Genomic DNA, 72,089 nt, shown 5'->3' on the forward strand with positions numbered 1-72,089 from the left:
ATGAAGATGCCGAGATGCTGCTGCGGCTGCTGATGATGCGGTGAGATGACGTGACGGCTGCTGGTGATGCCGATGGCGATGCCGACAGCGCTGATGAAAATGAGGACGTGGTGGTGATGGTGATACCGACAGGGAAGCGGGGGGTGCTACTGGAGGTGACGGTGAAGATGAGGAGCAGGAGGATCGTCTTGGTTTGCTCATTAATGCCTGAATGCTGCATTAGACTCTAAGTGTCCCAGATTGCAAGGTAACTTACCCAGTAGGAAAATTAACACACCTGGGAGATAAAACATAATTCACAGCATAGCCATAAACTGACACTCTAATTGCTCCTTTAGTGAGAGCTCCACCCTTGAAAGGGACCACACCCAGGAGAGGTTCTGCCCATATAAACAGACCCAGAGTGTCCCAGTCTCAGTGGCCCCCTTCTCATGACTGCGCTGGTCCTTTTGACAACTATTAAGAATAGACATGAATCTGTATGGTCCATCATTTCCTGGTAATCATATTCTTATTATTAAAACCAAGGCATCCCCTAAAATTTCCAGGAGACTCTATTCCATTTTTCCTCAGCACAGGTATTTAATTACACCTTTAAAGCAATTGTATGAGAAAAATATTTCTTATGAGAACTCTAATCTCTAGTCTCTAGTATCGGCTATTTCCAACCATACGTTTACCTCCGTCTCTGAGTAGTTTTCTCTTGTGCACTGTGTTCTCAGCGGCAGCAGTCCTGAGCCTCCGAAGGTCCAGTAAAGCTAGAGGTGATCGTCACAGTAACAGACATCAAATGTGTGAGTCATGTTTGCCTGTTCTATAATATTAGGTGATTATGGGAGTAAAATTAAATCATTGCTGTCTAGGATTTTTCCATCTGCTCTGCACTGAATGAATGGTGTAAAATCCACAGTACTCTGTAATTTGTTCTGGTAATTATGTTTCTGATAATATGTTCAAGAGGGATTTTCTGTTACTCATTGTTTTAAGAGGTGAAAATATTGGATGTGGGGATAATAATATGGTTTTAATCTCTATTTATCTAGAAGAAATGTTTTCTCGTTTGCAAGAAGTGGTAATAGTTTTCTAAATTAAGCTTCCTCTGATACTAGTTATTGTGAACTTAAATACCTCACCAACAATAATTTAACGTATGAAGTTTACAAGGAGCACATATTATCTTGTCTTCATACCACATCCTAAGGATCTAAAGACTCTTGACATCGGGTAAAAAAAAATGGTTAGTGCCAGAGTAATCATTATTATTATTAATTATTAGAATAAATTGAGATGTAAAGTTCTATATTAAAACAGTAAGTTATAAAATGTTTTTAAAAGATACATACATACTTATACATGCAAACACAAATATGCATACAAAATGGAGAAGTATAGTCCCTGCCAGAATCAGTCACCAAATATGAGCACAGTGGTGTTTTGATTTTGCTTATTTGTACTTTAACTTCTACAATGCATGCATATCACCTTTGTAATTTTCTAAATGCATCTGAAATTAAGTGAATCCATCCTCTCTGTCTCCAAAAATTCAATGAGTTAACTTTACTAAAAAGTAATAAAATTCTACAAGACAAGCCACAGCAAAATGATATACATTAGTAGACAGGAAGCAATGGTCAGAAGTCCTGGGTTTTAGTCCCATTTCTGCCCCTTACTAGTTCCAGGAACTAGGTAGCCTTGACAATGAAAAAAGTAATACAGCATTTGTCATTTTTCCCATGGGCTGTGCACAGAAACGCCTAAGACATCAGGTGTAAAGCACGTTCAACCACAGCATCGCCCAGAGGCGGATGTGTGCAGAGGTGTAAGGCCGCCCGTGGACTGAAGGAAGAGGCTCCTGGTCCGCCTCGGCACAGCCGGAGCCCCAGTCACCGATGGCGAGGCAGCCACGGGCAGGGCCCACAGCCTCTGCACTGCCACCTTCAGTATGAAAATAGGAATAAAAATCCAACTCTGAAAGCATTTCTCCTCATGCTGAGTATTTGAGGATGAGTTCACGAGTTTGACCTTCAAGGAGCATTATACAAAAGCTCGTAACTATAAAAGGCAGCAATAAAAACAGTAGAATTTAAGTTTTTTAATCCTAAGGTACATATCTCAAGGACAAATCTATAAAACTTTCCTATCTGAGAATATATAAATCCATGCTTCACAGGAGCATGTCTATAATTTCAGCACTTAGACAATAGCGAGATAAAGGGGTCATAGTTTAATATTATGATCTGAAAATAATAGTGAAACCAGCTATTGAGCACTTATTCTGACATATTATGTGCCCATACCCAGCCACCAATGGCACTGATATTAGTGATTTCTTCATCTTTCAGGTACAGAAACTGACATGTCAATCAATGATACAGTCGTGAGTAACACATAACATGGACACTGCATTAATCTGAGCTCAGTTTTGTAGATGCACATTCAGGGACGAATTGCATGGAACCCAGGGAAATTTCATTTCTGAGAAAATGCATCCCCCAATAAAATGTGAAATATGCTACATATTACCTATGGGGCAGAGTTCTCTAATGTTAGCATACATCAGTGTCACCTGGAGAGACAGCTAAGCCCGGACTGATGGGCCCCATCCCCAGGTTTCTGAATTGGTAGGTCCCGGGTGACGGCTGAGACTTTGCATTTCTAACGTCTCCAGGTGAAGCTCATGCTGCTGGTCCAGAGACTGCACGTTAAGAATCAGTAATCGGGTTATCTGGGAAACACAAAGGTGGCAAATGTTCCAGATTATACCTCATTAACACCATGATCCGTGAAATACCCAGGGGCTGGCCTTCCCCCCAGGACAGCAGGAAGAGGGGTAGATGCATCAGCTAGGAGCCCAGGACCACTCAGCTAGTCCCAATGGTCAGAACCAGCTTCTCCAAGGAGACCAGGAGAATTTAAGCCTTACAAGGGATCTCCTCTCTCATCCCCAGAGGGCTCTAAACCAAAGAAAGCAGATGGCTGCACAAAATCACTCGGCGGTGACAGAGTTCGTCCTGGGGGGACTAACGAGCAGACCAGAGCTCCAGCGGCCCCTCTTCCTCCTCTTCCTTGCCATCTACTCGGTCACCGTGGTCGGGAACCTGGGCATGTTCACACTGATCTGGCTGAGTGCTCAGCTGCACACCCCCATGTACTACTTCCTCAGCAACCTGTCCCTCGTGGACCTCTGCTACTCCTCTGTCATTACCCCTAAAATGCTGGCGAACTTTGTGTCAGAGAAGAACGTAATCTCCTATGTGGGGTGCATGTCACAGCTCTCCTTCTTCCTGGTGTTTGGCATTCCTGAGTGTTACATGCTGATGGTGATGGCCTATGACCACTATGTCGCCATCTGCAGACCTTTGCTTTACAATGTCATCATGTCTCATCAAGTCTGCTCCCTGTTGGTGGCTGTGATCTATGCCATAGGGCTCATTGACTCAACAATAGGGACTGTCCTCATGTTGAAACTGTCCTATTGTGAGCTCCTCCTCAGTCACTACTGCTGTGACATCATCCCCCTCATGAAGCTCTCCTGCTCTAGCACCTATGATGTTGAGATGACAGTTTTCTGTTTGGCTGGATACAACATCGTAGTCACCAGCTTAACAGTCCTGGTTTCCTACGCCTACATTCTCTCCAGCATCCTCCGCATCAGCACCACAGAGGGCAGGTCCAAAGCCTTCAGCACCTGCAGCTCCCACCTGGCAGCGGTGGGCTTGCCCTATGGATCCAGTGCATTCATGTACTTAAAGCCCTCCATGGCCAACTCCCTGGCCCAGGAGAACGTGGCCTCCGTGTTCTACACCACAGTCATCCCCATGCTCAACCCCCTGATCTACAGCATGAGGAATAAGGAGGTAAAGGCTGCCTTGCAAAGAACACTGAGGAGAAAAGTGTTTTGATACAAATGTTAAAATTCTTTATCAATGTAGGAGTAAATTATAAACACAGGCAGGAAGCCCTCTGAATGTCTGCCCCCACCAACCGTGATGGGAAACAGCCCCTTCTCTCCATGGTCAGAAGAATGCCTCCATCCCTCCTTTGTCTTCCTTCCTCCCCTCTCTACATTCACTTCTCTTTGAAAATCAATGATTCCAACATTATGTTCTCCTTCTCTTGGGATTCATTTTCACTTACCTAAGTCCCTTGGTAAATAAAAAGCTGGGCACCAGGCCCAGCTCTACTTGGAGTCTCCTCCAGCACCAACTCCTTACAATTCCCAGGGGCCTGGCCAGTTACTCAGAGAAGCATCTGCTGCTCCTTCATAGACCACTGCCCAGTGACACCATTCTGTCCTTGCCCAGGGACCCCTTCTGCTGTCTGTCTTCCCATGCTACCACCCCACTCACCAGGGCACAAAAGTATCTTGTATCTTGTACACACAGGACTGGAGCACATATGCTCATAAGCCCTTGTGCCTCATGGAAAGTCACCTTTACTGAGTGGAGTTCCTTCTGACCCTGATGTCCCTGGCCCAGGTGTCCCCTCCAGCATGTTTCTGTTACTGCAGGACGCATAGGTGGCTTTGAAACCACCTTGTTCCTCTCTTTGCGTGGGCTTTGGAATAAGACATTTCCAAGTGTGAGTCCTACTTCCCCACACAGGCCAATGGTGAGGATGAGGCTGGACCAACCCTGGGTCTGGATGGAGCAGGGGGACAAAGGACAACCTCGTCTCCTGAGAAGCCCTAAGCACATCTACACCTGTGTGTGTGGACCTGGATATGATAACAGTTCTGAGTAGAATGTGCACAAACCTACGTGTCAGATAACATTGCATCAAACTGAATGTACACACACATACACACACACACACACACACACACACATGAGGAGCGTATATAAAAGTGGAGAAATCTGAGTAAGCTAAGTGTACTGCATATGGAAATATATAATGTCCTGGGTATGTTGTGTGATAATTGTGCAAAGTGTTACCCCTGGGGGAACTGCATAAGAGATACACAAGATCTCTATTATTTCTTACAACTACATATGAAGTTACAACTACATCAAAATAAAAACTTTAAAATCTTCATGATCAGTATTTCACTGCACAATATATTACTGAACCTATTATGGAAAAGTGAATTTTTATGAGCATATTTCCCTTTTGAATGAGAATAGGAGAATAGTTCTTGTAAGTCAACCTCCTTATGTGCATCAACCTCCTCCCATTGTATAGTGTCTGTGCACAAAGGACAACCACGTGGTGACAAATTTAATGTTCCTTGCTGCTTAACATGCCTTTACTGAATCACACAATTTTGTGAGCATAATATGAATTAGTCCTTTTAAACCCATTAAAATAAACATTTTATGCCTTGTTGATTGCGCCTAATGAAGAGTGACTACCAATGAGTAAGAACACCAACACTGGTAACTGACGCCGATGATGCCGATGACGACGATGAAGAGGACGGTGAGGTGGGGCTGCTGTGGATGCGGCAGCAGCTGCTGATTCTCACGATGATGCTGGTGGTGATGTTTGCATTGTTCCTAGGAAATTACTTGAATGCTGCATTAGATCCTAAACTTCCCAAGGTGGCTCTCCCAATAATAGAAGATTTAACACACCTGGGAAACAAAACCTGACCCACAGCACAGGCATAAGCAAAGACTCTAATGCTCCTTTGTGAGGACGCCCTTCCCCAAAGGGCCCGCACCTGGGAGAGGTTCCGCCAATATAAATATACGTTGACCCAGAGTGTCCCAATCTCAGTGACCCATTTCTCATGACTGTGCTGGCCGCTTTGAGTACAATTAAGAATAGATAGGAATCTGTATGGTTCTCTCATTTCCTGACAATTGTTTCCTGCTTATTGATACCAATGTGTCCCTAAAATTTCCAGAGAGTATGTTCCGTTTTTCCTCAGCACTGGTATTTAATTAAAATTTAATGCAATTGTATGAAAAAGACAGTTCTTCCAAGAACTCCTGTCTCTAATGTAAGAATTTCCAACCTCCAAAATCTACCCTCTATCTTCATCTCTGAGTGAGGCTGTGTTTCCTCAGCAGCAGTCCTGAGCCTCTGATGGTCCAGTAAAACTTCAGGTAATCATCGTGGTGACAGACACCAAATATATGCATCATGATTGGTGTTTCATATCATTAGGTGATAAGGGGAGCAAAATTAAATCACTGCTGTCTGGGATTTCCACATCTACTCTGCACTGAGTGAGGGGTGCTTTGTAAAGCACATTGTTTCCAGTAATATGTTCAAGAGGGATTTTCTATGTTTCTTATTGTTAAGAGGTGAAAATTGGATACAAGGGGATACATAAGATTTTTTTATCCTATAGTTATCTACCAGAAATTTTTTTTCTCCTTTACAAGAAAGTGGAATAATTTTTTAAACTTAGTTAACTCTGATACAAGCTAAGTGTGAAGTTAAATACCTCACAACAAATAACCTGTAATGTTCTCAATGTGATCCTTATTTTCTTGTCTTCACACCACATCATAAGGATTTAAAGACTCTTACATCTAAGAAAAAGTAATACAATTAATGCCTGACTTACTATTACTAGAGGAATAAATTGAGACAATGTATTGTAAAGTACTACATTAATATAGCACGTTACAAAAAGTTTTTAAAAAAATACATATAAACTTACACATGTAAACACAAATATGCACAGAAAAGGTAGAAGGATAGGCACCATTAGAACTGATCAAGAAATAGCAGGAAAATGGTGTTTTTGTTTTTGCTTATGTGTATTTTAACTTTACAATGCCTATGTATTGCCTTTGTAATTTCATAAATGCACCTGAAATTAACAGAGAAATCCACCCTCTTTCTCCAAAAATTCAATACCAAGTGTACTCAGTACTAGTAAAGTGCTTCACAAAGATAAGCCACAGCAAGAGTATAGTTTAGTTGAAACTAGATAGACAGGGCTCAAATGTCCTGGATTTTAGGCCCCATTCTGCCTCTTCCTAGCTGTACGACCTACGTAACCCTGAGAATGAAAAAGTAATATAACATTTCTCATTCTTCTCACAGGCTGTGCACAGCTAAGAATCAAATGTAAAGTATATTCAAACACTACATTGCCGAGAGCTATAGGTGTACAGATGTGTAAGCTGCCCACGGGTGCTGGGGGACAACTTCATGATCAGGAGAAAGAACAGGTGGAGACAGGTCACCAGGAACTAGGAGGCCTCAAGCAAGGATATAGTATCTACCATGTCACTTTGAATATGAAAATGGGAATAAAAATGCAACTCTGAACACATTTCTCCTCATACTGAAAATTTTAGGAAGAGTTAATGAGTTTGACCATAAAGAGCATTATGCAAGTTCTTAATTCTTTAAGGCAGCAATAAAAATAGTGGAATTCAAGGTTTTTAAGGCTAAAGAATATATCACAGAGACACCTCTATAAGTATCATGTCAATGTTGCTCCATGCTTCCCAGAGACATGTCTATAATTTGAGGACTTTGCCAATAGGGACTTAAGGGGGCCATAGTTTGATCTGAAAATAATTGTGAAACAAGTTATTGAGCACTTATGCTGACCTATATTATGTGCTCGTCCCCAGGTTTCATGACTAATCAATTAAATAAAATGCTCTGTTGGTGGAACCCAGGCATCAATACTTTTTAAACACTCCAGGTAATTAAACTATACGTTCAATGTCAGTGTCCATGAGCTCATAGCCTCAAGTCCAGTGAAAAACAAAGAACAAATTCCAAACGCCTAATGACAGCTCAATTATATATGAACTCAGTGACTGAAAATTACTTCTCAAAATGCGTTATCCCATGTTGCTTTTACAGCCACTATTGGAATTGATATTACTGATTTCTCCTTCTTTCAGATACAGAAAATGACATGTCAATCAATGATACAGTTGTGAGTAACACGTTACACTGACACTACATTGATCTGAGGTAGGTATCTGTACATACAAATTCAAGGACTTCTTAGAAGTTGCATGGAACACAGGAAAATTTCATTTCTGAGGAGAATTATCTCCAACCACACAGTAAGAAATATATTGCTTGTTAGCTACCTGGCAGAGTTTGCTGACGTTAGCTTGCCACAGAGTCACCTGGAGGGAGGGGTAAGCCCAGACTAACTGGCTCCATATGATAAGGTAGGTCGTTGGTGATACGTGAGAGCCTACACCTCTAACATCTCCACGTGAAGCTGTCGCTGCTGGTCCAGGAACTGCACGTTAAGAACCGCTACTCTAGGATCTCTGAGAAACATAAAAGTGGTAAAAGTTAAAGTCATGCGCGATTTCTCCTCTTATCCTCATGATATTTGAAACAGCCTAGAACTGGCCTCCTCCCAGGACAGCAGGACGAGGGACAGATGCATCAGCGAGGAGCCCGGGATGACTCAGCTGGTCTCAACTGCTCAGAACTAGCTTCTCTAAGCACATCAAGGGACAGTCTTTCATGGGGTTCTCCTCTCTCATCCCCACAGGGCTCCAAAAAAAAATAAAGCAGATGGCTGCTCAAAATCACTCAGCAGTGACAGAGTTCGTCCTGGGGGTACTAACAAGCAGACCAGAGCTCCAGCGGCCCCTCTTCCTCCTCTTCCTTGCCATCTACTCGGTCACCGTGGTCGGGAACCTGGGCATGTTCACACTGATCTGGCTGAGTGCTCAGCTGCACACCCCCATGTACTACTTCCTCAGCAATATGTCCCTCATAGATCTCTGCTTCTCCTCCATCATTACCCCTAAAATGCTGGTGAATTTTGTGTCAGAGAAGAATGTCATCTCCTATGCGGGCTGCATGTCACAGCTCTCTGTCTTCTTTGTGTTTGTCATTGCCGAGTGTTACATGCTGACAGTGATGGCCTATGACCGCTATGTCGCCATCTGCAGACCTTTGCTTTACAACGTCATCATGTCTCATCAAGTCTGCTCCCTGTTGGTGGCTGTGGTCTATGCCATAAGGCTCATTGACTCAACAATAGGGACTGTCCTCATGATAAAACTGTCCTACTGTGAGCTCATCAGTCACTACTTCTGTGACATTGTCCCCCTCATGAAGCTGTCCTGCTCCAGCACCTATGATGTTGAAATGACACTATTCTGTGGGGCTGGATTCAACCCTGTAGTTACCAGCTTAATAGTCCTGGTTTCCTACGCCTTCATCCTTTCCAGCATCCTCCACATCAGCACCACAGAGGGCAGGTCCAAAGCCTTCAGCACCTGCAGCTCCCACCTGGCAGCGGTGGGCTTGCCCTATGGATCCAGTGCTTTCATGTACTTAAAGCCCTCCACGGCCAACTCCCTGGCCTGGGAGAACGTGGCCTCTGTGTTCTACACCACAGTCATCCCCCTGCTCAACCCCCTGATCTACAGCTTGAGGAATAAGGAGGTAAAGGCTGCCGTGCAAAGAACACTGAGGAGAAAAGTGTTTCTGAGTTAAATCTTAATATTCTTTCTCAATGTTAAGTATAAATTGTTATAAATACACGAGGTAAGCCCTCTGAATGCTGCCCCCCCCCAACTATGATGGGAAGCAGCCCCTTCCCTCCTTGGTTGGGAGAATGCCTCCATCCCTCCTGTTGTCTTCCTTCCCCCCTACCCCACACTTTCATTTTTCTTTGAAAAGTAATGATTTCAAGTTCATGTTTTCCTTCCCTTGGGATTTTCACTAACCTGAGTTCTTTGGTAAATATTTACTATCTAAAACGTAATTTAACAAATTTTAAACTCAGCATTGAATTAGAAAGACATTCATTATTTAATTACCTTCTATATAGAAATGATTATTCAAGCCAATTCTTACTTTTTTTGTAGCCAAGAGTACACAAGGCAAAGAGAGGTGAATGCAAAGGTCACCAGCAAGTGATCGCAATCCCATTCTTATCTAGACTTTGCCCTCTCCTCTCTTGCAGCCCTGTTACTTATCCTACCAAAGAGCTTCTACCTGATTCTTTATGTAATTTCCTTAGCAACACCAATAATAATGCCAGCATGAACAAGTGTCGGGGTGCTTACTCTGAGCCAGGCAACACTTGAAATGCTTCATATGCATTTTTTTTCACTTACACCTCACAACAGGTAGGTACCATTGTTATCCACATTTCAAAGGTATAGAAACTTGGTTTAGTAACTTTCTTAAGTCACATAGATCACACACACACTGGGATTCAAATCAGAGTCTACGTGACTCCACAGCCTCCACTTTTGGCTCTCACCCTTTATCCCCTTGGCTCAGGATGACTGTGGGAACTTTGGGGTTCCTTTGGCCATGGGATCAAAGGGCATTCCTTTAGAATCCTCACTGAACTTAAACAACTTGATGATGTAACTGGCCTGTTGCTAGGCTACCGCTAGCACACCCTTAGTCAATAAGCTATAATTGCGCTATATAGAGAGCTCGGCCCAGTGCTCTGGGTGGAAGCAGAGACACTAGTGCTCGACCTACTGAAGAGAGAACAAACCAGGGAATAAACCCTTTCAACACAAAGAAATGTTCCACTGTTGTTTCTTTGGTCACACTGAATCCATAGCAAACTTGCCGGAGTTCAATGAAACCCATTGGCAGGACAATCGGCATAGTTAGCAGGATTCATTGTTGGCCAAGGAAAAAGACAGGATGCCCTCACGGGAGGGGTGCTTCAGCAGGCTGCCCCTGTGAATGGGGAGGCAGTGGTTGTCCCCCAGTGGATATGTGCTCTGAGGTGGCTTGCCTTCTAGAGGGATGTGCCCCAACCCAGGACTGGACGCAGGTGGACATGATACCTGAGGCAGTAGGGGGCCGCCCTTGGTATAGTAAGTAGGTATTTTGAAAGACAGAGTGCCCATGAGGCAGCAGGGACCATGGGTTGGCTGCTTCTCACAGTATTAAAAAAGTCTACAGAAGAGAAGGACATGTCTCTGAAAAAGACTCAAGAAGTGGCGGCATGAGAATGTGAGCTGCAGACTTCTGTGGATTCCCTGAAGAAGGAAATGGCATGGATGCAAGAGGAGGCAGCACGAGAATACCAGCAGAAAGAGGTGCCTTTGAAGAGGTAAAAAATTCCTTACAGAACAAGATGGAAAACCCAGCCAGGTGCTCTGATGGAGGAAAAAGCCATCAAGGAAAAAGACGAACTCCTGAAGGAAGCACTGGCAGAGGTGGCACAAGAACGCCAGCTGCAAATCTTTGAGGTGAAGGAAAGAGAGCTGCTGAAAACTGAGCTGTCATTGCTGTGAGGCACTGTAGAAAAGGTAATGGTTGTAGCAGAGGAGGCACTCAGGGGAGGGGAGAGAAAGGTGCCATCAGCCCCAGAAATGGAGGAGCAGTGGAAGGATGAAGGGGTGGTGCTGGAGGCACTGACCCCTCCTGTGTTGAAACCATGCCCAGTGGTTGTAAAGAAAATAAAGACCCAACAGCTGAGAGTTCCACAAGGAGAGGAGCAGCCCCCTCGCCAGGTCGTGGAGCACTTAATGGTCCACCCTATACTCAGGCTGAGCTGGTGGATTTGGGCTCCCGGTTTAGACAGAAGCTCTCCTGGTCAATATAAGCTTGGCTCCTGTGTCTGTGGGACTTAGGGGTAGATGGAATTGTTCTTTCAGGATCAGAGATGAGAAAGCTGGCTTCCCTGACAGCGCAGCCTGCCTTGACACAGCAGTTACAAAGTGCACATCAGACACCAGGGAATCATTCCCTTCTCGATTGGCTTATGGTTGCACTTCATGCTCTTTGGCCCAATCTGGATGATCTACCATCCTCTCCTGTTACATGGCAGATGTATGCTGATCTCCATCAGATGTTACGAGACCCAGGCATAAGAAACGACATCTATAGTTCAGAGATTAATGACCCAGATGAAGAGATTTTCACTACTAAGATGAGAAATATTGTGCTTCAAATCACTCCCACAGCCTTCTTTGGGTCTCTAGTGGTCATTCTTTCCCCTCTCTTAGGGCAGCCCATAAGCGAGGTGATATGTACAGTAGCAGACTTAGGAGAGACTGAAGCAATAGGAACACAGAAAGAAATAAGGTCTGTTACTCACAAGAAGAATTTAAAGTGCCCCAGAAAAGTTGTGAACACCCAGATGTAGGTTGATTTAATAAGAGCAGGAGCAGATGGAAGGAAATCAGACAGGAAGTCAAATAAGATCTTACTAGAGCTATGGCAACAACTGAAACCAGAGCAGCAGTTCCAGCCATTAAGAACAAAGAGGCAGAGGTCAGAGACAGAGCCACGTGTCCAGCCTGTCTGTTTGCAAGACTTCCTCCTGGAGAGTGAGCCAACCTCACTCGAGCCCACACAGGAAGATGATTGGGGAACATGGTTTGACTGAGGGGAAGGGCAAGGTACCTGCCCTGGGGGACCACAGGGGGACTAGAGGCCACATGTTGAAATAGCTATCCATTGGTCCCCAGTGAACATACTTGTCCTGGCTCTGGTGGACACAGGGGCTGAATGTTCACTGATTCATGATAACCCTGAGCAGTTCCCTGGGACCCCCACTATCATAGACGGATACACAGGTAGGACTATCAGAGTGAAAAAGCCCAAATCATTTGGGGAATATGGCGCCTACCCCAAAAAGAGTACATTGTGTATAAATCTCCCATCCCTGAGTATACATTTTGGGTATTCATATCCTGCAGAGTCTATGGTTGCAGACCACTGAGTTCAGACTGACAGTACATGTGGTGAAGGCAGTTCTGAGGAGACATGATAGGCATCCTCCCATAGCTTTGCATGTGACTTAGTGGGTGACTAATACCAAACAATACAAACTTCCTGGAGGGCATAAAGAGATTGGAGAAACTCTCTAGGAGCTGGAAAAGTGGGCATGATAAAGCCTACCCATAGTCCTTTCAGTTCCCCAGTGTGGTCAGTAAAAAAGCCAGATGGCTCCTGGTTTATGACTGTAGATTACAGAGAACTGAATAAAGTCATACCCCCTATGCATGCTGCTGTCCCCTCTATTGCAGGACTGATGGATACCCACAGCCAAGAACTAAGAACATACATTATGTGGTAGATCTTCATAATGCCTTCTTTTCCATCGACATTGAGCAGAAAATTCAGAAAAAGTTTTCCTTCACATCGGAAAGATGGCAATGGACTTTCACTGTCCTTCCACAGGGATACCTGCACTGCCCCACTATCTGTCATGGACTTGTAGCCCAGGACTTGGCTACATGGGAGAAACCACCAACAGTGTGGCTATACTATTATATTGATGATGTCATGCTCATGTACAATTCCCTTTCAGATCTAGTAGGTGCAGCACCTAGACTGCTGCAACATCTGCAGGAGGAAGGATGGGCTGTGAACAGTACCAATGTTCAGGGACCTGGTTTGCCTTTCAAATTATTGGGTATCATCTGGTTGGATAAGAACAAAGTTATACCAGAAGCAGTTATAGATAAAGTCCAGGTCTTTCCTACCCTTATAACAGCAGCATTGCTGCAGGAGTTTTGGGGTATTCTAGGCTACTGGAGAGTATTTATCCTGCACTTGGCACAAATTCTGAAGCCCTTATACCATTTGGCACAAAAGGGCATCAGGTGGGACTGGGATGAGACATGTGCATCTGCCTTTACTACAGCAAAATGGGCTGTCAAGGCCATGCAGGCCTTGAGTTTGATAGACCCATCAACGCCCTGTGAGCTTGATGTTCATATGACTGACCGGTTATGGCTGGAGTCTCTGGCAACAGCCTGAATGAACATGCCAACCTATTGGATTCTGATCACAACTCTGGTAAAGGGCAAGGTATGATACACTTGGATAGAAAAACAACTGGCTGCAATGAATCATGCCTTGCTGGCTACAGAACCCATAGTGGAATGGCCCCGATAAAGGTAGTCACCACCTATCCCGTCTTGGCATGGTATGAGACTGGACCCAAAAGCCAGGGAGTGATGTGGCACAAATGCCCACACTGGCCAAGTAGGGTGCTTACCTACAGCAGTGTAGTGCCCTCTAGTAGCTCCTTGAGTGAAGAACTCTAATGCTTATTGGGGCTGGTAACATATACTAGTGAAAATCAGGGAGAACTTGCTTTTGAACCATTAGTAGCAGAGAGTCCCTACTGTGAGGGAAGTGCCCCTATGCCCAAAGATGCATGGTACACAGACTGTTCCAGTCATTGGCAGCCCCAAAAATAGAGGGCCATAGCTTTCCCTCCTAAGACTGAGACAATACTGATGAAAGATGGTATGGGGAAGAGCAGCCAATGGGCAGAGTTGCCAGCTGTGTGGCTTGTGATCAGCCAGGAGCCCTCCCCTATAGTTGTCTGAACTGACAGCTGGGCTGTCTATCGGGGCTTCACCCTGTGGCTACCAATCTGGTACCATGCCAACTGGCTGGTTGATCACTGACCCCTTTGGGGGCAAGAATTGTGGCAAAACTTATGGGCCTGTGGTCAAACTAAAATAATTACAGTACACCATGTGACAGGTCATTTGCCACTGGCATCCCCTGGAACTGATGAAGCAGATAAATTGTCCAGATACGTTGGTTAGAAGGAAAGCATGCCTCTGATGTAGCCCAATGGTTACATCAGCGTTTGTTGCATGTGGGGCAAAAGACAATGTGGGCTGTAGCCCATCAGTGGGGCTTGCCTTTGACCTTTGAAGAAGTTAGTAGAGCCCAGCAGGAGTGTATCATGTGCTCCAAAAGGGTTTTACACTGAGTTCCACAGCAACATGGGACAATAGCTAAGGGGCCTATACCCCTCATCAGGTGGCAGATAGACTATTGGGCTTCTACCTGTGTCAAAAGGACATTGGTATGCCATGACTTGTCTGGACACAGCTACTGGACTTCTGGTTGCTTTTCCTACCCATTGTGCAGATAAGCAGATGACCAAAAGAGGACTGGAGCATCTCTTTGCAGCCTATGGCCAACCACAGGTAATTGAGAGTGATCAGGGCACCCATTTTACTGGACAAACACTTCAAGAATGGCATGTGACAGCTGGGAATCAAATGGAAGTTTCATGTGCCATAAAATCCTACCAGAGCAGTCATAATAGAGAGGCACAATGGCTTGTTAAAATCCGGACTAAAGTCAGATACCAATCGTCTGCAAGGATGGTGAGTCTGCTTATGGACCCTGCCATAGCATTTGAATGAGAGAACCCAAAAGGGAGCCCAGCGCCCCACAGAAAAGTTAACACATATGGCTGCATCTCCTGTACAACTTCAAGTACAAACCAAAGAAGGATCACTGAAGCCAAGGTTTGGCCACCAGAATAATCTCTTGCTGCCAACATCAACTGCACTGAACCCCGGAGATTCCATTGAATGGACATGGACTTGGACCTTTTGACACATGGACCAATGATGGCTGGCTCTCCTGCCACAGTGGGGACAAGGCCTGGGAGCTGGCCTCCTGTGTATTTCTGGAATAACAGCACAGTGACCCCCAAAGGACACAGTAGTATACCCTGAATGGCCAGAAGGTAGGAGCATCTTACCAGGGAGTTGTGTTTTATCATTAAGGCCAGTACATGCACCTCCAGAAGCACTATATATAGACCCTTCAGTAGCCCCCACGGGGAGAGGAGTAAAAGTATGGTATACTAGACCTGGAAGGGACCCCCTTCCTGCTACAGTCCTATCACAGGACCACTCTCTTGCATGCACCCTACCTGATGGACAAGATTTGCCTATGTTGGTGTCATTAAAACATGTGTCTTATTGCCCCTAAGGTCGTTGTGGATTGGGAACTTCCTCTGGCTTGAGGATTGTTATAATTTTCCTTCAAAATCTTGTATTTAAATTTTTGTCACAATATCTAAGTTGTTGTTCATTATCTCCCCTAAGATATTAGGAACCTCGTCTGACTTGATTATTATAATTTTTGTTATTAGGAACCTCCTCTGGGTTGAGGATTATTATAATTGTTGTTATTAGGAGCCTCCTCTGGCTTGAGGATTATTATGCATTTTGTTACCTGTATCAAAATCTGGCTGTGTCTTAATTTTTGTTATTATCTCTAAATTGTTGTCATCCTCTGTTGCTGCTGTGGAATCTGGTTACAGTGCTCCAGCTCTCTCACACAGGGACCATAGCAGAAGATTGAGAGTGTGTAGATTGTAAGGCAAGAATCCTGGAGGGGTGGAGTGTGGAGAACTTGGGGTTCCTATGGCCAGGATCCTAACTAAACTTAAACCATTTAACTATGTAACTGGCCTGTTCTAGGAGCTTCCACACCTTTAGACAATAAGCTATTATTGCACTATATAGAGAGCTTGGCCTAGTGCTCTGGGCGGAGGCCGAGACACAAGTGCTCGATCTACCGCCCAGGGAAGAAGCCGGGTAATAAACCCTTTCACCAAAAAGAAATGTTCTACTGTCATTTCTCTGGTCACACTGGATCCATAGCGAATTTACCGGGAGCTGGAACCCATATGCAAGACAATGACACAGCCTTGGAATAGCCTACTCATTCTAACAGAGCTTTACTCTTCAGATTTCAAATATATCCAGATAATGAATTCTTATATCCTCACCTCTATCTGCCATCTAAACTCTGTGCATTTAAGGGCAACTTCCTCCTAAGGTGACCAAGCAACAATTACACTAGAGGGAACAACTTGACCCACTATGCCTGGCACTCTCCCAAGGCACATCCTGAGACCTCAAGTCCCAAACAAGCAGGAGGATAGGTCGTCCATATCACATGATGCTTCAAAGTCTCTAGTCCTGCTTTAATTCCTGACAGATCTCTTGCCAACTCCACTCAGTAAATCCAATCACATGGATAGTTTCCACTGCTCCCGTTGTGTATAACAATATCACAGATACTGGTTTGAGACTCAGCAGACTGATTGTGGATAAAGTGAAGGTTCCTATGGCCAGGATTCTCACCTGGCCTTGGTGGGCTGGCTCACTACACACGTGTGGGCAATACTTTGTTATTAAATCTATATGAACAGCTCCACCCAGTGCTCTGCACAGTGACATGGTGGCATGGTGGCAGAGCTGCAAGGCTGCAGGAGAGCTGAGATGAGACTAGAGTGGTGGCAATACCAAGGACAGAGACTAAGAATGCTTTCGGGGCAGAGAGGTCCAGAGGCAGAGACCAGCTTGCTACATGTACACTAGCTCTGAGTGGATGAGATTCTAGTGTTTGATCTGCCACCATGGAAATAAAGTTGGGTATAAACCCTTTCACCACAAGAATGTTCCACTGTCATTTCTTTATTCTCATTGAATCCATAGTGAACTTTCCCAGGGCTGAAACCCACTGGCAAGACACTGATTTAGGGTAAAGGATTTATGGACATCTCTTGTCACTTATAGTAATTTTTGGTATAGTATAGTATTGGATCAAGCAATGGTTCATTATCGCCAACAGAAATAACTCTGGTTCTCTCAAGCAGAAATGTATTTAGTACAGTGAATATCGTGTAAAGTTTTTGGAATGTCTGGATATGTCCTAGAGGTTAGGAACTCCATCTGCCGCTGTCACTGCCACCACCATGAGAATTTCCTCTGACACTCTCACAGCACGTAAATAACAGAACCCTAGGATGAGCCTCCCCTGGAAACTTATTAGAAATGCACGTTTCAGGCCCTTCTCCAGACCTTCTCATTAGTGAGGGAGGCCAGCATCTGTGTTTAATAAGCCCTCAGGTGATTCTGATACACAGTGAAATGGGAGAACCACCTCAGTCTCACAATTCAAATGTCACAAAAATGCATTTAATTAGTCAAAAATAATGCACGTCTCCTGGCTCTAGCTACAACTGAATCTGGGATATGAAACTTTTATGTTTTTTATGGAAATATAGTTGAGATATGTGAGGAAAATGGAAGTTCCTACAGCCAGGATCCTCACCTCACCCTAGACTACTTGATGTAATTGCCCTCCTGCGAGGAGGCCACAACTGCAGACAATAAGCTATTATTGCCTGAGTCACTATACAAAGAGCTCTGCCCAGTGCTCTGGGTGGAGGCAGAGATGGAGTTGGATTATGAACCTGCAGACCCCTGGATGCAGATATGATTCTAGTGCTCAACCTACTGCCATGAGGATTAAAGCCAGGTATAAACCCTTTTACTCCAAGAACATTTCATTATCATTTCTTGGTCTCACTGAATCCATAGTGAACTTCCCATGGCGGACACCTTCAGGCAAGACAGATAATATTATAATGGTTTCAGGTGTATAACATCATAATTCACCTTATATACATTATACAATGCTCACCATTATGTGTGGTTCCCAAACATCACCATAATAAGTTATTATAGTATTGCTGACTGTATTCCCCATACTTTGACATACGTATTTTACAACTCTAAGTGTTCAACATGACTAGAAGGAGTGTGGAACAGATAGTCAGTGAGCAATTCTCAAGGGGATACTCAACCCATTTTCTCCTGACCTTTTTGAAGGTCAGGAGAAGAGATGATACCACCACCACTATAGATCCACTCTACTCAGAAAACAGTGTAGGAAGACATAACTGTTATTCTCTGAGGTGAGAAATCATAAAGCCAAATAAATTGGTGAACCTGATTATATCAAAAATGGGAGTAAATAGAAATAGAATGGGATAACATACTTTGCTAGCATATATTAGAAACTCCTGAAAACCAACAAGAAAGACATCAACAGAAAATATAGGAGGAGGAATATATTCCAATATACATACTATGAATATTTTACCAAGACAATCATTAGTTGAATTGCTACCAAGCATGGGAGGAAATAATCAAGCAGACTATTAATCAGTAGAGTGCAAATTAAAACAATGAGGTATCTCCTACAACTGCCACTAGGGAAGAAAATGGGTAAACTGCAGTAGAGACAGTAAAGTATTAAAAGCAAAAGCTTAGCTATAGGCAATATGGGCTGGAGCTGTAGTACTGTGTGAGAAAGTAAGGAAGGTAATGAAATATAAAATACAATGTTGCTTATGTAAATTAAACCTACATGTGCACAAACCAGAAAAAAAGCATAGTTAGCAGGAAAAATATCATAACATAAAATACACATGAAGCAGGTTACAATGGTACCCAGACTGATTGGAAGCCTGAAAATAGGGAGTGGGTAACAGAGAAAGAGAAATAAAAGCTTATTTTCCCAGAACCACCCCCAGTGCACAGTCTTCAACAAAGCCAAGAAGTACCAGATCAGAATCAGCCATTATATGTTTAAAGCGGAGACAGGCAGGTCCACCCTTAATGTTTGTGGGGCCTGGGGAAAGATTCTCTAAATATTGAGAAGTTGAATATCATGCTAGCAAAATATTAAATATTTTCTACTTCCTACCTTCATAACAAGGTAGAATGTCAAGTTCCAATTCAGAGTTCTCAGAATTCTAGGAGTTGCATGACAGCATGAAATACTAAAGGAAGTCTTGGGGAAAATGGTGTAAAAGATGCTGGACTAGGAAGGCAAGGCAGAAACACCCTCCCACATACAAACCAGGAAAACAACTACAGAAAATTCTTCTAACCCTGAAAATGACCTGAAGGTTATAGAACACACCATCTACACCAGGTGAAGTAAAGACAACATAGAGAAGAGTAAAATGGCAGAGCCACAATTGATTATGACCCAAACTCTTTCTGCATATTGTCCCACAAGTGGAAGGGGGATAGGGAACAGTGGGGAGAGGATAAGCACACAGGAATCATGCACACATGGCCTTGGATATCTGCTCTCAAAACTTGAGTCCACACTGCATTAGACTTTGGGGATTAACAGGAATGGACACCAGAGCAAGGTGGAGCACTCTGGCAGGCTGAGACTTCTTTCACTTGTGGAGGACAGGCATGCTCCATTGGTCCCACTGAATCCCAACAGAGGAACAACAGTTTGAAAGATTTACCAGCATCAGGAAGTGTGCCATAGAAAGAGGGTTTGGAGGGAGCTCCCACCAAAGGAAAAAGGGCAAGTGGAGGATGCTTCCCTAATCCTCCATCGATCCAACTGGTGTGACACTCAGAGGAGCCAGCTCCAAGTGCTCCATCTTCCTTCCTGGAAGCTCAGCTGCGCAGCACACCCACCACACAGACAATACCAGCCCAGAAAAGGCTGCCATTGCTCCTCAACAGGGAGAGGGTGCCCCCTGCAACAATAGCAGCAGATGCAAGACAAGGCAAACAAAAGGCCTGCACTGGCTGAAAGGTAAACCTGTGCAAAACCCACCAACAGCAATGGTGTCTCCACCATAAAGGAGATCCCACACTGATGATCAAAGAGTCTTGAGCCTCTGGACACCACATGACATCTTCATAAATCCATTCTAGATGAGGAGGAAGAGCAGACCTGCCTAATACAAATGAAGAAAGACAAGAGGAGCAGGCGGAGGAATATATTCCAAACAAAAGAACAGGATAAGACACAGGAAATATGTCTAAATGACACAGAGATCACAAACTTCTTCATAAAAATTTCAAAGTAACATTCATAAAGATGCCATTGAACTGCAGAAAAGACCTGATGTTCTCAATGAGAACATCAACAAAGAGAAGATTTCAAAAAGAGCCACTCAGAGTTGAAGAAAACAATAAATGAAATGAAAAATACAATGGAGGAAATGAACAGTAGACTGCTGGAATAGGAAGGAGGAATCCATGAGTTGGAAAATAGAAAACCAGAAAACAACCAACATGAGGAACAGAGAGAAGAAACCATTTCTAAAATGAGAAAATGCTGAGAGCTGTGTGAAAACTCCAAATGAAACAGTATGTGCATAGTAGAGATCCCAGAAGGAGAAGAGTGTGACAAAGGAGAAAGTCTCTTTGAAGAAATAATTGGTGAAAATGTCCTCAATCTGGAGAAGAAAATAGACACCCAGGTCTTGGAGGAAGCACAGAGAGCCCCTAACAAACAGGACCCCAGGAAGACAACACCAAGTCATAGAGTAATAAAAATGGCAAAGACTAAAGATAAAGAATCTTAAAAGCAGCACATGAGGAGCAGCCTGTACATATGAGGGAAACTCCATAAGGCTATCAGCAGATTTCTCAACAGAAATGACTGGCCATAAGGGACTGGCATGAAATATTTAATGTATTGAAAGGAAAGAACCTACAACCAAGAATCTCCTACCTAGCAAGGTTATCATTCACAATTAAAGAACAGATTGAAAGTTTCCCAGATAAATGAAAGTTCAAAGAATTCACCATCACTAAACTGGCCTTACAGGATATATTAAAGGGACTTCAGTCTATAGAAATGTTCTTAAGCTTAAATATTTTTCATCAGTGAAAATAAACCTATGTTAAAGTTTGTAGACCAATTACTTACTAAGCAAGTATGAAGTTTTAAATAAACAAAAGTAGTAAAGTCAGCTATACACAAAATCAGTCAAGGAATACGCAAAAGTGTAGATGATGACAACTTATACAGAAAGTAGGAAGGAAGAAGAAAAATGTACTTTCAGATTATGTTCAAAATATAGCCACCATCACCTTAATATAGACAGCTACATATTTAGGAAACTACCCATGAACATTATGGTAACCATGAACCTAAAGCCTAGAATAGATACTCAAAAATTGTTTTAAAAGAAAGTCAAGCATAATACTAAGGGAAAACATCAAATAAGAAGAGAAGAGTGCAAGACAGGAAGAAAGGAACAGAGAGGAACAACAAAAACAACCAGGAAACAGTTAAATGGCAATACGTAAATACCAATCAATAATTACTTTCAATGTAAATGGACTAAATGCACCAGTCAAAAAAAAACAGGGTGGCAGAATGGATAAAGAATCACTACCTATCTGTATGCTGCCTACAAGAAACTCATTTCAGAGCTAAGGACATACACTAACTGAAAGTGAAGGGATGGAAAAAGATATTTCATACAAACGATAGAAAAAAAGCAGGAGTAGTACTACTCAGATAAAATATACTTCAAAACAAAGAAAGCAACAAGAGACAAAGAAGGACATCACATAATGATAAAGTGAGTACCCCAGTCCAACAAGATATAATGTTGTAAATATCTATGCACCTAACATAGGAGCACCTAAATATATAAAACAAATACTAATAGACCTAAACTGGAAAAAAAAAAAGCAGCACAGTCATATTAGGAGACATTAACACTTCACTTACATTAATGGACAGATCATCTAGATAGAAAATAAATAAGGAAACATAGGTGTTGAACAGCACGTTAGACCAGATGGACTTGACAGATATATAGAGAACATTCCACCAAGAAGCAGCAGGATACACACTTTTCTCAAGCGCACATGGAACATTCTCCAGAATAGATCACATATTAGGACACAAAAAAGCCTCAATATATACAAAGAGATTGACATTGTATCAAGCATCTTTTCAGATCACAATGGTATGAAACCAGAAATCAATTACATGAAAAAAGAAAAAAAAAACCCTACAAACATATGGAGGTTAAACAACAGTTTCTAAATAATCAATACATCAATGATCAAATCAAAGAAATCAAGCAATACATGGAGACAATTTAAAACAAAAATAAAATAATTCAAAATAAAAGGGATAACACAAAGTAGTTCTAACAGAGAAGTATATAGCAATACATGCTTACCTCATGAAACAAGAACAATCCCAATAAATAGTCTAAATTCATAACTAAAGAAACGAGTAAAAGGAGATCAAATAGAACCCAGTACAGCAGAAGGAAGGACACAATAAAGATCAGAGCAAAAATAAATATAGAATAATAAAAAAATTGAAAAAAATCAATGAAACCAAGAACTGGTGCTTTGAGATGATAAACAAAATTGGCAAACACCTACTCACATATACCAAGAAAAAAGGAGGAAAGAAAGGACACAAATAAAATCATAAATGAAAAAGGAGGAGTTACAACAGACACCACAGAAATACAAACAATTATTAGAGAATTGTAGGAAAAAATGGATGCCAATAAATTGGAAAAATCTAGAAGAAATGGACAAATTCCTAGAAAAGAACAACTTTCCAAGACTGACCCAAGAAGAAACAAATCTGAACAGACCAATTACCAGTAATGAAGTTGAACTGGTAATCAAAAAATTCCCAATGAAAAAAGTACAGCACAAGGTGGCTTCACAGCTGAGTTGTACCAAACATTTAAAAAGATCTAACACCCAACCTTCTTAAAGTATTCCAGAAAAGAGAAGAGAAGGAAATATTCCAAACTCATTTTATGAGGCCAGCATCACTCTAATACCAAAACTGGAAAAAGACACTGCAAAAAAGAAAATTATAGATCAATATCCCTGATGAACATACATACAAAATCCTCTACAAAATATTAGCAAAATGAACTCAAAAATATATCAGAAGGATCATCCGTCACAACCCAGTGGGACTTGTTTCAGGGATGCAAGGATGATAAAGTATTTGTAAATCAATCAATGTTATACACCATGTAACAGAGAAGGAAGGATAAAAAAAACATGATCATCTCAATAGATGCTGAAAAAGCACTTGACAAAATTCAACATCCATTCATGATAAAAACTCAATGAAATGGTTGGAGAGGGCGTATACCTCAACATAATATGGGCTACATATGACAAACCCACAGCTAACATCATACTCAATGGCAAAAAGTTAAAAAGCTTTTCCTCTTAAGATTAGGAACAATACTAGGATGCCCACTTTCACCACTTTTATTCAAAATAGCACTGGAAGTCCTAACTATGACAATCAGACAAGATAGAGAAAAAAGGCATCAAATTGATAAAGAAGAGTAAAACTGTCACTATTTGCACATGACATGATACTACATATAGAAAACCCTAAAGATGCCACCAAAAACTATTAGAACTAATAACTGGGTTTTGCAGTTATAGGACGCAAAATCAATAGAAAGAATCCATTGCATTCCTCTATACTAATAAGGAACTAGCAGAAAGAGAAATCAGAAAAACAAAGACATTCACAATTGCATCAAAAATAATAAAATAACCAGGAATAAACCTAATGAAGGAGATGAAAACCATAAGACACTGATGAAATAAAGAATACCCAAATAAATGGAATTCTATGCCATGCTCATGGATAGGAAGAATTGATATTGTCAAGATGGCTATTCTGCCCAAAGCAATTTACAGATTCAGTGCAATCCCCATCGAATTAGCAATGGCATGAATCAATGAACTAGTGCAAATAATCCTAAAATTTTTATGGAGCCACAAAAGACTCTAAATAGCCAAAGCAATCTGGAGAAACAAGAACAATGGGTGGTTTTATGCTCCCTGACATCAAGCTACTACAAAGCTATAATAATCCAAACAGTATGGTCATGGCACAAGAACCAACCCATACATCAATAGAACTGAATAGAGAACCCAGAAATAAACCCATGTGTGTATGTTCAATTAATATATGACAAAGAAGCTGTGAACATACAATGGGGAAGAGATAGTCTCTTCAATAAATCGTGATGGTAAAACAGGGCAGCTACATGCAGGAGAATGAAACTGGGTTACTGTCTAACTCCATACACAAAAGTAAACTCAAAATGGACTAAAGGCCTGAATGTAAGACATGAAACCATAAAATTCTTAGAAGAAAACATAGGCAAAAATCTCTTGACTGTAAGCAAGAACACATTTTTTCTGGACACATCTCCCTAGGCTAGGGAAACAAAAGCAAAAATGTATAAGTGGGACTACATCAAACTAAAAAGATTCTGTATAGCAAAAGACACCATCAATAAAACAAAAAGGCAACCTACAATATGGGAGAATATATTTGTAAGTGATTCATCTGGTAAGGGATTAACATGAAAAATATAAAGAACTCATATGACTCAAAACCAAGAAAACAAATAACCTGATTTAAAAATGGACATACACACTGAAGAGACATTTTTCCAAAGAAGAAATACAGATGACCAACAGGCACATGGAAAGATGTTTCACACTGCTAATCATCAGGGAAGTGCAAATCAAGACCACAGTGAGATATCACATCCCACAAGTTAGAGTGGCCACTATCCAAAAGACAGGAAATAACAAGCATTAGCAAGGATGTGGAGAAATGGTAACTTGCCTACACTGTTGGTGGGAATTTAAATTGGTGCAACTTCTGTGGAAAGCAGTATGGAAGTTCCTCAAAAAACTGAAACTAGAAATGCCATAGGACTCAATAAGTCCACTTCTAGGAATTTCCCTGAAGAAAACAAAATAACTGATCCTAAAAGATATATGCATCCCTATCATTATTGCTGTATTATTTCCAATAGCCAAGATATGGAAGCATCAAAAGTGTCCATCCATAGATGAATGAATACAGATGTGATACATATGGTGGAATATTATTCAGTCACAAAACAGAAATAAAACCTGTCCTTTGTGACAACATGGATAGATCTAGAGGGTATCATGGTAACTGAAATAAGACTGGTGAAAAAGGACAAATATATGATTTCACTTATATGTGGAATCTAAAAATAAAACAAAATAAACAAAATAGCCTCAGCCCCATAGACACTGAGACATACTGGTGGTTACCATGAGAGAGGCGTTGAGGTGGGTGAGTGTGGTGAGTAAGGGGAATAAAGAGGTATAAAAAGCTCAACCATAGTAGAAATTAATCATGGGGTTGGAACTGCCACATGGAGAATATAGTCAATGGCTCTGTAACATCTTTCTGTCGAACCACTGTGACATATACTTGAAACCGATGTAATATTGTATATCAAATATACTACAATATAAAATTAAATAAATTATAAAATATTAAAATAATATAAAAAATAATATAGTATGAAATAAAGTCTCTCCCTGGTGCCCAGCTCCCTCCCCATGGCCACAGTGCCCTCCTTCCCTGTCCCACTGCCAGTCTGTCCCTCTGCACAGGAACCCCTACACATGCTCTTATTGACTAATCATGTCAAAGCTCCATATATGCCTCCTGCACACAACCACCCTCTGGCCATCCCTTTGGTTTAGGGGAGGAGGACAAGCTGTGTGATCTCCTTGGGGAGATGGGCCTTACAGGCAAGTACAGGGCATTTGTGTGGGGTATTTGAGTTGCTTGTACACACAGGGGTGGAGCACATGCCTTCAGAAGGCCTTGCACCTGATGGAGAGTCACGTTTACTGCTGTAGGCTTCTGCTTACTCCTGATGTTCTGGCCCAGGTGTTCCCCTCCAGTAGGTTGCTGTCACCACATAATGAAACACGGGGCTTCTGAACCACCTCAGTCCCCTCCTTCCATGGGATTTGGAGTAAGGCAGCTCCAAGACCAAATCATCTTCCCCACACAGGCCAGTGCTGAGGTTACAGACTTTACACTTGACTCTGGATGGAGCAGGAGGAGAAAGGAAAACCCACTCTCCTGAGAGTCCTGAACCACATCTGCACCTAAGTTTGTGGACCTGGGACAGCATACGCAATTTTGAGTAGAATGTGCATGAACCTACAAACAGACAAAATTGCATTGAACTAAATGTACACACATTCACAAATGAGTGTAAGTAAAAGTGAGGAAATCCAAGTGAGATAAGTGCACTGCAAATGGCAACATACAATGTCCTGGGTGTGTGCTGTACAATAATTGTGCAAAATATTGCCACGGGGGGAACTGCAGAAGAGCTACACAGGATCTCTCTGTATCATTTCTTACTACATAAGAACTACAATTGTGTCAAAATAAAAACTTCAAAAATCTTCATGATAAATATTTCATTGTGGAATGTATTACTGAATGTATTCCTGAAAAGTGGATTTTCTTATGAGCATATTTCCTTTTTGAATGGGAATATGAGAGTACAGTTCATATAGGTCAACTTCCTTACGTCCCTCACCTCCTGCCATTCTATCGTGTCAGTGTACAAGGGGCACAGCAGGATGACAAATATAATGTTTCTTTCGACTGAATGTTCCTTTACTGAATTATACAGTTTGTTGATATTAGGATTTCTTTTTTAAATGCTTCAAAATAAACATTTTAGGCCTAGTCGATTATGCCTAATGAAATGATACCATCATCAAGTAAGAACCATAATGAGAGTAACTGATGCTGCAATGGAAATGATGCTGATGATGAAGATGCCGAGATGCTGCTGTGGCTGCTGATGATGCGGTGACATGACGTGACGGCTGCTGGTGATGCCAATGGCGATGCCGACAGCGCTGATGAAAATGAGGACATGGTGGTGATGGTGATGATGACAATGAAGAGGGGGTGCTGCTGGAGGTGACCGTGAAGATGAGGAGCAGGAGGATCGTTTTGGTTTGCTCATAAATGCTTGAATGCTGCATTAGACTCTAAGTGTCCCAAATTGAAAGGTAACTGTAACAATAGGAAAATTAACACACCTGGGAGATAAAACATAATTCGCAGCACAGCCATAAACTGACACTCTAATTGCTCCTTTAGTGAGAGCTCCACCCTTGAAAGGGACCACACCCAAGAGAGGTTCTGCCCATATAAACAGACCCAGAGTGTCCCAGACTCAGCGGCCCCCTTCTCATGACTGCGCTGGTCCTTTCGACAACTATTAAGAATAGACATGAATCTGTATGGTCCATCATTTCCTGGTAATCATATTTTTATTATTAAAACCAAGGCATCCCCTACAATTTCCCAGAGACTGTTCCATTTTTCCTCAGCCCAGGTATTTAATTACACCTTTAAAGCAATTGTGTGAGAAAGATATTTCCTCTGAGAACTCCAGTCTCTACTATCAGCTATTTCCAACTGTACGTTTACCTCCGTCTCTGAGTAGTTTTCTCTTGTGCACTGTGTTCTCAGCGGCAGCAGTCCTGAGCCTCTGATGGTCCAGTAAAGCTAGAGGTGATCGTCGCAGTAACAGACATCAAATGTGTGAGTCACGTTGGCCTGTTTTATATCATTAGGTGATTATGGGAGTAAAATTAAATCATTGCTGTCTAGGATTTTCCCATCTGCTCTGCACTGAGTGAATGGTGTAAAATCCACAGTACTCTGTAATTTGTTCTGGTAATCATGTTTCCAGTAATACGTTTAAGAGGGATTTTCTGTACCTTATTGTTTTAAGAGGTGAAAATATTGGATGTGGGGATAATAATATGGTTTTAATCTCTATTTATCTAGAAGAAATGTTTTCTCATTTGCAAGAAGTGGAAATAGTTTTCTAAATTAAGCTTCCTCTGATACTAGTTATTGTGAACTTAAATACCTCACCACCAATAATTTAAAATATAAAGTTTACAAGGAACACATATTATCTTGTCTTCATACCACATCCTAAGGATTTAAAGACTCTTAACATCTGAAAAAAAAATACAGTTAGTGCCGGAGTAATCATTATTATTAATTATTAGAATAAATTGAGATGTAATGTAAAGTCCTATCTTAAAATAGTAAATTACAAAATGTTTTTTAAAAGATACATACATACTCACATATGCAAACACAAATATGCATACAAAATGGAGAAGTATAGTCCCTGCCAGAATCAGTCACCAAATAGGAGGAAACTGGTGTTTTTGTTTTTGCTTATTTGTACTTTAACTTGAACAGTGTATGCATATCTCCTTTGTAATTTTTGCAATGCATCTGAAATTAAGAGTGAATCCATCCTCTCTGTCTCCAAAGATTCAATGAGTTAACTTTACTAAAAAGTAATAAAATTCTACAAGATAAGCCATAGCAAAACAATATGTATTAGTAGATACGAAGCAATGGTCAGAAGTCCTGGGCTTGAGTCCCATTTCTGCCCCTTACTAGTTCTAGGAACTAGGTAGCCTCGACAATGAAAAAAGTAATACAGCATTTCTCATTTTTCCCATGGGCTGTGCACAGAAACGCCTAGGACGTCAGGTGTAAAGCACGTTCAACCACAGCATCGCCCAGAGGCGGATGTGTGCAGAGGTGTAAGGCCGCCCGTGGACTGAAGGAAGAGGCTCCTGGTCCGGCTCGGCACAGCCGGAGCCCCAGTCACCGATGGCGAGGCGGCCACGGGCAGGGCCCACAGCCTCTGCACTGCCACCTTCAGTGTGAAAATGGGAATAAAAATCCCACTCTGAACGCATTTCTCCTCATGCTGAGTATCTGAGGATGAGTTCACGAGTTTGCCCTTCAGGGAGCATTATACAAAAGCTCATAATTATAAAACAGCAATAAAAACAGTATGATTTAAGATTTTTAATCCTAAGGTATGTATCTCAAGGACAAATCTATAAAAGTATCATATCTGAGAATTTTGTTCCATGCTTCACAGGAACATGTCTGTAATTTGAGCACTTTGCCAGAAGGGAGATAAAGGAGTCAGAGTTTGATATTATGATCTATTATGATTTGGAAATAAACTGAAACTGCCTGATGAGCACTTAATCTGACCTATATTATGTGCCCGTGCCCAAGTTGTACCACTGATCAACTAAATCAAATACTCTGTTGGTGGAACCCAGGCAACAATACTTTTTAAATTCTCCAAGAAATTATAATATACATTCAATGTCAAGATCCACTATCTCAGGGTCTCAGGTCCAGTGAAAACCTAAGGGAAAATTCCAAATGCCTAGAACCAACTCATTTTTAGAGGAACTCAGTGACTGGAAATGATTTCTTAATTTACATTATGCTACGTTATTTTTACAGCCACCAATGGCACTGATATTAGTGATTTCTTCATCTTTCAGATACAGAAACTGATATTTCAATCAATGATACAGTCGTGAGTAACACATAACACTGACACTGCATTAATCTGAGCTGGGTTTTGTACATGCACATTCAGGGGCTACTTAGGAATTGCATGGAACACAAAGGAATTTCTTTTCTGAGAAAATGCACCCCCAAGAAAATATGAAATATACTACTTATTACCTATAGGACAGAGTTATCAAATGTTCTCTAACATTAGCATGCCATCAGCATCACCTGCAGAGACAGCTAAGCCCAGACTGACGGACCCCATCCCCAGGTTTCTGATTTGGTAGGTCCCGGCTGACGGCTGAGACTTTGCATCCCTAACGTCTCCACGTGAAGCTGATGCTGCTGGTCCAGGGACTGCACGTTAAGATCCACTACACAGGATATCTGAGAAACATAAACATGGGGAAAGTTCCAGATAATACCCCCTTATTTATCTTAACAACACCATCTTTGAAATAACCAAGGACTGGCCTTCCTCCCAGTACAGCAGGAAGAGGAACAGATGGATCAGCAAGGAGCCCAGGATCACACAGCTGTTCCCAAATACTCAGAATAGGGTGTCCAAGAAGACCAAGGGGAAGCCTTACATGGGGTTCTCCTCTCTCCTCCCCACAGGGTTCCCAAACCAAGAAAGCAGATGGCTGCACAAAATCACTCTGCGGTGACAGAGTTCGTCCTGGGGGGACTAACGAGCAGACCAGAGCTCCAGCGGCCCCTCTTCCTCCTCTTCCTTGCCATCTACTCGGTCACCGTGGTCGGGAACCTGGGCATGTTCACACTGATCTGGCTGAGTGCTCAGCTGCACACCCCCATGTACTACTTCCTCAGCAACCTGTCCCTCGTGGACCTCTGCTACTCCTCTGTCATTACCCCTAAAATGCTGGTGAACTTTCTGTCAGAGAAGAACACCATCTCCTATGTGGGGTGCATGTCACAGCTCTCCTTCTTCCTTGTGTTTGGCGTTGCTGAGTGTTACATGCTGACCGTGATGGCCTATGACCGCTATGTTGCCATCTGCAGACCTTTGCTTTACAACGTCATCATGTCTCATCAAGTCTGCTCCCTGCTGGTGGCTGTGGTCTATGCCATGGGGCTCATTGACTCAACAATAGGGACTGTCCTCATATTAAAATTGTCCTACTGTGAGCTCCTCCTCAGTCACTATTTCTGTGACATTGTCCCTCTCATGAAGCTGTCCTGCTCTCGCATATATGGTATTGAGATGATAGTCTTCTGTGTGGCTGGATTCAATGTCATAGCCACCAGCTTACCCATCCTGGTGTCCTACGCCTTCATTCTCTCCAGCATCCTCCGCATCAGCACCACAGAGGGCAGGTCCAAAGCCTTCAGCACCTGCAGCTCCCACCTGGCAGCAGTGGGCTTGATGTATGGATCTGGTACATTTGTGTACTTAAAGCCCTCGACGGCCAACTCCCTAGCCCAGGAGAACGTGGCCTCCGTGTTCTACACCACAGTCATCCCCATGCTCAACCCCCTGATCTACAGCATGAGGAATAAGGAGGTAAAGGCTGCCGTGCAAAGAACACTCAGGAGAAAAGTGTTTCTGAGTTAAATCTTAATATTCTTTCTCAATGTTAAGTATAAATTGTTATAAATACACGAGGTAAGCCCTCTGAATGCTGCCCCCCCCAACTATGATGGGAAGCAGCCCCTTCCCTCCTTGGTTGGGAGAATGCCTCCATCCCTCCTGTTGTCTTGCTTCCCCCCTATCCCACACTTTCATTTTTCTTTGAAAATCAATGATTTCCAGTTTATGTTTTCCTTCCCTTGGGATTTTCACTAACCCGAGTCCTTTGGTAAATATTTACTATCTTATATGTAATTTAACATAAATTTTAAACTTTCAGCATTGACTTAGAAAGACATTCAATATTTAATTACCTTCTACATAGAAATGATTACTCAACCCAATTCTTACTTTTTTGCACCCAGGAGTGCACAAGGCAAAGAGAGGTGAATGCAAAGGTCACTAGGAAGTGATCGCAATCCCTTTCTCATCCAGACTTCTCCATCTCCTCTCTTCTAGCTGTTACCTTTTTCCCCACAAGAGCACCTACCTGATCCCTTTATGTAATTTCCTTAGCAACAATAATAATGCTAGCATGAACAAGTATTGTGAACTCCTCCAAATGCTGCATGCTTGTTTTTTTCACTTACACCTCGCAACAGGTAGATACCATTTTTATCCCCATTTCAAAGGTATAGAAACTTGGTTTAGTAACTTGTTCAAGGTCACATAGATCACAAACACAGTGGGATTCAAATCTGACTGTATGTGATTCCATAGCCTCCACTCTTGGCTCTCACCCTATATCCCCTTGGCTCAGAATGACATGGCCTTGGAACAGCCTACTCAATATGACAGAGCTCTACTCTTCAGATTTCAAATACATACAGGTAATGAATTCTTAGATTCCTCCCTTTATCTGCCACCCTAAACTCTATCCCTTTAAAGGCAACTTACTCCTAAGGTGACCAACAAAAGGGACCAGCTTGACCCACTATGTCTGGCACTCTCCCAAGGCGCATCCTGAGACCTCAAGTCCCAAACAAGCAGGAGGACTGGTCGCCCATATCACATGATGCTTCAAAGTCTCTAGTCCTGCTTTAATCCTGACAGATCTCTTGCCAACTCCACTCAGTAAATCCAATCACATGGATAGTTTTCCCTGCTCCTGTTGTTCATAACAATATCACAGATACTGGTTTGAGACTCAGCAGACTGTGGATAAAGTGAGGGTTCCTATGGCCCTGGTGGGCTGGCTCACTACACATGTGTGGGCAATACATCATTATTGACTCTATATAAAGAGCTCTGCCCAGTGCTCTGCACAGTGACATGGTGGCACAGCTGCAAGGCTACAGGAGAGCACAGATGAGACTGGAGTGGTGGCAGCACTGAGGACAGAGACTGAGATGGCTTTGGAGGCAGAGAGGCTGAGAAGCAGAGACCGGCTTGCTGTATGCAGACTAGCTCTGAGTGGAAGGGATTCTAGTGATTGACCTGCCACCATGGAAATAAAGTTGGGTATAAACCCTTTCACCCCAAGAATGTTCCACTGTCATGTCTTTGGTCTCATTGAATCCATAGTAACTTTCCCAGTGCTGAAATCCATTGGCAAGACACTGATGTAGGGTAAAGGATATATCCTCTTGTCACTTGTAGTTATGTTTGGTATAGGATAGTATTGGATCAAGCAGTGGTTTATTATGGCCAACAGAAATCACTCTAGTTTTCTCAAGTAGAAAGGTATTTATTACAGGAAATCTCTTGTGTAAAGTTTTTGGAATGTCTGCAGAAGGAGTGAGGGAGTCCCAAAGTGACTCCACGCTGGATATGTCCTAGATGTCAGGAACTCCAGCTGCAGCTGTCACTGTCACCACCATGAGATTTACGTCTGACACTCTCACAGCCCATAAATAACAGAGCCCTAGGATGAGCCTCCCCTGGAAACTTATTAGAAATGCACATTTCAGGCCCTTCTCCAGACCTTCTCATTAGTGAGGGAGACCCAGCGATCTGTCTATGTTTAATAAGCCATCAGGTGATTCTGGAACACAGCGAAATGTGAGAACCACCTCAGTCTCACAATTCAAATGTCACAAAAATGGATTTAATTAGTCAAAAATAATTCACATCCCCTGGCTCTAGCTACAACTGAATCTGGGATATCTAACTTTCACATTTTTTATTGAAATATAGTTGAGATATGTGAGGAAATAGAAATTCCTATGGCCAGGATCCTCACCTGACCCCAGACTACTTGATGATGTAATTGGTCCCCTGCTAGGCCACACCTGCAGGCAATAAGCTATTATTGAGAGAGTCACTATATAAAGAACTCTGCCCAGTGCTCTGGGTGAAGGTAGAGATGGAGGTGGATTATAGACCTTCAGTCTGCTAGATGCAGATATGATTTCAGTCCTCTACCTACAGCCATGAGGATAAAGCTGGGTATAAACCCTTTTCCTCCAAGAACATTCCATTGTCATTTCTTGATCTCACTGAATCCATAATAAACTTCCCAAGGCTGAAACCTTCAAGCAATACAGATAATATTATAATAGTTTCAGGTGTATAACATCATGATTCAATATTTATATACATTATGCAATGCTCACCATGATAAGTGTGGTTCACAAATATCACCATAAGTTATCATAATATTGTTGACTGTATTCCCCATTCTGAACCATTCATACTGTGACATATTTATTTTACAACTGAACGTGTTCAGTGTGACTACAAGGAGGGTGGAACAGATATTAAGTGAGTACATATTATATTATCATTATATGAGTACATATTTCATAACCTTCTGCTACATTTTCATACTGAGATAAAGCACATGTACACACGAAGCATCTTAACATGTCCTTTGAGTAGTACATTCAACCTAGAGTTCAAAGGGTTTCTGTCCTTTTTTGCTTATAGTATAATAAACTATAATGCATACTTAAAATTTTACTACAGTGTAAATCTAGTGTTATTATCACTAAAGAATTTTTTTAATGGAAGGCATGAAAAAACTTTAGATGAGATGCATGTTTATGGCATTGATTCTGGTGATGGCTACACAGGCATATACATAACCACCATCATCAAGTTATATATATTAAATATTCACTCCTCCTTGTATGTCAATCATACCTCCAATAAAGAGGTTCTTTTTCAAGAAAGAGAAGAGCATCTTAAAACTCAATATCAATCAATGCTCAGAATCTTGTGAGATCATCTAAATACTATGTACAAAAAAAAATGAAGCTAAGTAACTGTCCAAAGTGTGGGATAAGCAAAGGCCCCAAGTGAGAATAAGCAAAGGCTGCTTATTCAGAGCTTGCCACTGGCTGTGGTGGACACTCCCAAGCAGGCAGGGGAGTGGGGGAGAAGGGGGACTTCGGGTTGCTCTCACAGGGGCTGGTTGGCTTTGGGAAGCTGGAGGTGAGCTAACTAGAGGCAGGGCTCCCTGTGTGGTTGGACTGGGAAGCATTTGGATTTCTCTGATTGGTCTCAAACTGGAAGCAAGGACAAAAATTAGGGAAGCTGGAAGTCAACAACCAAGTCCTAACCATTCTGGGGTGATTATTTCAGAGGCTGTGCTTTGGTTTCCTGGGTCAGTTTCGACAGAGGTTGTGGGTAAGAATTACAGCCCACACATGATCTTTTCACATGGGCTTGCATAATCAGTTTCTCAAAAATCATAAATTGGAAAGTTGCTACAAACATTCCTGATCTTTCAACTGCAGCTTTCAAAGTTCAAACCCCTTACACTTCCTTACCCTGCCATGCACTCTGGAGCTTTTCAGAAGGATAAAAGAGAGATGAAGCAGCTTAGAAAAACTCCAGGGTAGGAGTATGGGAAGGAGCCTTTAGCATCAAATGCAAAGCAGCTTGGGAATAGGAACCAGAGTTCCTACAACCATTATTGGGAAGTAAAACCTTCAGTGAGAAAAAGAGTAGAATGCAGGTGCAATAATTCAAGCCAAGTCTGGGGGCTCCTTTCTCATTCCAAACCACAAAATAAGAGCCTTCAAAACATGTTAGCAAATTCCACGAAAACCCCACACCAGTTATATTGGGTCACTGGCCCATAGCCTTCCTTTCCCTAACACAGTGAGTAAGAACCACAATGGTAGTAACTGATCATGTTGATGGTGTGATAAAAATGATGACGGTGATGACAGTGATGATGACGATGAAGAGGAGACTGAGGACGATGCTACTGGGGATGCACCTGCTGCTGCTGGGCCTCTTGATGCCGGTGGCGGTGACGCTGGCGGTGGTGATTGGATTGTTGTTCGTAAACTGCTTGAAAGCTGCATTACATTCTGAGTTTCCCAACCTGCAAGGTGACTCTCCCAAACAGAGGAAAATTAACACACCTGGGGGACAAACATGATTCTCAGCAGAGGCATAAACGAAGACTAATTGCTCCTTTAGTAAGGACGCCACTCCCTGGAGGGCCAGCACCCAGGAGAGGTTCCGCCCATAAAAATAAAATCAGACCCAGAGTGTCCCAATCTCAGTGACTCATTTCTCATGACTGTGCAGGCCTCTTTGAATACTATTAAGAATCTGTCTGGTTCCCTCATTTTCTGCCAATAATTTCCTGATTATTGAAACCAATGCATCCAAAAAAATTTTGAAGGGTGTGTCCCAGTTTTCCTGAGTTCAGGTATTTATTACACATTTAAAGCAATTGTATAAGAAAAAATATTTCTTCCAAGAACTTCTGTTTCTAATGCAAGCTATTTCCACCCATATGTTTATCTTTGTGTATGATTGTGCATTGTGTTCCCATCAGCAGCAGTCCTGAGCCTCTGGTGGTCTGATAAAATTAGAGGTAAGCATTGTAGTAACAGACATCAAATATGTGCATCAGGTTTGCCTGGTTTGTATCAGGTGATTATGGGAGTAAAAATTAAATCACTGCTGTCTAGGATTTGCCCATCTGCTCTGCACTGAGTGAAAGGTGTTCACTCCACAGTGCTTTGTAAGGCACATTGTATTTCTGGTAATATGTTCAGGAGGGATTTTCTATGTCTCTTATTGTATTAAGAGGTGAAAAATGGATAGAAGGGGATATGTAAGGTTTTCTTTAATCTATAGTTATCTAAAAGAAATTTGTTTTCTCCTTTGCAAGAAAGGGGAGTAATTTTTTTAACTTAGCTAACCCTGATACAAGCTATTCTGAAGTTAAATACTTCACCACAAATAAATTACCATGTAAAGTCTATAATGCAATACTTATTCTGTCTTCACACCACAGCCTAATAATTTAAAGACTCTTATAAATTCTAATAAAAAGTAATACTTAGTGCCCGATGTACTGTTATTATAGGAATAAACTAAGACAATGTACTATAAAGTACTACATTGAAATAGTATATGACAAAATGCTTTTAAAAACTACATGCACACTTATGCATGTAAACACAAATAGGCAGAGAAAATGTAGGACAGTCACCACTAGAATTGGTCTCCAAATAGTGGGAAAATGGTGGTTTTGTTTTTGCTTATTTGTATCTTAACTTTCTACAGGGACTGTATATAGCCTTCCTCATTTTGTAAATGCACGTGAAATTAGCAGTGAATCTGTCCCGTCTCCAAAAATTCTTAAATCAAGTATACTCAACAGTAATAAAGTGCTGCACAAAGACAAGCTACAACAAAACAATATATTTTAGTGAAAACTAAACAGTGGCCAGAAGTCGTAGGTTTGAGACACACTTCTGCCTCTTACTAGCTGTAGGACTTAGGTAACCTTGAGAATGAAAACAGTAATATAGCATTTCTCATTCTTCTCATAAGCTGTGAACAAACTACAAATCGAATGTAAAGCCCATTCAACGACTACATTGCCCAGAGCCGCAGGTGTGCAGATGTGTAAGGCTGCCCACGGGGGCCGATGGAGAAGCTCATGATCAGGAGACGGCACAGGTGGAGACAGGTCACCAGAAGCTAGGAGGCCTCAGGGAAGGCACATAGTGTCTGCCACTTCACTTTCAACACAAAAATGGGAATAAAAATTCAACTCTGAACACATTTCTCCTCATACTGAAAATTTTAGGAGGAGTTGGATGAGTTTGATCTTAAAGAGCATTATATAAGTTCTTTAAGGTTTTTACCCCTATGAAATATATCTCAAGGAAAGACCTCTTGAATCATATTCAATAATATCAGTCCATATTGATCTATGCTTCACAGGGACATGCCTATAATTTGAGCACTTAGACAATAGGGTAGTAAGGGGACCATGGTTCTGTACTATGATCTGAAAATAATAATGACACCAACTACTGAGCACTTATGCTGATATGTATTAAATGCCCATGTTCAGGTTGAATCACTAATCAATTAAATTAGATACTCTGTTGTGGAACCAAGACATGAATACTTTTTAAACAATCCAGGAAATTATAGTAAAATCATTGTCAAGATCTACTATCTCAGTGCCTCAAATCCAGTGAAGAACTAAGAACAAATTCCAAATGCCTAATGATAATTCACTTTTATAGGAACTCGGTGACTGAAAATTATTTCTCAATATGCATTATGCCATGTTATTTTTACAGTCACCACTGGAATTGATGTTACTGACTTCTTCATCTTTCAGATACAGAAACTGACATGCCAATCAATGATGCAGCTGTGATTGACATGTAACACTGACACTGCAATGATCTGAGATAGGTATTTGCACATGCACATTCAGGGACTGCTTAAGAATTGCAAGGAACACAGAGAAATTTCATTTCTGAGCAAAATGCATCTCGAAACACAAAATATGAAATACACTGCTTGTTACCTATAGGGCAGAATTCTCTAAAATTGACATGCATCCACGTCACCTGGAGAGAAGGTAAAGCCCACATTGATAGGCTCCATCTCCAGGGTTCCTCATTTGGTAGATCCTGGGTGAAATCTGAGACTGCATCTCTAACATCTTCACTAGCGGCTGATGCTGCTGGTCCAGGAACTGCACGATAAGAATCACCTCACAGAATATCTGAGAAACATAAAAGTGGCAAAAGTTCCATATCATACCCCCTTATTTCTCCTAACATCACAATCTGAAATAACCAGAGGTTGACCTTCTTCCCAGTATAGCAGGATGAGGGAAAGATGCATCAGTGAGGAGCCCAAAATCACTCGGTTAGTCCCAAATGCTCAGAACTAGCTTCTCCAAGCACATCAAGGGGCCATCTTTCATGGGGTTCTCCTCTCTCCTCCCCACAGGCTCCAAAACCAACAAAGCAGATGGCTGCTCAAAATCACTCTGCATTGACAGAGTTCGTCCTGGGGGGACTAACGAGCAGAGCAGAGCTCCAGCGGCCCCTCTTCCTCCTCTTCCTTGCCATCTACTCGGTCACCGTGGTCGGGAACCTGGGCATGTTCACACTGATCTGGCTGAGTGCTCAGCTGCACACCCCCATGTACTACTTCCTCAGCAACCTGTCCCTCGTGGACCTCTGCTACTCCTCCGTCATTACCCCTAAAATGCTGGTGAACTTTGTGTCAGAGAAGAACACCATCTCCTATGCGGGGTGCATGTCACAGCTCTACTTCTTCCTTGTGTTTGTCATTGCTGAGTGTTACATGCTGACCGTGATGGCCTATGACCGCTATGTCGCCATCTGCAGACCTTTGCTTTACAACATCATCATGTCTCCTCAAGTCTGCTCCTTGCTGGTGGCTGTGGTCTATGCTGCTGGGCTCATTGACTCAACAATAGGGACTGTCCTCATGTTAAAACTGTCCTACTGTGAGTTCCTCATCAGACACTATTTCTGTGAAATCCTTCCCCTCATGAAGCTCTCCTGCTCCAGCACCTATGATCTTGAGATGACACTATTCTCTTTTGCTGGATTCAACATCATAGCCACCAGCTTACCAGTCCTGGTTTCCTACGCCTACATTCTCTCCAGTATCCTCCGCATCAGCACCACAGAGGGCAGGTCCAAAGCCTTCAGCACCTGCAGCTCCCACCTGGCAGCGGTGGGCTTGTTCTATGGATCCACTGCATTCATGTACTTAAAGCCCTCCACGGCCAACTCCCTGGCCCAGGAGAACGTGGCCTCCGTGTTCTACACCACAGTCATCCCCGTGCTCAACCCCCTGATCTACAGCCTGAGGAATAAGGAGGTAAAGGCTGCTGTGCAAAGAACACTGAGGAGAAAAGTGATTTGAGTTAAAAGTTAATACTCTTTCTCAAAGTTAAAAGAAGTTATCAAAACAGGAGGGAGGCCCTCTGAATACTTGCTTCTAACAACCATGATGGGAACAGTCCCTTCCCTACATGGTTGGGTGAATTCCTCCCCTCCTTGTGTCTTCCTTCCCTCCATCTCTTGTCCTGTATAAAAAAATTATGTCAAGTTCATGTTTCCTTCACTTGGGATTCTTTTCCTTATCCTGAGTACATTCTTTGGTAAACATTTACTATCTTAAATGTAATTTGATAGAAATTTAAGCTTTAAGCCTTGTATTAGAAAGCCATTCTTTAATTAATTACCCTATATATAGAAAATATTACTCAGCCCATTCTTATGCTTTGCACCTGAGATCACAGAAGGCAACAAAAGGTGAATGCAAAGGTCACCAGGAAGTGATGGCAGCCCCTTACTCATCCCGACTTCTTCATCCTCTCCTCTCTTCCAGCCCTCTTAACCTATTGCTACCTGAGAACTTCCACCTGATCCCTTTATACAGTTTCCTTAGCAACAACAATAATAATGCAGCAATAACACGTATTGAGGTGCTCCCTCGGAGCCAGGCAACTCTCCAAACGCTTCATATGCATTTTTTTCGCTTACACCTCACAACAGTAGGTTATATTCTTATCCCCATTTCAAAGGCAAGGGAACTTGGCATGTAACCTGCTCAAGGTGGCATAGCTGGTAAGCACACTGGGATGCAAACTCTAGTCTACGTGACTTCGGAGCCCACACCACTCTTGGCTCTCAGACATGATCCCCTTGGCTCAGGCACACTCTGATTTTGAGCACCTACTAAGCTGGACAGAATTACACTCCTGAGATTTCTAATAACCCCTAATAATGAATTCTTAGATCTCCACCTTTCTCTGCCACCGTAAACTCTGTCTCCTTGAACGAAATTTCCTCATGGTGACTAAGGAAAGATGACACTAGAGGGACCAACTGGATGCAGTATGCCCAGCACTACCCCGGGCACAGCACATCCCAAACTATCAGGACTGGTCGCATATATCACATGACTCTGAAGTCTCTGGTCCTGCTTTAATAACTGACATGTGTCTTACCAACCCTACCCAGTACATCCAATCACATGGATAAAGCTTTTCCCTGGTTCTTCTGTTCATAACAACATCACAGATAGTTGAGACTCAGGAGCCTCATGTAGGGAAAAGGATTCAGGGACATCCTCATTTCACGGCTTTTTTTTTGTTCTATTTTTGGATCAAGCACTGGTGCAGTATGGCCAACAGAAACGGTATTCAGCAGAACGGTATTTAACACAGGGAATCTTGTGTAAAGTTTGTGGAATGTCTGTAGGAGGAGTGAGGGGCCCCCAGAGTGACTCCCCACTGGTTTGACCTGGAGGTTCAGGAACCCCAGCTGCCGCTGTCCCTTCTGCGTCCACAAGAATTGCCTCTCACACTCTCACAGCACATAAATCACAGAACCCTAGGGTGAGCATCACCTGGAAACTTAATAGAAATGCACGTTTTCAGGCCCTGTTCCAGACCTAAAGCCTTACTGCATGGGGCACAGCAATCTGTGCTTTACTAATACCATCTGTCTCCACAGTAAGTTACTACAACATTATAGACATATTCTACATGCTGTGCCTTTCATACTGTGACATATTTATTTTATAACTAGAACTATTTAATGTGACTACAAGGAGCCATTGGCAGAGCCATTCCTGAATGTCCCCACCTATTTTTTCCAGACCTTTCTTCAGGAAGAAATGAGATCTCTGCCATTATAGATCCATTCTAGCTAGAAAACAACATATTTCTTGTTCTTTCATGTGAGAAAAAATGAAGCCAAATGAAATAGTGAATTTGATTACATCAAAGATTATTAATTTGTTCAGCAAAGGACACAGGGGATAGAGTTAATAGAAATGGAATGGAATAAGATATATCACTAGGATATATTAGAAACTCCTGCAAACCATCAAGAAGAAAGACATCAACAGAAAATATGGGCAAGGTACAGAGAATAAACATTTTACAAAGAGAACAGTTTTTAGAGTGCCACCAAGCACATGAAGAGATGCTCAGAACAATTACCAATCAGAGAAGTGCAAATTAAAACAATAAGGTACCTCTTACATCCTCCACTGGGTAATTAATGGGTAAACTGTAATAGAAACAGTGTAGTATGAGAAGCTAATGATTAGTTATAGGCACTATATCCTGGAGCTGCACTGCTGTGTGAGAAAGTAAGAAAGATGATGAGATGTAAAACACAAATCCCTTGTGTATATTTGTGGATAAATGGAAGGTTCTTATGGTCAGGATTCTCTCCTGAACCTGGTTGTTTTGCTCACTACACACGTGTAGGCAATACGTTGTTATTGACTCTTTATAATGAGCTCCACACAGTGCTCTGGGCGACATAATGGCATGGCTTCAAGACTACAGGAGAGCAGAGCAGAGGCTGGAGTGGTGGCAGCACCAAGGACAGAGACTGAGACGGCTGCACGGGTAGAGAGGCCCACAGGCAGAGACCAGCTTGCTGCATGAGTGCTCGATCTGAGTGAACGGGATTCTAGTGATTGACCTGCCACCGTGGAAATAAAGGTGGGTATAACTCTTTCACCCCAAGAACGTTCTACAGTTATTTCTTTGGTCACACTGAATCCATAGTGAACTTGCCTGGGGCTTAACCCATTGGCAAGACAACTGGCATAGTTGGCAGGATTCATTATTGACCAAGGAAAAGAAAAGGCTGCCCTCATGTAAGGAGTGTTTCAGCAGCTGCACCTATGGATGGGGAGACATTTCAATGTCCTCCAGTGGACATGTAATACTCTGAATGGGTGGAGGACTGGGGTCTTCCCCAAGAGAAAGAAAATTTGCTGCTATCTGAAATGGCATCACTATGAAGTGCTGTGGAAATTGTAAAGTATGCCATGGTGGCCCAAGAAAAAGCAGCACAAGAAAGAGCAGTGGCCTGAGAAGGAGTGGCACATGGGGAGGCATCATGCAGGCTGCCAGGTGCCGTGGGGCAGAAGGATGTAGTGGAGCCGTCAGCCCCAGAAATGTAGGAACAGAGGCTTGACGAATAGGTGGGAGTGGAGGCCCTGCCGGTGCCGGAGGCATCAGCCTCTCCTAGGTTGCAACCTCCCCTGGATGAAAGTTTATGGAAATCCAGAAGGACTTGGCAACCGCAGGGGAGGTGCAGCCCCCTCCTTAGGTTGTGGAGCACTCCATGCTCTGCTTCTATCCTCAGGATCAAGCACAAAAGGAAACAGTCTGCTTCTCGAAGGAAGAATTTAAAGAGCCCCATGAAGGTCATGAAAACCCAGATGTGGGTTGGTTTGAAAAGGCAGGAGCAGACAAAAAGAAATTAGATGACTGGATCTGGGGCTACAAATGAGACTGGAGCAGTGGTTCAGGCTGCTGAAGGTGAGACAGAAGGCAGAGATAAAGCCACAGATCTCTCTGAGTGTCTGAAAGACATTTTGCTGGAGAGGCTGGAGAAGGTGGGTATTGTAAGGCACACCTATGGTCCTACTGGTTAATTCATTTGAGCAGAACTCGTTTGAATACAGCTGGGATGACCACTTGGTGGCAATGGATCTCCTCAGGCTTGAGGGTTGTTATAATTTGTCATAATTTGTTCTTTGTATATTGTATTACATTATTATGAAATTTGGTTACAATGTTCTGGGAACCATTGCAGAGGACTGAGGGCACATAGACTGAGATGCAAGAATCCAGGGGGGGTGGAGTGTGAGTAAAGTGAAGGTTCCTGTGGCCAGGATTCTCACCTGGCCCTGGCTGGCTAGCTCACTACACATGAGTGGGCAATACCTTGTTACTGACTCTATATAACTACTTCTGCCCAGGGCTCTGGGTGACACGATGGCACGGCTGCAAGGCTGCAGGAGACCAGAGCAGAGGCTGGAGTGGTGGCAGCACCAAGGACAGAGACTGCGATGGCTCCGGGGGGCAGAGAGGCCCAGGTGCAGAGACTGGCTTGCTGCATGCGCACTTGCTCTGAGTGAACGGGATTCTAGTGATTGGCCTGCCACCACGGAATAAAGTTGGGTATAACCCTTTCACCCCAAGAATGTTCTACTGTCATTTCTTTGGTCACACTGAATCCATAGTGAACTTGGCCAGGGCTGAAACCCATCGACAAGACAGTATTAAACCAACATGAGCACAAAGCAGAAAAAAACATATTTGGTAAGAAAAAAATAATAACATAAAATACACATAAACCAGGATAGAATGGTCATCAGACAGAATTGATCCTAAAAGTAGGAAGTGGGATCTGAGAGAGAGAAATAAAAGGTCCTTTTCAAGACCCACGCCCTGGGGCACAGCAGTCAACACACCCAAGAAGCCCCAGATCAGAGCTGGCCACTGAATGGTTGAAAGAGAGACAACCAGGGCCCCGCTAAATACTAATTCTCTAGGTATGTACAAGTTAAATCAAGCTAACAAAATATTAAATATTTCATTATTCCTACCTTTATAAGAAGCTCTGAGTTGCTTGACAGAATGCAGCACTAAAGGAGTGCTCTCCCTGCTGCCCAGCCCCTCCCAGGCCACAGCCTGCTCCTTCCATGTCCCACTGCCAGTCTGTCCCTCTCCACAGGGTCCCTTGCACATGCTCACGTGTGGACTCAGCATGTCCAAGCTCCATACCTGCCTCCTGCACACACCACCCCCAGGACACCCCCTTGTAAAGGACCATGTGGTCAGCCTTTGGGGAAAGGGCCTCAGGAAGAGCCTATAAGCTGGTACAGGGGATTTGAGCAGGGAATTCTGGCATCCCAACACTGAAAGAAAAGTCCAGGAGGTGCATAGGCTCTGGCCGGGAACATCCTCTTGGATCCAGTCCCCTCTGAGGGAGGGACGCAGCCAGAGAAGGGCCGGGGACAGGACGATTGCACACGCCCAGGAGGGCTAATTGGAGAGCCATGGGCTTTGCGTGTGTGTCTGCCCCACACTGCCTCTCCTCACCCAGTATGATGCTTTTTCATTTCATTGTACTTTACAAGCCATTTTTTTAAACTCACATCTGTCTATATATGCCCATTCTTTGTGGGAAAGTCAGAATATATTTGAGACAAAGTTTATTTCAGCTCTTTCAGAATTCTCGCCTGCTCCTCATTGGTGTGGCATACGGTTTTCTTAAAAGAGATCCAGGCTATGGGAGCACAAATTTTATAAGCTTCTTATGCATTTTTCATACATTAGACATGGACACACATGTACACATGAAGCATCTTCTCCATTTGTCCCCTGAGCAGTACAGTCAGCCTAAACCTCAAAGGATTTCTATTCTTTTTTTGCTGATAGTTAACAATACTGTAATCCATAAATATTTACTAAGACGGTAAATCTTACATTTCCTTATCATTCAATAATTTTGTAATAGAATGCTGGAGGAAACTTTTGGAGGAGATGCATATGTTAATCCATTGACTGTGGTAATGGCTTCATATATTCATCTCTACCATTATCAAGTTGTACATATTAAATACACATAGCTTCTTGTATGTGAGTCATAACTCCATAGATAAGTTCTTTAGAAAGAAAAAAAGCATCTTATCACTCAACATCAATCAATGCTTACAACCTTCTGAGATCATCTGTATACTGTGTACAAATAAGATAAATGAGGCTAAGTGACTGTCCAGCATGTGGGAAAAGCAAAGACACCAAGTGAGAACACCCAAAGACTGCTTGTTCAGAGCTTGCCACTGCCACAAAAATTCAGAAGCCTGGCTTGACCATCTGGGCTGATGACTCCAGAAGCTGTGGTTTCATTTCCCATCACGGCTGCCACAGAAGATGTGGACAAGAATCACTTCTTCTGTATTGCCTGGTCATTATGTCTTTGCATATTCAGTTTCTCTGAACTCATACATTGAAAACCTGGTACACCCCTATCTGATCTTCTGCCTGCAGCTTTCGTTGTTCATCCCCCTTGCACTTCTGTTCCCAGCCATGCATTCTGGAGCTTTTCAAGAGAATCAAAGAGATGAAGCAGCTTAGAAAAAATTCAGGATTGAGGCACGGAAATGATTAAATTTAGCATCAGAAAAGCAGGCAGTTTGGGAATGGGAACCACAATCTAGAGCTAAAAGATTCATTGGGAAACCAATAGAATGCAGGCTCAATAATCCAAGTCAAGTCTTGGGGCTCCATTCTCATTCCAAACCACAAATAAGATCCTTCAATACATTGTAGCAAATTCCACCCAAACGCCACACCACTTACATAAGATCACTGACCTATAGCCTTCCTTTCCCCATCACCTTGCTGAAAATACCTTCTTTGTGAGTGCTTAGCATAAAGCAACGGGGCTTCATCAGCTCTGGGAAGGCTCAGGGTAAGGAGCCTGACAGAAGTCCAGCTGGACTGTGAACATCTGCCAGCACAGACTTCCCAAGGCCAAGCCTCCCTTGAATTCCCTGAAGCCTGGCCAGTTGTTCAGAGAAGCATCTCCTGCTCCTGCATAGACAGCTGCCTGGAGCCAGCTGCCCAAGGCCACCCTGTCCTTGCCCTTCTGCTGTCTCTGCCTGCTCTATTCCTTCACCCCACTCCCCAGTGCACAGCAGTGCCTTGTTGCTGGTACAGACAGGAGCAGAGTACCTGCCTCGTGGACAGTCACATTCATGGCTGTGGGCTTCCTTCTGACCCTGATGTCCCTGGCCCAGGAGTTCCCCTCCGGTATGTTTCGGTCACCACAGAATGTGTAGAGGGCGTCAAAAACACGTGATTCCTCTCTGCATGGTCTTTGGCGTAAGGCAGCTCCATGTGTGAATCCTACCTCCATGCACAGGCCAATGGTGAGGATGAAGCGGATCAACCTGGGCTCTGGATGCAGCAGGGGGAGAAAAGACATCTTGTCTCCTGAGAAACCGTAACCACATCTGCACTGTGTGTGAGGACCTGAGTACAATAACGGTTCTGAGTAGAATGTGCACAAACCTATGAGTCAGATAAAATTGCATCAAACCGAATGTATACACATACAATGAGTGTATGTAAAAGCGGATAAATCTGAGTGAGATAAGTGTACTGCATATGGCAATATACAGTGTCCTGGATGTGTGTTGTACGAGAATACTGCAAAATGTTACCCCTGGGGGACCTGCATAAGAGATACACAGGGTCTCTCTCTATTATTTCTTACAACTACAGGTGAATATACAATTGTGTCCAAATAAAAGCATTAATTTAAAAATCTTCATGAGCGATATTTCATTGAAAATATATTGCTGAATGTATTCTTGAAAAGTGAATTTTTTAATGACGTATATCCCTTTTGAATGAGAGAATATGAGAGACTAGTTCTTGCGAGTCAACTTCCTTATGTCCCACAACCTCCTGTCCCTCTATAGTGTCAGTGTACAAGGACAAGAACAGGGTGAAAAGTTTAACGTTCCTTGCCATTTAACATTCCTTTATGGTATCATACAGTTTGTTTGAGCATAATAATAAAATTGGGTTTTTAAAACCCTTTCAGACAAATATTTTATGCCTAGTTGATTGTGCCTAATGAAGAATGACTCATAATGAATAACAACCATAATGGCAGTAACGGATGATGGTGGCAACAGTGACGATGACGACGATGAAGAGGAGACTGAGGACGATGCTGCTGGGGATGCACCTGCTGCTGCTGGGCCTCTTGATGCCGGTGGTGGTGACGCTGGCGGTGGTGATTGGATTGTTGTTCGTAAACTACTTGGAAGCTGCATTACATTCTGAGTTTACCAGCCTGCAAGGTGACTCTCCCAAACAGAGGAAAATTAACACACCTGGGGGACAAACATGATACACAACACAGGCACAAACGAAGACTCTAATTGCTCCTTTAGTGAGGACGCCACTCCCTGGAGGGCCTGCACCCAGGAGAGGTTCCGCCCATAAAAATAAAATCAGACCCAGAGTGTCCCAATCTCACTGACCCATTTCTCATGACTGTGCAGGCCTCTTTGAATACTATTAAGAATAGAAATGAATCTGTATGGTTCTCTCACTTTCTGCCAATCATTTCCTGATTATTGAAACCAATGCATCCCGAAAACTTTTGAAGAGTGGGTTCCGGTTTTCCTGAGTGCAGGTACTTATTACACATTTAAAGCAATTGTATAAGAAAAAAAATTTCTTCCAATGACTCCTGCCTCTAACGCAAGCTATTTCCAACCATATGTTTATCTTTGTGTATGAGTGTACATTGTGTTCCCATTGGTAGCAGTCCTGAGCCTGTGGTGGTCTGAAATTAGAGGTAAGCATTGTGGTGACAGACATCAAATGTGTGCATTGTGTATGCCTGTTTTATATCACTAGGTGATTATGGGAATAAAAGTCAAATCATTGCTGTCTAGGATTTGCCCATCTGCTCTGCACTGAATGAGTGGTGTGCACTCCGCAGTGCTTTGTAAATCACATTGTGTTTCTGGCCATATGTTCAGGAGGAACTTTCTATGTTTCTTATTGTATTAAGGGATGAAAATTGAATAGAATGGGATAGACAAACATTTTTAATCTATAGTTATCTAGAAGAAATTTGTTTTCTCCTTTGCAAGAAAGGGCAATAATTTTTTTAACTTAGTTAAATGATACAACCTATGGTGGAACTAAACACCTCACCACAAATTATCTGCCATGTAAAGTTTACAGTGCTATGCTTATTCTCTTGTCTTCACACCACAGCCTAAGGATTCAAAGACTCTTACATCTAAAGAAAAGTAATACAGTTAGCTCCTGACTTCCTATTATAATACGAATATATTGAGACAATGTATTGTAAAGTACTATATTAAAATAGCAGGTTACAAAATGCTTTTTAAAAACTACATACTTACGTGTGTAAACACAAATGAATGCTTACAGAAAATACACATGTAAACACATGGAAAATACAGAAGGAGTCACTACCAGAATTGGTCTCCAAATAGTGAGAAAATGGTGTTGCTGTTTTTCATTCTTTGTACTTTAACTTTGACAGTGCATGTATATTACCTTTGTAATTTTATAAATGCACTGAAATTAGCACTGAATCCATCCTCTCTCTCCAAAAATCCAATAAATCAAGTGTACTCAATAGTAATAAGGTGCTAACAAGACAAGCCACAGAAAAACAATGTATCTTAATGGAAACTGAAAAACAGACAGAAGTCCTGAGTTTTAGGCCCAGTTCTGCCTCTAGTAAGCTGTTTGACCTAGGTAACCCTGGGAATGAAAATAATAATATAGCATTTCTCATTCTTCTCATAGGCTGTGCGTAAACTAAGAATCAAATGTAAAGCACATTCAACCACTACATTGCCCAGAGCTGCAGGTGTGCAGATGTGTAAGGCTGCCCACGGGGGCCAAAGGAGAAGCTCATGATCAGGAGACAGCACAGGTGGAGACAGGTCACCAGGAGCTAGGAGGCCTCAGGCAAGGCACATAGTGTCTGCCACTTCACTTTCAACACAAAAATGGGAATAAAAGTCCTACTCTGAACACGTATTTTCTCATACCAAAAATTTCTGGAGGAATTAATGAGTTCCACCTTAAAAAGCATTAAATAAGTTCTTAATTCTATAAGGCGGCAAAAAAAATTGTACAATTTAAACACTCAGAAATATATCTCAAGGACAGATCATGATATATATACGTAACATATTCAAAAGTTTTGATCCATGCTTCCCAGGGACATGTCTATAATTTGAGCGCTTTGCCAACAGGGACTTAAATGGGCCATAATTTGATACTGTGATTTGAAAATAATAATGAACCCAGCTATTGAGCACTGAGTCTGACCTATAGTACATGCCTTGGCCCAGGACATAACACTGATCAATTAAATCAGATACTCTGTTGGCAGAACAGGGCATCAGTACTCTCAAAATGTTCCAGGAAATTATAGTATACATTCAATGTCAAGATTGCTATCTCAGGGCCTCAGGGCCACTGATAAACTAAGAACAAATTCCAAATGCCTAACGATACATCACTTTTATGGGAGCTCAGTGACTGAAAATTGTTTCTCAATATGCATGTTATTTCTACAACCACCATTGGAATTGATGTTACTGATTTCTCTTCATCTTTAAGACACAGAAACTGGCATGTTAATCAATGATAGAGTTGTGACTAACATGTAACACTGACACTGCATTGATCTGAGGTAGGTATTTGCACCTGCACTTTCAGGGACTACTTAGGAATTGAATGCAACACAGGGAAATTTCATGTCTGAGCAAAATGCCTCTCGAAACACAAAATATGAATCACACTGCTTTGTTACCTACAGTGCAGAGTTCTCTGATGTTAACATGCGTCAGCGTCACCGGGGGAGGGTTAAAGCCCAGATGGATAGGCTCCATCCCCAGGGTTTCCCGTATAGCAGGTCCCGGGTGACGGCTGAGACTTTGCGTCTCTAACGTCTCCAGGTGAAGCTGACGCTGCTGATCCAGGGACTGCACGTTAAGAACCGCCACTCAGGACATCTGAGAAACATGAAAGCCACCAACATTCCAGATCATACCCCCTTATTTCTCTTAATATCAGGACCCTTGAAATAACCACGGCTGGCTGTCCTCCCAACAGAGCAGGATGAGAGACGAATGCTCCAGCAAGGAGCCCAAAATCACTCGGTTAGTCCCAAATGCTCAGAACTAGCTTCTCCAAGCACATCAAGGGGCCATCTTTCATGGGGTTCTCCTCTCTCCTCCCCACAGGCTCCAAAACCAACAAAGCAGATGGCTGCTCAAAATCACTCTGCATTGACAGAGTTCGTCCTGGGGGGACTAACGAGCAGAGCAGAGCTCCAGCGGCCCCTCTTCCTCCTCTTCCTTGCCATCTACTCAGTCACCGTGGTCGGGAACCTGGGCATGTTCACACTGATCTGGCTGAGTGCTCAGCTGCACACCCCCATGTACTACTTCCTCAGCAACCTGTCCCTCGTGGACCTCTGCTACTCCTCTGTCATTACCCCGAAAATGCTGGTGAACTTTGTGTCAGAGAAGAACACCATCTCCTATGCGGGGTGCATGTCACAGCTCTATTTCTTCATTGTTTTTGTCGTTGCCGAGTGTTACATGCTGACCGTGATGGCCTATGACCGCTATGTCGCCATCTGCAGACCTTTGCTTTACAACGTCATCATGTCTCCTCAAGTCTGCTCCCTGCTGGTGGCTGTGGTCTATGTCATGGGGCTGATTGGTTCAACAATAGAGACTGTCATGATGATGAAACTGCCCTACTGTGAGCACCTCATCAGTCATTACTTCTGTGACATAGTCCCTCTTATGAAGCTCTCCTGCTCCAGCACCTACGATATGGAGATGACAGTCTTCTGTTTGGCTGGATTCAACATTGTAGTCACCAGTTTAACAGTCCTGGTTTCCTACGCCTACATTCTCTCCAGCATCCTCCGCATCAGCACCACAGAGGGCAGGTCCAAAGCCTTCAGCACCTGCAGCTCCCACCTGGCAGCAGTGGGCTTGTTCTATGGATCCACTGCATTCATGTACTTAAAGCCCTCCACAGCCAACTCCCTGGCCCAGGAGAATGTGGCCTCCGTGTTCTACACCACAGTCATCCCCATGCTCAACCCCCTGATCTACAGCATGAGGAATAAAGAGGTAAAGGCTGCCATGCAAAGAACATTGAGGAGAAAAGTGATTTGAGTTAAAGGTTAATACTCTTTCTCAATGTTAGAAGAAGTTATCAAAACAGGACAGAAGCCCTCTAAATACGTGCCCCTAACAACCATGATGGGAACAGTCCCTTCCCTACATGGTTGGGTGAATTCCTCCCCTCCTTGTGTCTTCCTTCCCTCCATCTCCTGTCCTGTATAAAAAAATTATGTCAAGTTCATGTTTCCTTCACTTGGGATTCTTTTCCTTATCCTGAGTACATTCTTTGATAAACATTTAATATCTTAAATGTAATTTGACAGAAACTTAAGCTTTAAGTACTGTATTAGAAAGTCATTCCTTTCCCTGGATATAGAAAATATTACTCACCCCATTCTTATGTTTTGCACCTGAGATCACAGAAGGCAACAAAAGGTGAATGCAAAGGTCACCAGGAAGTGATGGCAGCCCCTTACTCATCCCGACTTCTTCATCCTCTCCTCTCTTCCAGCCCTGTTAACCTATTGCTACCTGAGAACTTCCACCTGATCCCTTTATACAGTTTCCTTAGCAACAACAATAATAATGCCAGCATGAACATGTATTGAGATGCTCCCTCGGAGCCAGGCAACTCTCCAAATGCTTCATATGCATTTTTTTCGCTTACACCTCACAACAGTAGGTTATATTCTTATCCCCATTTCAAAGGCAAGGGAACTTGGCATGTAACCTGCTCAAGGTGGCATAGCTGGTAAGCACACTGGGATGCAAACTCTAGTCTACGTGACTTCGGAGCCCACACCACTCTTGGCTCTCAGACATGATCCCCATGGCTCAGGCAGACACTGCTTTTGAGCACCTACTAAGCTGGACAGAATTACACTCCTGAGATGTCCAATACCCCCTAATAATGAATTCTTAGATCTCCACCTTTCTCTGCCACCATAAACTCTGTATCCTTGAAGGAAATTTCCTCATGGTGACTAAGGAAAGATGACACTAGAGGGACCAACTGGATGCAGTATGCCCGGCACTACCCCGGGCACAGCACATCCCAAACTATCAGGACTGGTCACATATATCACATGACACTGAAGTCTCTGGTCCTGCTTTAATAACTGACATGTGTCTTACCAACCCTACCCAGTACATCCAATAACATCGATAAAACTTATCACTGCCCCCTCTGTTTATAGCAACATCACAGATATTGGTTTGAGACTCAGGAGCCTCAAGTGGGGTAAAGGATTCAGGGACATCCTCATTTCACGGCTTTTTTTTGATATAGTTTTGGATCAAGCACTGGTGTAGTATTGCCAACAGAAATACCTCTAGTTTTCTCCAGCAGAACGGTATTTAACACAGGGAATCTTGTGTAAAGTTTGTGGAATGTCTGTAGGAGGAGTGAGGGGCCCCCAGAGTGACTCCCCACTGGTTTGACCTGGAGGTTCAGGAACCCCAGCTGCCGCTGTCCCTTCTGCGTCCACAAGAATTGCCTCTCACACTCTCACAGCACATAAATCACAGAACCCTAGGGTTAGCATCACCTGGAAACTTAATAGAAATGCACGTTTTCAGGCCCTGTTCCAGACCTAAAGCCTTACTGCATGGGGCACAGCAATCTGTGCTTTACTAATACCATCTGTCTCCACAGTAAGTTACTACAACATTATAGACATATTCTACATGCTGTGCCTTTCATACTGTGACATATTTATTTCTAACTAGAAGTGTTTAACATGACTACAAGGAGCCATTCAAAGAGCCATTCCTGAATGTCCCCACCCGTTTTCTCCAGACCTTTCTAAAGGAAGAAATGAGATCTCTTCCATTATAGATCCATTCTAGGTAGAAAACAACATACGAAAGTATATTTTTATTCTCTCAGGTGAGAAAAAATAAAGCCAAATGAAATAGTGAATTTGATTATATCAAAAATTATGAATTTGCACAGCAAAGGATAAAGGGGGATAGAGTTAATAGAAATGCAGTGGAATAAGATATCACACGAGGACAGTATTAAAGATGGCAGTGTGAGAGGAGAGACAGAGGCTTCCTCCTAAAACTGGATACAATTAGAAAATTTAATTGGCGCAACTAATCCAGACAGAGCAACAGGAACGAGGACGTGCCAGACTGCACACACCTGGAGAAAACAGCAGACCTCAGGGAACGGGGTAACGTACCGGAGCTGTGGCTCTGCAGGACCCGAGCCCCTCCCCCACCCCAGCTCACTGGCAAGAGGAAGACAAACGGAGCAGGGAGGGAGTGGAAGGCTTGGGACTGCTGAATACCTAGCTCCGGAGATCTGCACTGGGAGCACAAACCTACATTTCAAGGTGCTTTCATGAGACTCGCCCGACTACCAGGTTGGAAAGTTAATACAGGCAGAGCTCCTGGGGAGACTGGGATTCCGGCTGCCTGTGGAAAGCAGGGATCCATATCTGGCTGCTCTGGGACAAAAACTTATACCTGTGTGCTTGGCCCACTGGCTCAGGCAGAGGAAACAGGCACAGGAGCCTGGAGTCGGGGAACAGCTCTTCCCTACCAAGAGTACCGCTCCCCTGCGACCCCCGACATTGCTTCAGGGGCTCAGCAGCTCCAGAATAGAGCTCCTGGACACTAGAGGGCGCCATATACAAACTTGAAACGCCAAAGGAACCTTGTCCAGAGTAAAACTGTTAATACAACTCCCGAGAAAGATTTAAATGATATGGACCTCGTGCCTCTTCCTGAAAGGGAGTTCAAAATAAAAATCATCAACATCTAAAAATCATCAACATCCTAATGGACGTACAGAAAGACATCCAAGAACTCAGGAATGAATTCAGGTCAGAGATCCAATCATTGAAGAACACAATGGAGGGTATTAAAAGCAGGTTGGATACGGTGGAGGAGACAATAAATAAAATAGAAACTAGAGAAGAGGAATACAAAGAAGCTGAGGCACAGAGAGAAAAAAGGATCTCTAAAAATGAAAGAATATTGAGAGAACTGTGTGACCAATCCAAGCAGAATATTATTTGCATTGTAGGGATACCAGAAGAAGAGAGAGAGAGAGAAAGGGAGAGAAAGTGTCTTTGAGGAGGTAGTTGCTGAAAACTTCCCAATCTGGGGAAGGACATAGTCTCTCAGGCCACGGAGATCCACAGATCCCCCTACACAAGGGACCCAAGGAAGACAACAGCAAGACACATAGTAATTAAAATGGGAAAGATCGAGGATAAGGACAGACTGTTAAAAGCAGCCAGAGGCAGAAATAAGATCACATACAAAGGAAAGCCCATCAGGCTAACATCAACTTCTCAGCAGAAACCTTACAGGACAGAAGTGAGTGACATGATGTATTAAATCCCATGAAGCAGAAGGGCCTGGAACCACGATTACTTTATCCGGCGAGGTTATCATTTAAATTTGAAGGAGGGATTAAACAATTTCCAGATAACCAAAAGCTGAGAGTGTTTACCTCCCACAAATCATCTCTGCAGTCTATTTTGGAGGGACTGCTATAGATGGAAGGGTTCCTAGGGTTGGATAGCTGTCACCAGAGGTAGTAAAATCATGGTAGGGAGGCTGGAGCAGATGCAAAATTAAATTGACTATCCGCAAAGCCAATCAAGGGATAGAGAAAAAGTATAGAATCTGATACCTAATATATAAAGAATGAAGGAGGAAGAAAAAGGAGGAGAAATAGAAAAGAACTTTTAGATTATGTTTGTAACAGCATACTAAGTGAGTTAAGTTAGACTCTTAGATAGTAAGGAAAAGTAACCTGGAACCTTGGGTAACCACGAATCTAAAGACTGAAATGGCAATAAGTACATACCTATCGATAATCACCCTAAATGTAAATGGACTGAATGCACCAATCAAAAGACATAAAGTCACTGAATGGATAAAAAAACAAGACCCATCTATATGCTGCTTACAAGAGACTCACCTCAAACCCAAAGACATGCACAGACTAAAAGTCAAGGGATGGAAAAAGATATTTCAGGCAAACAATAGGAAGAAAAAAGCAGGAGTTGCATACTAGTATCAGACAAAATAGACTTCAAAACAAAGAAAGTAACAAGAGATAAAGAAGGACATTACATATGATAAAGGGCTCAGTCCAACAAGAGGATATAACCATTATAAACAACACAGGAGCACCAGCATATGTGAAACAAATACTAACAGAACTAAAGGAGGAAATAGACTGCAATGCATTCATTTTAGGAGACTTCAACACACCATTCACTCCAAAGGACAGATCCACCAGACAGAAAATAAGTAAGGACACAGAAGCACTGAACAACACACTAGAACAGATGGACCTAATAGACATCTATAGAACTCTACACCCAAAAGCAACAGGATACACATTCTTCTCAAGTGCACATGGAACATTCTCCAGAATATACCATATACTAGGCCACAAAAAGAGCCTCAGTAAATTTCAAAAGATTGAAATCCTACCAACCAACTTTTCAGACCACAAAGGTATAAAACTAGGAGTAAATTGTACCAAGAAAGCAAAAAGGCTCACAAACACATGGAGGCTTAACAACACGCTTCTAACTAATGGATCAATGACCAAATTAAAATGGAGATCCAGCAATATATGGAAATAAATGACGACAACTACAACACAAAGCCCCAACTTCTGTGGGACGCAGCAAAAGCAGTCTTAAGAGGAAAGTATATAGCAATCCAGGCATATTTAAAGAAAGAAGAACAAACCCAAATGAATAGTCCAACGTCACAGTTATCAAAATTGGAAAAAGAAGAACAAATGAGCCCTAAGGTCAGCAGAAGGAGGGACATAATAAAGATCAGAGAAGAAATAAACAAAATTGAGAAGAATAAAACAATAGAAAAAAATAAATGAAACCAAGAGCTGTTTCTTTGAGGAAATAAACAAAATAGATAAGCCTCTAACCAGACTTATTAAGAGAAAAAGAGAATCAGCACACATCCACAGAATCAGAAATGAGAAAGGAAACATCACGACGGACCCAACAGAAATACAAAGAATTATTAGAGACTACTATGAAAACCTATACGCTAAGAAGCTGGAAAACCTAGAAGAAATGGACAACTTCCTAGGAAAATACAACCTTCCAAGTCTGACCAAGGAAGAAACACAAAATCTAATCAAACCAATTACCAGAAAAGAAATAGAAGCAGTAATCAAAAAACTACCCAAGAAAAAACCCCTGGGCCAGATGGATTTACCTCAGAATTTTATCAGACATACAGAAGATATAATACCCATTCTCCTTAAAGTTTTCCAAAAAATAGAAGAGGAGGGAATACTCCCAAACTCATTCTATGAAGCCAACATCACCCTAATACCAAAACCAGGCAAAGACCCCACCAAAAGAGAAAATTACAGACCAATATCCCTGATAAATGTAGATGCAAAAATACTCAATAAAATATTAGCAAACTGAATTCAAAAATATATCATAAGGATCATACACCACAACCAAGTGGGATTCATCCCAGGGATGCAAGGATGATACAACATTCGAAAATCCATCAACATCATCCACCACATCAACAAAAAGAAAGACAAAAACCACATGATCATCTCCATAGATGCTGAAAAAGCATTCGACAAAATTTAACATACATTCATGATAAAAACTCTCAACAAAATGGGTATAGAGGGCAAGTACCTCAACATAATAAAGGCTATATATGATAAACCCACAGCCAACATCATACTTAACAGCAAGAAGCTGAAAGCTTTTCCTCTGCAATCGGGAACAAGACAGGGATGTCCACTCTCCCCACTGTTATTTAACATAGTACTGGAGGTCCTAACCATGGCATTTAGACAAAATAAAGAAATACAAGGAATCCAGATTGGTAAAGAAGAAGTTAAATTGTCACTATTTGCAGATGACATGATATTGTACATAAAAAACCCTAAAGACTCCACTCCAAAACTACTAGAACTGATATCAGAATACAGCAAAGTTGCAGGATACAAAATTAACACACACAAATCTGTGGCTTTCCTATACACTAACAATGAGCCAATAGAAAGAGAAATCAGGAAAACAATTCCATTCACAATTGCATCAAAAAGAATAAAATACCTAGGAATAAACCTAACCAAAGAAGTGAAAGACTTATATCCTGAAAACTATAAGACACTTTTAAGAGAAGTTAAAGAGGACACTAACAGATGGAAACTCATCCCATGCTCTTGGCTAGGACGAATTAATATCGTCAAAATGGCCATCCTTCCCAAAGCAATATACAGATTTGATGCAATCCCTATCAAATTACCAGCAACATTCTTCAACGAACTGGAACAAATAGTTCAAAAATTCATATGGAAACACCAAACACCCCAAATAGCCAAAGCAATTCTGAGAAAGAAGAATAAAGTGGTGGGGATCTCACTCCCCAACTTCAAGCTCTACTACAAAGCCATAGTAATCAAAACAATTTGGTACTGGCACAAGAACAGAGCCACAGACCAGTGGAACAGATTAGAGACTCCAGACATTGACCCAAACATATATGGTCAATTAATATTCGATAAAGGAGCCATGGACATACAATGGGGAAATAACAGTCTCTTCAACAGATGGTGCTGGCAGAACTGGACAGCTACATGTAAGAGAATGAAACTGGATCACTGTCTAACCCCATACACAAAAGTAAATTCAAAATGGATCAAAGACCTGAATGTAAGTCATGAAAACATAAAACTCTTAGAAAAAAACATAGGCAAAAATCTCTTGGATGTGAACATTAGCGACTTCTTCATGAACATATCTCCCCGGGCAAGGAAAACAAAAGCAAAAATGAACAAGGGGGACAGTATCAAGCTGAAAATCTTCTGTACAGCAAAGGATACCATCAATAGAACAAAAAGGTACCCTACAGTATGGGAGAATATTTTCGTAAATGACAGATCCGATAAAGGCTTGACATCCAAAATATAAAGAGTTCACGCTCCTCAACAAACAAAAAGCAAATAATCCAATTAAAAAATGGGCAGAGAAGCTGAACAGACAGTTCTCCAAAGAAGAAATTCAGATGGCCAACAGACACATGAAAAGATGTTCCACATCGCTAGTTATCAGAGAAATGCAAATTAAAACTACAATGAGATATCACTTCACACCAGTAAGGATGGCCACCATCCAAAAGACAAACAACAACAAATGTTGGCGAGGTTGTGGAGAAAAGGGAACCCTCCTACACTGCTGGTGAGAATGTAAATTAGTTCAACCATTGTGGAAAGCAATATGGAGGTTCCTCAAAATGCTCAAAATAGACTTACCATTTGACCCCGGAATCCCACTCCAAGAATTTACCCTAAGGATTCAGCACTCCAGTTTGAAAAAGACAGATGCACCCCTATGTTTATCACAGCACTATTTACAATAGCCAAGAAATGGAAGCAACCTAAGTGTCCATCAGTGGATGAATGGATAAAGAAGATGTGGTACATATACACAATGGAATACTACTCAGCCATAAGAAGAAAACAAATCCTACCATTTGCAACAACATGGATGGAGCTAGAGGGTATTATGCTCAGTGAAATAAGCCAAGCGGAGAAAAACAAATACCAAATGATTTCACTCATCTGTGGAGTATAAGAACAAAGGAAAAACTGAAGGAACAAAACAGCAGCAGAATTGCAGGACCCAAGAATGGACTAACAGGTACCAAAGGGAAAGAGACTGGGGAGAATGGGAGGGTAGGGAGGGATAAGGGCAGGGAAGAAGAAAGGCGGTATTATGATTAGCATGTATAATGTGGGGGGTGGGGGAAAGGGGAGGGCTTTGCAACACAGAGAAGACAAGGAGTGATTCTACAACATCTTACTATGCTGATGGACAGTGACTGTAATGGGGTTTGTGGGGGGGACTTGGGTAGGGGAGAGCCTAGTAAACATAATGTTCTTCAAAAAAATTAAAATAAATATAAGAAAAAATATATATATCACACAAGGATATATTAGAAACTCCTGAAAAGCAGCAAGAAGAAAGACATCAACATAAAACATGGGCAAGGTACACAGAATAAACAATATACAAAGAGAACAGATTGTAGAGTGCCACCTAGCATGTGAAGAGATGCTCAGAACAATTACTAATCAGAGAAGTGCAAATTAAAACAATAAAGTACCTCTTACATCTGCCACTGGGTAAGTAAATGGGTAAACTGCAGTAGAAACAGTGTAGTATGAGAAGCTAATGATTAGTTATAGGCACTATATCCTGGAGCTGCACTGCTGTGTGAGAAAGTAAGAAAGGTGATGCGATTTAAAACACAATATTCCCTTGTGTATATCTGTAAATAAACTGAAGGTTCCTATGGTCAGGATTCTCTCCTGACGCTGGAAGTCTAGCTCACTACACACGTGTGGCAATACCTTGTTATTGACTCTATATAAAGAGCTCCACACAGTGCTCTGGGCGACACAGTGGCATGGCTGCAAGGCTACGAGCAGCGGCTGGAGTGGTGACAGCACCAAGGAGAGAGACTGAGACAGCTGCATGGGTAGAGAGGCCCACAGACAGAGACTGGCTTGCTGCATGCGCGCTCGATCTGAGTGGACGGGATTCTAGTGATTGACCTGCCACCGTGGGAATAAAGTTGGGTATAACCCCTTCACTCCGAGAATGTTCTACTGTCATTTCTTTGGTCACATTGAATCCACAGTAAACTTGGCCAGGGCTGAAACCCATTGACAAGACAGTATTAAACCAATATGAGCACAAAGCAGAAAAAAACACATTTAGTAAGAAAAAATCATAACATAAAATACACATATGGCAGGTAGAATGCTCACTATTCAGAACAGATCCTAGAAGTAGTGAGTGGGATCAAAGGAAGAGAAGTAAATGTGCTCTTCGAGACCCACACCCTGGGGCATACCAGTCAACACACCCAAGAAGCTCCAGATCAGAGCTGGCCACTGAATGGTTGAAAGGGAGACAACCAGGGCCCCCCTTAATACTGGGGAGTCTGAGGAAAGACTCTCTAGGTATGTACAAGTTAAATCAAGTTAACAAAATATTAAATATTTCATTATTCCTACCTTTATAAGAAGCTAGAATGCCAAGTTCAAATTCAGAGTTCTGAGTTGCTTGACAGAATGCAGCACTAAAGGAGCACTCTCCCTGCTGCCCAGCCCCTCCCAGGCCACAGCCTGCTCCTTCCATGTCCCACTGCCAGTCTGTCCCTCTCCACAGGGTCCCTTGTACATGCTCACGTGTGGACTCAGCATGTCCAAGCTCCATACCTGCCTCCTGCACACACCACCCCCGGGGCATTCCCCTGTAAAGGACCATGTGGTCAGCCTTCGGGGAATGGGCCTCAGGAAGAGCCTATAAGCAGGTACAGGGGATTTGAGCAGGGAATTCTGGCATCCCAACACTGAAAGAAAAGTCCAGGAGGTGCATAGGCTCTGGCCGGGAACATCCTCTTGGATCCAGTCCCCTCTGAGGGAGGGACGCAGCCAGAGAAGGGCCGGGGACAGGACGATTGCACACGCCCAGGAGGGCTAATTGGAGAGCCATGGGCTTTGCGTGTGTGTCTGCCCCACACTGCCTCTCCTCACCCAGTATGATGCTTTTTCATTTCATTGTACTTTACAAGCCATTTTTTTAAACTCACATCTGTCTATATATGCCCATTCTTTGTGGGAAAGTCAGAATATATTTGAGACAAAGTTTATTTCAGCTCTTTCAGAATTCTCGCCTGCTCCTCATTGGTGTGGCATACGGTTTTCTTAAAAGAGATCCAGGCTATGGGAGCACAAATTTTATAAGCTTCTTATGCATTTTTCATACATTAGACATGGACACACATGTACACATGAAGCATCTTCTCCATTTGTCCCCTGAGCAGTACAGTCAGCCTAAACCTCAAAGGATTTCTATTCTTTTTTTGCTGATAGTTAACAATACTGTAATCCATAAATATTTACTAAGACGGTAAATCTTACATTTCCTTATCATTCAATAATTTTGTAATAGAATGCTGGAGGAAACTTTTGGAGGAGATGCATATGTTAATCCATTGACTGTGGTAATGGCTTCATATATTCATCTCTACCATTATCAAGTTGTACATATTAAATACACATAGCTTCTTGTATGCGAGTCATACCTCCACAGACAAGTTATTTTTTTTAAAAAAAGCATCTTATCACTCAACATCAGTCAATGCTCCAATCTTCTGAGATCATATGTATACTGTGTACAAATAAGATAAATAAGGCTAAGTGACTGTCCAGCATGTGGGAAAAGCAAAGACACCAAGTGAGAACACCCAAAGACTGCTTGTTCAGAGCTTGCCACTGCCACAAAAATTAGGGAAGCTGGCAGGCAGAAGCCTGGCTTGACCATCTGGGCTGATGACTCCAGAAGCTGTGGTTTCATTTCCCAGCACGGCTGCCACAGAAGTTGTGGACAAGAATCACTTCTTCTGTATTGCCTGGTCATTATGTCTTTGCATAATCAGTTTCTCTGAACTCATACATTGAAAACCTGGTACACCCCTATCTGATCTTCTGCCTGCAGCTTTCGTTGTTCATCCCCCTTGCACTTCTGTTCCCTGCCATGCATTCTGGAGCTTTTCAAGAGAATCAAAGAGATGAAGCAACTTAGAAAAAATCCAGGATTGAGGCACAGGAATGATTAAATTTAGAATCAGAATGCAGGCGGTTTGGGAATGGGAACCTCAATCTAGAGCTAAAAGATTCATTGGGAAACCAATAGAATGCAGGCTCAATAATCCAAGTCAAGTCTTGGGGCTCCATTCTCATTCCAAACCACAAATAAGATCCTTCAATACATTGTAGCAAATTCCACCCAAACACCACACCACTTACATAAGATCACTGACCTATAGCCTTCCTTTCCCCATCACCTTGCTGAAAATACCTTCTTTGTGAGTGCTTAGCATAAAGCAATGGGGCTTCATCAGCTCTGGGAAGGCTCAGGGTAAGGAGCCTGACAGAAGTCCAGCTGGACTGTGAACATCTGCCAGCAAAGACTTCCCAAGGCCAAGCCTCCCTTGAATTCCCTGAAGCCTGGCCAGTTGTTCAGAGAAGCATCTCCTGCTCCTGCATAGACAGCTGCCTGGAGCCAGCTGCCCAAGGCCACCCTGTCCTTGCCCTTCTGCTGTCTCTGCCTGCTCTATTCCTTCACCCCACTCCCCAGTGCACAGCAGTGCCTTGTTGCTGGTACAGACAGGAGCAGAGCACCTGCCTCATGGACAGTCACATTCATGACTGTGGGCTTCCTTCTGACCCTGATGTCCCTGGCCCAGGAGTTCCCCTCCGGTATGTTTCAGTCACCACAGAATGCATAGGGGGCTTCAAAACCACGTCATTCCTCTCGTTGCGTGGCCTTTGGCAAAAGGCAGCTCCATGTGTGAATCCTAACTCCCTGCACAGGCCAATGGTGAGGATGAAGCGGATCAACCTGGGCTCTGGATGCAGCAGGGGGAGAAAAGACATCTTGTCTCCTGAGAAACCGTAACCACATCTGCACTGTGTGTGAGGACCTGAGTACAATAACGGTTCTGAGTAGAATGTGCACAAACCTATGAGTCAGATAAAATTGCATCAAACCGAATGTATACACATACAATGAGTGTATGTAAAAGCAGAGAAATATGAGTGAGATAAGTGTACTGCATATGGCAATATACAGTGTCCTGGATGTGTGTTGTACGAGAATACTGCAAAATGTTACCCCTGGGGGACCTGCATAAGAGATACACAGGGTCTCTCTCTGTTATTTCTTACAACTACAGGTGAATATACAATTGTGTCCAAATAAAAGCATTAATTTAAAAATCTTCATGAGCGATATTTCATTGAAAATATATTGCTGAATGTATTCTTGAAAAGTGAATTTTTTAATGACGTATATCCCTTTTGAATGAGAGAATATGAGAGACTAGTTCTTGCGAGTCAACTTCCTTATGTCCCACAACCTCCTGTCCCTCTATAGTGTCAGTGTACAAGGACAAGAACAGGGTGAAAAGTTTAACGTTCCTTGCCATTTAACATTCCTTTATGGTATCATACAGTTTGTTTGAGCATAATAATAAAATTGGGTTTTTAAAACCCTTTCAGACAAATATTTTATGCCTAGTTGATTGTGCCTAATGAAGAATGACTCATAATGAATAACAACCATAATGGCAGTAACGGATGATGGTGGCAACAGCGACGATGACGACGATGAAGAGGAGACTGAGGACGATGCTGCTGGGGATGCACCTGCTGCTGCTGGGCCTCTTGATGCCGGTGGTGGTGACGCTGGCGGTGGTGATTGGATTGTTGTTCGTAAACTACTTGGAAGCTGCATTACATTCTGAGTTTACCAGCCTGCAAGGTGACTCTCCCAAACAGAGGAAAATTAACATACCTGGGGGACAAACATTATACACAACACAGGCACAAACGAAGACTCTAATTGCTCCTTTAGTGAGGACGCCACTCCCTGGAGGGCCTGCACCCAGGAGAGGTTCCGCCCATAAAAATAAAATCAGACCCAGAGTGTCCCAATCTCACTGACCCATTTCTCATGACTGTGCAGGCCTCTTTGAATACTATTAAGAATAGAAATGAATCTGTATGGTTCTCTCACTTTCTGCCAATCATTTCCTGATTATTGAAACCAATGCATCCCCAAAACTTTTGAAGAGTGGGTTCCGGTTTTCCTGAGTGCAGGTACTTATTACACATTTAAAGCAATTGTATGAGAAAAAATACTACTTCCAATAACTCCTGCCTCTAATGCAAGCTATTCCCAACCATATGTTTATCTTTGCGTATGAGGGTGCATTGTGTTCCCGTTGGTAGCAGTCCTGAGTCTGTGATGGTCTGAAATTAGAGGTAAGCACTGTAGTGATAGACATCAAACGTGTGCATCGTGCATGCATGTTTTATATCATTAGGTGATTATGGGAATAAAAGTTAAATCATTGCTATCTAGGATTTGCCCATCTGCTCTGCACTGAGTGAAGGTGTGGACTCCACAGTGCTTTGTAAAGCACATTGTGTTTCTGGTCATATGTTCAGGGGGGACTTTCTATGTTTCTTAATGTATTAAGGGATGAAAATTGAATAGAATGGGATAGACAAACATTTTTAATCTATAGTTATCTAGAAGAAATTTGTTTTCTCCTTTGCAAGAACGGGCAATAATTTTTTTAACTTAGTTAAATGATACAACCTATGGTGGAACTAAACACCTCACCACAAATTATCTGCCATGTAAAGTTTACAGTGCTATGCTTATTCTCTTGTCTTCACACCACAGCCTAAGGATTCAAAGACTCTTACATCTAAAGAAAAGTAATACAGTTAACTCCTGACTTCCTATTATAATACGAATAAATTGAGACAATGTATTGTAAAGTACTACATTAAAATAGCAGGTTACAAAATGCTTTTTAAAAAGTACATACTTACGTGTGTAAACACAAATACTTACAGAAAATACACATGTAAACACATGGAAAATACAGAAGGAGTCACTACCAGAATTGGTCTCCAAATAGTGAGAAAATGGTGTTGCTGTTTTTCATTCTTTGTACTTTAACTTTGACAGTGCATGTATATTGCCTTTGTAATTTTATAAATGCACTGAAATTAGCAGAGAATCCATCCTCTCTCTCCAAAAATCCAATAAATCAAGTGTACTCAATAGTAATAAGGTGCTAACAAGACAAGCCACAGAAAAACAATGTATCTTAATGGAAACCGAAAAACAGACAGAAGTCCTGAGTTTTAGGCCCAGTTCTGCCTCTAGTAAGCTGTTTGACCTAGGTAACCCTGGGAATGAAAATAATAATATAGCATTTCTCATTCTTCTCATAGGCTGTGCGTAAACTAAGAATCAAATGTAAAGCACATTCAACCACTACATTGCCCAGAGCTGCAGGTGTGCAGATGTGTAAGGCTGCCCACGGGGGCCAAAGGAGAAGCTCATGATCAGGAGACAGCACAGGTGCAGACAGGTCACCAGGAGCTAGGAGGCCTCAGGCAAGGCACATAGTGTCTGCCACTTCACTTTCAACACAAAAATGGGAATAAAAGTCCTACTCTGAACACGTATTTTCTCATACCAAAAATTTCTGGAGGAATTAATGAGTTCCACCTTAAAAAGCATTAAATAAGTTCTTAATTCTATAAGGCGGCAAAAAAAATTGTACAATTTAAACACTCAGAAATATATCTCAAGGACAGATCATGATATATATAAGTAACATATCCAACAATATTGATCCATGCTTCCCAGGGACATGTCTGTAATTTGAGCACTTTGCCAACAGGGACTTAAAGGGGCCACAGTTTGATATTGTGATCTAAAAATAATAATGAACCCAGCTATTGAGCACTGAGTCTGACCTATAGTACGTGCCTCGGCCCAGGACATACAACTGATCAATTAAATCAGATACTCTATTGGCAGAACAGGGCATCAATACTCTCTAAATGCTCCAGAAATTATAGTATATATTCAATGTCGCTATCACAGGGCCACAGGGCCACTGATAAACTAAGAACAAATTCCAAATGCCTAACGATACATCACTTTTATGGGAGCTCAGTGACTGAAAATTGTTTCTCAATATGCATGTTATTTCTACAACCACCATTGGAATTGATGTTACTGATTTCTCTTCATCTTTAAGACACAGAAACTGGCATGTTAATCAATGATAGAGTTGTGACTAACATGTAACACTGACACTGCATTGATCTGAGGTAGGTATTTGCACCTGCACTTTCAGGGACTACTTAGGAATTGAATGCAACACAGGGAAATTTCATGTCTGAGCAAAATGCCTCTCGAAACACAAAATATGAATCACACTGCTTTGTTACCTACAGTGCAGAGTTCTCTGATGTTAACATGCGTCAGCGTCACCGGGGGAGGGTTAAAGCCCAGATGGATAGGCTCCATCCCCAGGGTTTCCCGTATAGCAGGTCCCGGGTGACGGCTGAGACTTTGCGTCTCTAACGTCTCCAGGTGAAGCTGACGCTGCTGATCCAGGGACTGCACGTTAAGAACCGCCACTCAGGACATCTGAGAAACATGAAAGCCACCAACATTCCAGATCATACCCCCTTATTTCTCTTAATATCAGGACCCTTGAAATAACCACGGCTGGCTGTCCTCCCAACAGAGCAGGATGAGAGACGAATGCTCCAGCAAGGAGCCCAAAATCACTCGGTTAGTCCCAAATGCTCAGAACTAGCTTCTCCAAGCACATCAAGGGGCCATCTTTCATGGGGTTCTCCTCTCTCCTCCCCACAGGCTCCAAAACCAACAAAGCAGATGGCTGCTCAAAATCACTCTGCATTGACAGAGTTCGTCCTGGGGGGACTAACGAGCAGAGCAGAGCTCCAGCGGCCCCTCTTCCTCCTCTTCCTTGCCATCTACTCGGTCACCGTGGTCGGGAACCTGGGCATGTTCACACTGATCTGGCTGAGTGCTCAGCTGCACACCCCCATGTACTACTTCCTCAGCAACCTGTCCCTCGTGGACCTCTGCTACTCCTCTGTCATTACCCCGAAAATGCTGGTGAACTTTGTGTCAGAGAAGAACACCATCTCCTATGCGGGGTGCATGTCACAGCTCTATTTCTTCATTGTTTTTGTCGTTGCCGAGTGTTACATGCTGACCGTGATGGCCTATGACCGCTATGTCGCCATCTGCAGACCTTTGCTTTACAACATCATCATGTCTCCTCAAGTCTGCTCCCTGCTGGTGGCTGTGGTCTATGTCATGGGGCTGATTGGTTCAACAATAGAGACTGTCATGATGATGAAACTGCCCTACTGTGAGCACCTCATCAGTCATTACTTCTGTGACATAGTCCCTCTTATGAAGCTCTCCTGCTCCAGCACCTACGATATGGAGATGACAGTCTTCTGTTTGGCTGGATTCAACATTGTAGTCACCAGTTTAACAGTCCTGGTTTCCTACGCCTACATTCTCTCCAGCATCCTCCGCATCAGCACCACAGAGGGCAGGTCCAAAGCCTTCAGCACCTGCAGCTCCCACCTGGCAGCAGTGGGCTTGTTCTATGGATCCACTGCATTCATGTACTTAAAGCCCTCCACAGCCAACTCCCTGGCCCAGGAGAACGTGGCCTCCGTGTTCTACACCACAGTCATCCCCATGCTCAACCCCCTGATCTACAGCCTGAGGAATAAGGAGGTAAAGGCTGCTGTGCAAAGAACACTGAGGAGAAAAGTGTTTTGAGTCAAAATACTCTGTCAATTTTCTTGGTAATGGGGGGAGTCTAGTAAACAATGTTGTTCATGTAATTGTAGATTAATGATACCAAAAAATAAAAATGAAACTGTCAATTTTAACAGCAAGCTATAAATAAAGGAGGGGAGCCCTTGAAATGCTCATCTTAACCTGTGTGGTTGGGCGAATGCCTCCTTCCCTCCAACCTTCTTCCTTCTCATCCTCTCTCTATTCTCATTTCTATCTGAAAAGCAGTGATTTCAAGTGTATGTTTTCCTTCATTTGGGTTTCATTTTCACTATCATGAATCCTTTGGTAAACATTAACTATCTTAACTTGAATTTACCATGAATTTTAAACTTCCATTATTAACTTAGAAAGTAATTCATTATTTTATTACCTTCTATGTAGATAATATTACTCAGCTCAATTATTACTTTTGGCACTTAACATCTTCTGAAAATGATTTCTCTGGTCCCCACCTTTATCATCTACCATATGTCCCTTTACAGGCAACTGCTTAAAGATAACTAAGGAAAGACTGCCCTAGAGAGAGCATCCTGACTCAGTGTGTCTGGAACTTTCCAGTTTTAGGACTGAAACTGCACCTCCCAGGAAATCTCCCAGTCCCAGGACGCACAGGAGGATTAGTCAGCCATGTTACAAAATTCTGCAAAGCCTCTGGTCCTGCTTTAAGAACTGACAGATCTACTGCCAACCTTGTTCAATAAATCCAAAGGAATGGGACAAAACTTCTCCCTGCTTCCTTGGTTTGTAACAATATCACAGATATAGATTTCAGATGCAGCAGCATGATGTAGGATAAAGGATGTATAGACATCTTCTTGTCTTTTATAGCTATTTTTGGTACAGTATTGTACCAAGCAGTAGCTGATTAAGGGAAACAGAAATAACTCTAGTTTTCTCCAGCAGAGAGGCATCTAATACAAGGAATCTCTTGTGTAAAGTTTTTGGGATGTCTGCAGGAGTGAGGGAGCCCCAAAGTGACTCCACGCTGGATATGTCCTAGACGTCAGGAACTCCAGCTGCCGCTGTCACTGCCACCACCATGAGATTTACGTCTGACACTCTCACAGCCCGTAAATAACAGAGCCCTAGGATGAGCCTCCCCTGGATAGTTTTTAGAAATGCACATTTTCAGGCCCTTCTCCAGGCCCACTCATTACTGGGTGGGGCCCAGCATTCTGTGTTTAATAAGCCCTCAGGTGATCCTGATACCAAGTGAAACGTGAGAACCAACCCCAGTCTCACAATTCAAATCTCATATATATGCATTAATTAGTCAAAAATAGTTCACATCCCCTGACTCTAGCTACAAATGAATCTGGGATATGTAACTTTTAGGGTTCTTTCATTGAAATATAGTTGAGATAATATTATAATGCTTTCAGGTGTCTAACATCAGGACTCAACATTTATATCCTACACAATGCGCACCATGATGAGTGTAGTTCTGGAATGTCACCATAACAAATTATTACAATATTACTGACAATATTCCCCAAGTTGTACCTTTTATATTGTGATGTGTTTATATTATAACAGAAGGTTCTTAACCTGACTACAAGGAAGGTGAAACATATATTGAAAGAGCAATTCCCAAGGGACTTCTGTACCCATTTTCTCCTGACCTTTCTCAAGGTCAGGAGAAGAGGTGAAATCTCTACTACAATAGAACTACTCTAGTTAGAAAACAATGTAGGAACACATCTATTATTCTCTGTGGTAAGAAATCGTAAAGCCAAATAAATTGGTCAGTTTGATTATGTCAAAAATTAGAGATTTTATACAGCAAAAGACAGGAGGGTAGAGTTAATAGAAATGAAATGGAATAGGATATCTTGCTAGCATATATTAGAAAATCCTGCAAACCAACAAGAAGAAAGACATCAACAGAAAATATGGACAAGGCACATAGAATAAATACTTTACCAAGACAATCATTACTTGAAGTACCACCAAGCATGTGAAGAGATGATCAAACCAATTACTCATCAGAGGAGTGCAAATTAAAACACTGAGATATCTTGTATATCCGCCACTGGATAAATAAATGAATAAATGGCAGTGGAGACAGTACAGTATTAGAAGCAAATGATTATCTATAGGCAACATACCCTGGAGCTGTACTGCTGTGTGAGAAAGTAAGAAAGACGATGAGATATAGAGACAATATTAATTGTGTACATTAAACCTACATGTGCACAAAGCAGAAGAAAACACATTTAGCAAGGAAAAATCATAACATAAAATACACATAAAGGTTAGAATGGTCACCAGATTAGATGCCTGGAAGCAGAGAGTGGGAAAAGAGAGAAATAGAAGTTCCTTTTCCTAGACCCACACCCTGGTGCATAGCAGTCAACACACCCAAGAAGCTCCAGATCAAAGCTTGCCACTCAATATTTAAAGGGGAGACAGAAAGAGCCAACCTTATTATAGTGGGGCCTTGGGAAAGATCTTCTAAATATGCAGAAGTTAGCAATCAAGCTGGAAAAATAGCAAATATTTTATTCTTCCTACCTTCATAAGAAGCTAGAATATCAGAGTCAAATTCAATTCTCAGTTCTAGGAGCAGCATGACAGAATGCAGGACTAAAGGAACATTCTCCCTGGCGCCCAGCCTCTCCCAGGCCACAGCCTGCTCCCTCCATGTCCCACTGCCAGTCTGTCCCTCTCCACAGGGTCCCTTGCACATGCTCATGTGTGGACTCATCATGCCCAAGCTCCATCACTGCTTCCTGCATACAGCCGCCCCCTGGACATCCCCCTGGTCTAAGGGTAAAGGCCCATGCCTTTAGGGAATGGGCCTCAGGAAAAACCTGTAAGCAGTTACAGGGTATATGAGCAGGAAGTTCAGGCATCTCAACACTAAAGAAAAGTCATGGAGGTGCATAGGCTCTGGGCCGAGAACATCCTCTTGGATCCAATCCCCTCCTGGGGAGGGACGCAGCCAGAGAAGGGCCGGGGACAGGACACCTCTCACCAAGCCCCTTAGGAGGGTTAATTGGAGAGCAGTGTGCTTTGCCCATGTGTCTGCCCCAAACCGCTTCTCCTTTTCCCAAAAAGATATGCTTTTCCACATACTACACCTTGCAAGGCATTCTTGTTAGAGAGAATTCAAGTTTATATGCAGAAGCCCATTCTTTATGGAGAAGTCATATTACTAAATTTGAGACGAACTTTATTTCAGCTCTTTCAGGGTTCTTGTCTGCTCCTTGTTGGTGTGGCATAGGGTTTTCTTAAAAGAGACACAGGCTATGTGAGCACAAATTTCATAAGCTTCTTATGCATTTTTCATACCATTAGAGATAGAAACACATGCACACATAAAGCAACTTCTCAGTGTGACCCTGAGCAGTACATTCAGCCTAAACCTCAAAGAGTTTCTGCCTTTTTTGCCTATAGTGAACAATACTGTAATGCATACATAAATATTTACCAAGAGGGTAAATCTTACGTTGTGTTCTTATCATTCCATATTTTTTTAATAGAAGGCTGGAGGAAACTTTTGAAGTAGATGCAGCAAAGGACAGGAGGGTAGAGTTAATAGAAATGAAATGGAATGTCAATCATAACTCCAATAGAGAAGCTCTTTAAAAAGAAAGAGTATCTTACCACTCAATATCAATCAATGCTCAGAATCTTGTGAGATCATCTAAATACTATGTACAAATTTAAAAAATGAAGCTAAGTGACTGTCCGAAGTGTGGGATAAGCAAAGGCCCCAAGTGAGAACAAGCAAAGGCTGCTTATTCAGAGCTTGCCATGGGCTGTGGTGGACACTCCCAAGCAGGCAGGGGAGTGGGGGCAAAGGCGAGGGCTTCAGGTTGCTCTCACAGGGGCTGGCTGGCTTTGGGAAGCTAGAGGTGAGCTAACTAGAGGCAGGGCTCCCTGTGTGGTTGGTTGGGGAAGCACTTGACTTTCTCTGGTCTCAACTTGGAAGCAAGGACAAAAATTAGGGAAGCTGGCAGTCAACAACCTGGTCCTGACCATCTGCGCTGATTACTTTAGAAAGTGTGTTTTCATTTCCCAGCACGGCTGCCGCAGAGGGTGTAAATATGAATCGCATCTTTATATATTGCCTGGTCATTATCTCTTTGTATAATCAGTTTCTCTGCGCTTATGATTTATACATTGAAAACCTGGTACACCCCTATCTGATCTTCTGACTACAGCTTTCAGAGTTCACACCCCGTCCACTTCTGTACCCAGCCATGCGCTCTGGAGCTTTTCAGAAGGATCGAAGAGAGATGAAGCAGCTTAGAAAAAGTCCAGGGTTGAGGCAGGGGAACGATTGCCTTAAGCATCAGAATGCAAAGCAGTTTGGTAATAGGAACCACAATCCAGAGCTAAAAGATTCATTGGGAAAAGAACAGAATGCAGGTTCAACAATCCAAGTCAAGTCTTGGGGCTCCATTCTCATTCCAAACCACAAATAAAAGCCTTCAATATATGCAAGCAAATTCCACCCAAACCCCAGACCAATTACATAGGGCCCCTGGCCCATAGCCTTCCTTTCCCCATCACCTTGCTGAAAATACCTTCTTTGTGAGAGTTTAGCACAAAGCAATGGGGCTTCACCAGCTCCGGGAAGGCTCGGGGCAAGCAGCCTGGCACCAGGCCCAGCTCTAGTTCGAGCCTCCTCCAGCAACGACTCCTTCCAGTCCCCAGGTGCCTGGCCAGTTATTCAGAGAAGCTTCTTCTGCTCCTTCATAGACAACTGCCCGTAGCCCGCTGCCTGACACTGTCCTGTCCTCACCCCAGGGACCCCTTCTGCCGTCTCCACCTCCCCTATCCCATCAGCCCACTCCCCAGTGCACAGCAGTATCTTGTTGCTTGTACACACAGGAGCGGAGCATATGCCCTAGGAAGCCCTGTGCCCGATGGAGAGTCACATTTATTGTGGGTCTCTCCCCGGCCCAGGGCTTCCCCTCTAACATGTTGCTGTCACCATGTAA

General features: G+C 42.6%; 6 protein-coding genes across 6 annotated transcripts; all 6 read left to right on the top strand.

The window, feature by feature from the left end:
• Positions 1-2,966: 2,966 nt before the first annotated feature.
• On the top strand, positions 2,967-3,902 carry LOC118934648 (olfactory receptor 151-like). The gene has a single exon (XM_036930294.2). The coding sequence runs from the start codon at positions 2,973-2,975 to the stop codon at positions 3,900-3,902; it is 930 nt and encodes a 309-aa protein (XP_036786189.2). The 5' UTR covers positions 2,967-2,972.
• A 4,555-nt stretch (positions 3,903-8,457) lies between these two features.
• Positions 8,458-9,390, top strand: LOC118934554 (olfactory receptor 8A1-like). The gene has a single exon (XM_036930162.2). It carries the CDS (start codon positions 8,458-8,460, stop codon positions 9,388-9,390), a length of 933 nt encoding a protein of 310 aa, XP_036786057.2.
• A 20,726-nt stretch (positions 9,391-30,116) lies between these two features.
• Positions 30,117-31,096, top strand: LOC118934553 (olfactory receptor 151-like). Its single transcript, XM_036930161.2, has one exon. It carries the CDS (start codon positions 30,161-30,163, stop codon positions 31,094-31,096), a length of 936 nt encoding a protein of 311 aa, XP_036786056.2. The 5' UTR covers positions 30,117-30,160.
• A 7,209-nt stretch (positions 31,097-38,305) lies between these two features.
• LOC118934552 (olfactory receptor 151-like) lies at positions 38,306-46,994 on the top strand. Its single transcript, XM_057491092.1, has 4 exons — positions 38,306-39,202; positions 39,263-39,291; positions 45,829-45,950; positions 46,822-46,994. Exons 1-4 carry the CDS (start codon positions 38,306-38,308, stop codon positions 46,992-46,994), a joined length of 1,221 nt encoding a protein of 406 aa, XP_057347075.1.
• Positions 46,995-49,978: 2,984 nt separating this feature from the next.
• LOC130680291 (olfactory receptor 8A1-like) lies at positions 49,979-50,908 on the top strand. Its single transcript, XM_057490545.1, has one exon. The coding sequence runs from the start codon at positions 49,979-49,981 to the stop codon at positions 50,906-50,908; it is 930 nt and encodes a 309-aa protein (XP_057346528.1).
• Positions 50,909-66,186: 15,278 nt separating this feature from the next.
• Positions 66,187-67,116, top strand: LOC118934637 (olfactory receptor 8A1). Its single transcript, XM_036930283.2, has one exon. The coding sequence runs from the start codon at positions 66,187-66,189 to the stop codon at positions 67,114-67,116; it is 930 nt and encodes a 309-aa protein (XP_036786178.2).
• Positions 67,117-72,089: the final 4,973 nt, after the last annotated feature.

This window comes from Manis pentadactyla, chromosome 13 (assembly GCF_030020395.1).
Source record: "Manis pentadactyla isolate mManPen7 chromosome 13, mManPen7.hap1, whole genome shotgun sequence".
NCBI lineage: Eukaryota > Metazoa > Chordata > Mammalia > Pholidota > Manidae > Manis > Manis pentadactyla.

Coding starts and splice junctions, on each gene's coding strand:
- LOC118934552 (XM_057491092.1), top strand. CDS start 38,306: ATGGCTGCTCAAAATCACTCTGCATTGACAGAGTTCGTCCTGGGGGGA. Junction 39,292..45,828: donor GTTATCAAAACAGGAGGGAG/GCCCTCTGAATA, acceptor CCCACTCCCCAG/TGCACAGCAGTGCCTTGTTG. Junction 45,951..46,821: donor GGCCCAGGAGTTCCCCTCCG/GTATGTTTCGGT, acceptor CCATAATGGCAG/TAACGGATGATGGTGGCAAC.
- LOC130680291 (XM_057490545.1), top strand. CDS start 49,979: ATGGCTGCTCAAAATCACTCTGCATTGACAGAGTTCGTCCTGGGGGGA.
- LOC118934554 (XM_036930162.2), top strand. CDS start 8,458: ATGGCTGCTCAAAATCACTCAGCAGTGACAGAGTTCGTCCTGGGGGTA.
- LOC118934553 (XM_036930161.2), top strand. CDS start 30,161: ATGGCTGCACAAAATCACTCTGCGGTGACAGAGTTCGTCCTGGGGGGA.
- LOC118934637 (XM_036930283.2), top strand. CDS start 66,187: ATGGCTGCTCAAAATCACTCTGCATTGACAGAGTTCGTCCTGGGGGGA.
- LOC118934648 (XM_036930294.2), top strand. CDS start 2,973: ATGGCTGCACAAAATCACTCGGCGGTGACAGAGTTCGTCCTGGGGGGA.